The 72,089-nt window shown below is 33.4% G+C and overlaps 2 protein-coding genes across 4 annotated transcripts; one reads left to right on the top strand and one right to left on the bottom strand.

Moving 5' to 3' along the window:
• Nucleotides 1-679: 679 nt before the first annotated feature.
• LOC124361862 (deoxyribodipyrimidine photo-lyase-like) lies at nucleotides 680-17,079 on the bottom strand. The gene is made up of 10 exons (XM_046815903.1): nucleotides 16,850-17,079; nucleotides 13,084-13,193; nucleotides 12,663-12,789; nucleotides 11,439-11,564; nucleotides 9,931-10,133; nucleotides 6,381-6,542; nucleotides 4,782-4,977; nucleotides 3,991-4,183; nucleotides 2,525-2,766; nucleotides 680-1,191 (listed from the first exon to the last, which is right to left on the bottom strand). Exons 2-10 carry the CDS (start codon nucleotides 13,186-13,188, stop codon nucleotides 1,028-1,030), a joined length of 1,518 nt encoding a protein of 505 aa, XP_046671859.1. The 5' UTR covers nucleotides 13,189-13,193; nucleotides 16,850-17,079; the 3' UTR covers nucleotides 680-1,027.
• Nucleotides 17,080-22,681: 5,602 nt separating this feature from the next.
• Nucleotides 22,682-71,587, top strand: LOC124361861. 3 transcript variants are annotated; one of them, XM_046815902.1, is made up of 18 exons: nucleotides 22,682-22,809; nucleotides 32,085-32,238; nucleotides 39,823-40,013; nucleotides 43,823-44,085; nucleotides 44,493-44,591; nucleotides 44,810-45,564; nucleotides 46,008-46,179; nucleotides 50,979-51,072; nucleotides 51,637-51,806; nucleotides 53,031-53,141; nucleotides 53,417-53,533; nucleotides 54,902-55,020; nucleotides 57,175-57,370; nucleotides 60,778-60,992; nucleotides 62,944-63,060; nucleotides 64,826-64,950; nucleotides 70,170-70,313; nucleotides 71,394-71,587. In XM_046815902.1, exons 2-18 carry the CDS (start codon nucleotides 32,108-32,110, stop codon nucleotides 71,459-71,461), a joined length of 3,087 nt encoding a protein of 1,028 aa, XP_046671858.1. In that variant the 5' UTR covers nucleotides 22,682-22,809; nucleotides 32,085-32,107; the 3' UTR covers nucleotides 71,462-71,587. The 3 variants fall into 3 exon arrangements, with proteins under 3 accessions (XP_046671858.1, XP_046671857.1, XP_046671856.1); XM_046815901.1 differs by lacking the exons at nucleotides 70,170-70,313; nucleotides 71,394-71,587 and adding an exon at nucleotides 67,809-67,948; XM_046815900.1 differs by lacking the exons at nucleotides 70,170-70,313; nucleotides 71,394-71,587 and adding an exon at nucleotides 67,678-67,802.
• Nucleotides 71,588-72,089: the final 502 nt, after the last annotated feature.

Below are 72,089 nucleotides of genomic sequence, written 5' to 3'. Positions count from 1 at the left end.
TCGACTAGTTTGTTTACATCGGCAGAGTTTTTGTTGCTCGTCAACAAACCAGTAAATGTACTGCAAAAAAACGGCTGCAATATTGTTTCAAATAGTTCAAACCGAGAAGAAGCAACACAATGCAGAGTCAGTAGAACCCACCAAACTATGCCAATATGTCAGTGAAATGAGACGTAGTACGCCACCCATGCAGTGTCTGTGATTCGTCCGCTAGCGGAACTACAGCACACTGGACAGCATCCGTGTTTCGTCCAGAAAGGGTTAAATTTCTTCCAATGAATTGTCAAACAACGAAGTTGTAATAATTTAATATTGGTAATGAAAGCTTGTTACAAGATAGGGGAAACAGAAAGAAAAAGAAGTCACTAGTTTAAAATAATGTGTTTTACTACAAAATAAAAAATATAAAGGTATCAAATATTAAAACTAAATATAAATTGTTTATGGCTTACGCTAATACTAATGGATGTGCTTCTAATTACTCTTAAGTATTAAGACACACAATTGATTTCTTATAAATAAGTATCAGCTAGTGTAAATGTTTCCACATTTTATTTCCAGGAAGCTTTTGTACTTTTCTTGAAGGCCATTTCTTTCAGTTTAGGAGACAAAATTTTATTGCATATTTAAATGAAACATTTCTTAATGACAGAATGGAAATCTTTATGGCGTATCTAGATGAGAGGTTATTAAGAGTAGATTTATTAAATATTTTCACAGAATTAAACGTTTTTACATTTACATCTAAGAGATTCCAACCCTAAGAACAGCAACCTTTGTACTTTACTTGAAGGCAATCAAGTTTTGTTAGGGTACATTGTTATTATAGATTTAACAATAACATTTTAGAGACATTCTAGAACTTAATAACAAAAATGAACACATTTAAAATATCAAGCTTTGAGCGATACAGAAATGTCTTTGGTTTGCTTTGATTAATACTTTTAAAATACAACTGAGGAATTGCACACATTTAATTATAACAACGGAGACAATGTTCAATAGAGTGTTAACTTTGATTGTCTTCTCATTTTTTAATATACTTGTGGACTTTCCCTCCATATCTTGCCACAAAAGCAGACACGTTGAACTTCCTCTTACAGCCCTCATAATTCATGTAGCGGATTTTCCCGAAAATTTCTCTCTCCCTCCAGCCTTGGTCATGTATACCACAGATTGACCACATACAGCCTACACATAAAGACAATATTATATAACACCCGATAAAAATACAGAAAACATAAAAACAATATTATATACAAAATAGATCAAACCATTTGTAAATTGTATGCAAAAATAAATATCCCTTCCTGCTTAATCTGAAGAAAGAGAGATTTTACATGTAGCTGTCATCTCGAAATCTCAAATTGAAGATACATTATTAGTTGAGACATTCAAGTTGAATCAACCCTTCCTAGCTACGTTAAGTGTACTTTCAAATATTGAGAAACTGCACCATCTTTATACCTTACAAAATTGTTTAAGCATAAGAATTTGTCTGTAAAAATGTGGACTTGTTTAACCCTCTCCCGCTCGCAAGGCATGAATCGGCACGGCCACAACATAGCCACTGCAGCCTAAACGGCACAGATCGGCACGCACTGCTTTATCTACTAGAGCCGATAAGTGCTGCTCTCGAGTAGCAATAGTTTGTACTACTAAGGGTTGTTTGCTATCAGGAGACCATTTACTTTACTTTTACAGTAGATTTATTCCATTATTTTGCTATTTATATTAGTTGTGCGGAAACAATGGCGGGTTGTAGTCGTACACTTCGTGACAGTGAAATCGATCTCGTTATTAGTAGTGATTGCGACGATTCAAGTGAGTGTAGTGATGTACCAGAGCTTTGTGAAGTGGTTGGTGGCATTGAGGATGTAGTTCGGAGTGATCACAGTGGCAGGGGCAGTGACGGCGAGCCAGACAATGACCTTCACCAAGTAACTGCGCAACAAACAACCCGGCGCCCAGCTGTCCGTGTGCCCCCTCCCTGGTCTCGTACAATCAACTTCATTGAACCAATATATAGTAAAATAATTAATATATATAATTATAGTTAATTACAATGACAGAACGTATGTAAGTTGAGACGCCGCGTATTTTGACCGAGCCCGACCGGCAGAGCGAATTAATTGAGGTTAGAAGCACCGTGAGCGCCTGGAAACAATGGGAGCGGGAGAGCGTTAATTACAATCAATATGCAATTGTTTGCAAACATATTTTCTGCTAAAGATTCAATTGTATATTTCTTCAAGCTTTGTTGTTAATTCAGATGTTTTTTTCCGAATAGTTTTTCAACATAGTTTGATTTAATAAATTCTAATTTAGTAATAACATTTGTATTACTGTAATATAATTCACAATAAATAACCTATTGTAACTGATGATGCAAAATTTCACAAAAATTATTTACTTTTAAAAAGTATATAATAAAAAATTGAAATATATTACTTAAAATATTAAATGAATTTGATTCACAAATCATAAAAAAAACAAAAAAAAAAGGTTAAATACATATACTTACCAACGTAACCGCTAGGATCTCTGCCGTCCATGCTATATCTGTCATTGAGGTAAATAGCTGAAGCTAAAGCCTCTTCAGGCGAAGCTGTCCACTCCAGTATCTTCTTGGCCCAGTACATTCGCAAGAATCCATGCATTTTACCTTCCCGGACCAGCTGTATCTGAGCCGAGTTCCACAGATCGTCGTGTGTTTTGCTTTCCTCCAATTCTGACCTTGTATAGACATAGGTTCTTTTGTCTTTCCTGTAACATTACAATATGGTCACAGGTCAACATATTAGTAAGGTACAAAATTGCATGCTTGTAATATTCACTGAAAATGTCATTCCTCTACTATGTATGACACTGAGGCGTTATGGATAATAAATGCCAAATTGGTACATTTAAAACTGCTAAACTAGCAAAGATTAATACTCTCAGTCCCATTTCCCATAAGGATACGCTTAGTGGGCCATTTCTTAACCCAACCTAAACTATCATTTTCACTTATGGTATTATTCTAGAGCTCATCAAAGCTGCCTAGGTTAGCTAACAGTAATAAATCTCAGTCTTATTTCCAAAAAGGATATGCTAATTTGGTGGGCCACCTTTTAATCCAACCTAACCTATCATTTTTACTTATGGTATTGTAGAACTCGTTTTAGGTGCCTAGGCTAACAAAGATTAATATTCTCAGTCTCATTTCCAATAAGGATATGCTAATTAGAAGGGCCACTTTTTAACCCAACGTAGCCTATCGTCACTTATTGTATTGTAGAACTCGTTTTAGGTACCTAGGCTAACAAAGATTAATATTCTCAGTCTCGTTTTCAATAAGGATATGCTAATTGGAAGGGCCCCATTTTAACCCAACCTAACCTATCATTGTCACTTATGGTATTCTAAAGCTCCTCAAAGCTACCTAGGCTAACAAAGATTAATATTCTCAGTCTCATTTCCAATAAGGATACGCTAGTTGGAAGGGCCACTTTTTAACCTAACCTAGGTTGTCACTTTCGGTATTCTAGAGCTCCTAAAAGCTGCTTAGGCTAGCAAAGATTAATAATCTGTCTCTAATTTCTAATAAGGATACACTAATTTGGTGGGCTACTTTTTGATGTTACTTATGATCGTTCAGTATTTTTGGCCCAGTTATAAGCTCCTTTGATACCATCATATTTTTTGAAATGCAAAATTATAATTTAAGAATTGCAAGAATTACATTAACAAAATTCTGATCTTACTTGTGATCGTTCAGTGTTTTCTTGGCCCAGTCATAAGCTCCTTCGATACCATCATATTTTTTGAAATGCAAAATTATAATTTAAGAATTGCAAGAATTACATTAACAAAATTCTGATCTTACTTATGATCGTTCAGTATTTTTTTGGCCCAGTCATAAGCTCCTTTGATCCCATCATATTTTTTGAAATCCAAAATTATAATTTAAGAATTGCAAGAATTACATTAACAAAATTCTGATCTTACTTGTGATCGTTCAGTGTTTTCTTGGCCCAGTCATAAGCTCCTTCGATGCTGTCATATTTTTTGTTGTAGTAACAAAAATTGTCAGACAGTTCTCGCCGGATGACTGCTTCTTCTACAAATGCATCAACACTCTCCTTGTGGCTGGAACCTAACTTTTTCACACACAGTATTGCTCTTTGAACTGAAATTTGGCCTGTAACATGTAAATACACATGTATTAAAAAAGAGTGCCTATGTTTTTATTTAATGGCCTATATTTATGTAATGTTAGAATTTGGAAACAAAATAGAGGAAATTTTGTGAACAAGGTACTCCTCTGAACAACTTTTCTAACTATGCTTTCTTTTGTATGCGTAGCGATGATTAATTTGTGTTTACTAAATCCAATTTTTAATGAGCAACCAGTACAACTAATAACAGATAGCTTTAAAACTATTGTGTTTTAATTTTGGCATCTATATTTTAATTATTTTTATGAATTTTATTAGGTTTGTTTATTATACAGCCAAGATTGATAGAAGTTTTAAATGTCAGTTAATATCTTTCATGCATTAATAACAATGATCTTGTCGTTATAGTTTTTAAGATATTGTATTTTAATGTAATTGACAGTTTTATTCTTTCTAGTTGTTTTTGTAATGCTTTATTAGTATTTCAAAATTCTTAGTTCTACGCTATTGATTTAGTAATAATTTCATAGTTTATGTTTAAATACAAGGTTTCTTAGTTAAATTTTGTCTTATGATGAAGGTTCTACTAACTGATTGACAGATGTTTGTTACTCAACCAACCAAAGTGAAAATAGGGAGACAGATTGCTGAGGGCGTTGACAGTCGGGTCGTTGCGCTTGGAGCCGAACAGTTTGATGCGTTTGTTGCAGAACTCCTGCAGGACAGAGATGCCAGCCTTGTAGCCAGGCACAAAACCTGTCACTGGTGCTACACTGAGGTCCATTTGGAGACTCTTTTCTGCTGCCTCCCAGTCAATCTAACAACAATCCCAGTGTCGTGTGAAATCAGTGGTACTGAGAAGCCCTATCCTACATTTTAAATATCAACAATAACTCATGAACATTAAAATTTAAACTTACTTGTTTAGGATCTACATCCTACAAAAGATTTTAAAATAAAATTTTTTAACAGGTTCAAGAACAATAATTGTGTGAGTGATTAAAACTTAATAAAAAATCTAATGATGTTATTGTTAAAGTGAACACTATTATCGTCATGTCCAGGATCAGTAATGAAACCTGAGCGTAATTTATTATTTACACTGAAGTTTATTGCTGAACCTGGACACAATATTAATAGTCCACTTAACAATAAAATCATTATTTTTTTTGTTATATCTGAAATTACTCACACAACAGTTTTTGAACTTGTCCTAACTTGTCATTTCCAAAAACTTTAATGGGCAAAAACTTACTGGCTCCTAAGCCAGTAAGTTAAGCAAAAAATTGCCCAGAATATAAACCTTTCAAAATGTAGTTTACCTCAAATTCAAAGGAAATATTAGGAGTGTGTTAACACGTATACACAATGGTTGTTGTGTAAGATCACAAGTACCCAATGAGATACATGTCGTCGTAACACGTTAACAACATTCTGAGCACATGTTTGAATCCTACTCTTTAAATTATTTGAAGTTATGTTTTTATAAATGTTAAAAGTAAAATAGAAATGGACAAAGGATAGCATCAGATAACTACGTAAAATATGATAATTGGGACTTAAAATTGGACCATTGATTACAAGGTTTTTCTATCAAATTTAAATAGTTTAAATACAGTAGAGATATGAAATGATAGTAAAAGATATACATTTTTTTTTTAATTTGTACAAAATTCAATTACATCACATTAAATAAACATTTGATTTGCCATGAATCCAGTTGTCCCATTATCTTAACTACCAAACGTCACCATATGTACAGTTTGATAAAAGTATTATTTATTGAAGTCAAGTCACTAACTTTACTATGAATTAACTTTATTGTAGTGGATAGCCAATGTAATAATCTTTCATCATCAACCCTTACCCCTTATCTCCTACATCTCAAAACAGCCAATTCAAGAGCCATCTTATAAGACAAACAAATTTTCAGTAGTGTTACATGACTGGCTATCTAGAAATCCATTCTATAAATTGGACGAATATCATAAAACTATCAAAGATGTGATATGAAATTGTAGCCTACGAAGTAGTAAGAAGTTGCACAACATTTAATCTGAATAGTTAGTACTTGTATTATATCTACTTTTTAATACTCGAATATATCTAAGGATAAAAACTTTGAGAATGACTGTTTAAACAAAACGACAATATCTATTGCAATGTACGTAACATGCTGAAGGATAAATAAAATGTCTTATTACTTTAAAAGCTCATCACCTTATCAGCCTTGAGCTTTCCGGAGAACGGATGTTTCACAACGGGCGGAAACTGGGTGAGGAACTCCGGCAGCTGGCGGGTAATCTTCCCTCTGATAGTTCGGGCCCCATACTCTAGTTTGTCAGACGCTGTCCAGCAAGGCACGATATTGTGTGCATCCACCTAAGTTGCAACAGAGTGCACACAGTGGTTAGCTCAATGACATTCTGAAACAACGAATATGGCACAATGTAACACACATACACTTTCGTTTTTAATCTATAATTATGGTTATATTATGTAGTGACGAGTAAATCAATAAAATTATTGTCCGTTTTAATTAAAGGTTTGTAGTTCGTTTACAATAAAAAGAACTCAGAGAATCAGGTTAAGGGGATTCACCACTGAAAACATACTTTTTTTTAAATACACAATAAAAATAGCTTAACCATTTTTTTTCTAGTGTGTAGTAGGCTAACAAAAAATACAAAAATATAAAACGGCCAAATAGTTGTCACATACAGCCTACAGTGAATAAAAACGGGGGTTTTTCGCGTTTTTCAGACCATATTTAAAATTGATATATCTAAGAAAACTATCCAACATATTGCACTACTCATGGTCTAATTTTGAAGATATGGATCTAATCTAAATATTTAGGTAGATTTATCATGGTAGCATTATTCGTTTTAATAAAATAATTTAGTAAACTTTAGACTTTTTAAAAAAAAACATGCATATATATAAAATTATGTTTCTATTCATCATATATACCTAAAAGTCTAATTCTACCTAAATATTTAGAAAAAGATCTACTTAATATGTGGTAAAAATATGAACTTTCTATCTCAATTAGTTCCCAAGATATATCGATTTTTGTCAGAAAATTTATGGAAATTCAAACTTTTGGAAAACTGCAATAAAAGTAAACGTAGGTTCAACACTAATATATCACGTATATTTTTTAGTTTATTGTTCTGAAATAAATTTGTACAATATATTAGGTCAAAAGGTTGTATTATACATCAATATTAGGTCATATTATTATGTCAGTGTTCAATAAAATACAAATATATATATTAATATATATATATATATATAAATTGTAAAATAAAACAGAGTTTGGTCGGTGACGTAGGTTGCAGGTTGCACCTCATACCGCTTTGCAATATTGTCCTTATTTCTTCTAGCAACATTTTTTTTTTATTCTTGACTCTTCCCATATTTCATGGCATAAAAATGAACTAAACTTCACTCAATACAAACAGCCTGAAACTCAACAGTAGAATGACAGATGACAGAACACAAATTGTTTTGTTTTTAATCTATTACTACTTCTTCTTCTTCTTCTTCAGCATAGAGTAATGAAAATAAAACAGTACAATTGATATGCGTATTAAACTAGATTTAAATATCTGGTTTACATATTTATAATGAAATATATAAAAGAAATTATGATGTTTTTAGTAAAAAATAAGGTATCTAGTAAAAATGTGAAATTTTGGACATTGACGCGCTTGCAAAAAACGTTATTTTTTTTCATACTTAGGGTTAAAATATAGGTCTTAGGATACTATGTTTTTGTTCAGTAGGTTCCAAATGACAAAATATGACAAAAAAAACTTTTTTTGAATATTTCATATTTTTTCCTTATTTTCAGTGGTGAATCCCCTTAAGTTCACTACACACTATACAAGGTCATTTTCAAATTCTAATTTTGTCTGCAGTTGGTAATAAACCCATCCTTGAAGAAAAGAGGAAGAAAAGTGTATAGACAACATTTTTTATCTTCTTTGGAACAATTCTGCTTATGTAAAACCCTGAGTGTTCGTACCAGGTCCAATGTTACGTAACAGTGTCCTTTTCTTGTTTAATAAGACAAACAATGGTGTTTCTGAAATGAAAGAACTGTAATAAGAGATGAGTGCACTAGAGCATGTATATGAGCATGACTCATGGACACTATCTATGACAATAGTTGTTTTAGTTGAGAACAATTGTCATTTCATGAGTTAAAAAATATTTCATAGCCATTAAAATCTATTTCTCTAGTATATAATATTGTTAAAATATACATTATGTTTTCATCTCAGTTAACAAATTTACATTAAATGCTTTACATTAATTTTTACTTTGGAACCTGAATGAGCTTGTGATTTATTTTCGATGGAAGATGTCAGAAATAGTAGGTTCAGACTCACAGAACATTCGTGTGTTAATTATTATTATCCTAACTATAACATACATGCCACAATATACAACAAAACTGTTACCAAAAGTAATCATAATACACAATAACAAAAGAGAATATAATGAAAATTATTACCAGGATGTTGAATTCATGCTAAAGAAAGGAAAAACACCAACACAAACTTACATGAAACTATGTGCATTGTATGACAGCTTTTATACTTTTATAGATACAGACATTATTTATTTTTGCACATGATCAACACAAAGGAGTCACTAGTTAAACAAAAGATGTCTAAGTCCTCAGGAATTGTGCTGCATGTTTCTGAACCCATATCGTACAGCTTTTTCTGTCAGAGTTTGTAATAACAACCGTCTTGAAGAGGTTTTTCGATCTTATACCAATCGTTACTTCCTGAAGGAGATCAGAACAATTGAGTTCTGAAGGACTAGCTGTTGTAGGAACACATATTCCATGACACACCTTGTTTTTAAGTAAAGGTAAATAAATGCAAGAAAGATTTCAAAGACAGTTCATGAGAGGCGCATAAGCATAACCTAACGACGTATGGTGGGGTAATTATTTTGAAATAATTTATGTAGATTATATTTGTAGAATATAAGATTGTAGATACAACTAAAAATGTAGTAGTTTTCCCAAATGCTTATTACTCAGTATAGTACTAAATGCAAAAGAATCACCATACACACAAGTTTTACGCAGGAAGTGATAGATTGGACACTCAACATAGGTGAGGTGAGTATAAGTAATTGATGTTATTCTACTTTCTTTAAACATCAATACACAATATCAATTAATACTTAAAATAAATTGTGGATGACTCAACTATTTTTATTTCCCAAAACTGGAATCTACAGTAAGAGTAAAATAAAACTGGAGTACATTTTTTTTAACTATTGAACAAAACAAGATTTTTATTTTGATAAATTTTAACAATTTTTGTAAGTATCCATTTCAAGACTGATAGAAAACTGTTCTTATAGCCCTAATACCTTATTTCAATGGTTCGTAATCTCTCCCTCTTCCTTACCCTTAAGGGTACACGAAAAGTTTTAGTGGGTACGAAAAAGGGTTCACAATCACATTAAGTTAAAATTTAAAGATAGTGGATATTTTGAAAATATGAAAATTCTTAGCAGCTTTTAGGCACTTTACAATCGAGAAAACATCTTCAGAGGGCTCAAAATGAGCCCTTTTCTACTTTAAAGGTTAATAACCAAGTGTATTACTTGAGAAAGTGTAGTTAAAACTTTTATTTTTAAAGATAACCTCCCCCATATTCAATTAACTATTTAATTGACTTCTTCAAACAGATTGTACATTGTACAGAAATTCAATATTGTACTAAGCATCACTTGCCTGAATGAGAGGAACTTCCTTAGGTAAGCTTTTCTTCAATGTTTGGGCCCAGCTGAGACAATCTCTGAGTGGCATAAAATCCACAACTACAGCTCCAATTTTGTTCTTCTCAACAAAACCTGGTAGCACCTCTTCACCATTCCCGATCAATAAGTGGAACTCAATATTGAGTGATTTACACTCAGATGCTACCTCTTCCAAACCTGGAACATGGGCATTTAACTCGCATCAAACACTTGAGGAAAACAAATAATTTAATTGCCAAATTAAATAGGGTGACAGGTCTCTCCCTCCACAAGTACATCAACACAGATAAATAAATAAGTATGGAAGCGTTTTTTATTCATTTATGACTCAAATAGGGAAATTATACTTTTTAATTAAATGTAATATAAGAAATATTTTGTGTTTTTTAATAATTCATTTCTTGAGGAATTTAGAAATTTGTTAGAAATAAATAACACATCACTCTCTGAAACCATAACTTGTGTACATATGGTAAAAATTTCACATTTTTATCTGCAGCTGTTTTTATTTGGCCCTAATTACCAAATTTCCTAAATTTCCAATTTTAAATGCCTGTAATTGCCCTGGAGTTATTACAAAGAAGTTTATACTCTCCCTGTCATAAGGAAAGCTAAAGATCTGTAAATTTTAAATACAAAAATATTTTACTAACCAAAAATGTATTGCACTGCCTCAACCTAGAAATTCCCCATACAGCATCCTGTATCCTATAAAAGGGGTTTACATTTTTAACAACCAGCAGATGAGTATACCTCAGCCAACTTGTATGAATGTATACATAAACGCAGCAAACTTGCAAAAGTGTACCTTAAAATTTTGATATATTGATATCTGCAACAGAAACAAAATGGCGGCTGCCAACTACAATGCAAAGAAAGAGAAAGTGAAATTAGGGATCACTACACCATCTTTGGTATTCTGGACAAAAGTGTTGAATTTCCACAGGAGGACCTGATGGTTTGTTCTCAGCGGTTTGTAGAACTGCCTCATGGTTCACTTTCGGGGTGCGCTGCAACCCTTTAGGCTAAGTGCATGGAAATAGACCGCCCCTTGGAAGAAGAAGGTACACTTTTTAATATGTTTCCAACTTATATAAAAATATATAAACAAATTTGCTATGATGCTGTTCAAAAATGTAAACATCTTCGTGGGACACTCGTTATTTTAGTTAATGCATTTGTAAATATCAACTTCTTTCAATTCTCCAAACTGTAAATTATATTAGTAAATAAAACAATTATCATATAAAAGAGTGAAACGTACTTTCTTTTTTTGTAACAAATAAAATATATGAGAGATACAAAGCTATTAATACAATATTAAAATTAAAGATACTATATTTAAAGTGTCTTTTAATTATATTTAGTCATCTACTTATATATGTGAGCTATGAATAAATTAAGTATTCTACCCCCAATAAAGGTGACTATATTTTTTTAGAAGGATTCGTTTAGAAGAAATATTTTATTAGACAATTTTACCTTTAAATAAGAACTTGTAATGCCTTATTGTGGCATCTAAAAACTTTGGCTTCACACAGAAACATATATGAAGAGGTATTTCATTCTTGAGCGCCAACTTTTGAGCAAATAGGAAAGCCCAATTATCTGAAAACAAAACAGTATATTTTAGACAGTTTCTGAAAAACATTTTTCCTATAGGAAATATTTGCATAATTCAAATAAATAACAATACAGTACAATCGTTATTCAGATGAATTGGGACTGGAAGTGATCGAAATGAACAAAAATTTGAATAAACCGTGAATACAGTAAATAAATTACAGATGATAAGGAATTTACTTGTTACAAATATATAAGTAAAAGAGAGCCAATGTAATATTTTGTTTTATAGAGATTAATTATTAAGAAAACAAATCAAGTAAAAAAATAAGACTTTGTTCACTGTTTTGTACTTCTGATCTATTTTAGAGCATTCATTCTTCTAATGTCAAACCTTTCATGAAAATCAAAGTGTATGAGTAAAACAAACATTAATTTTCGTTGACTTGTAACAACAGTTATTTTAAATATTAATCAATATAATAAATATAACCATAAAAAGTTCCCAAAAAACAAACTCATTTTATAAGACTATTAGAGCAGTCTAAGTTGCTGTTGTCTAAGTTAACAAACAGTATATTAAAAATATTTTATTTGTGTTCCGATAATCTTACATAAGTACATATGTGTGGAAAAACATATCGATTTGTGAACAATTATCATGGATCCTTCTTTTACCTGGACAATATCCTGGCTTGCATTACTGCATCAAAGTGCTCTTACCCAAGCAATAATAATAAAAAAATAGAACTTCAGACTCTGATTCTATTAATTAATTTAACAGAGTATGACATTTTTACAATGTATTTAAATCAATAAATTTCACATAACACGAGTACAAATTTGTCTGTGTAAGCAGCGAAAGCAATGAAAGTTATTGAACGACGCCCTTACTGAAAATAACTTTCAGTAGTGCACTGAAATGGTTTGCACAAGAGAAGTAGGCATCGAAGAATGAATTTTGAAGAAGATATAGATAATGATAGATAAACATTATTCCATCCTCAATATGGTTACTTTCTAGAAACCTCTTAGGCTGCTGTTATCAACAAACACAATGCCTTAAATGTCAATATATACATAATACAAAAAATAAAAATATGAAGGAAAATTTAATTACACACTATAGTAATACAAAATTACCTTGCACTCTCTCATCTCGAAACATCCAATACACTACTCCCTCAGCCCAGTCAGGCACATCTTGAGCGGAAGACAGGATTTTCACACGTTTCTTGTTGAACTTGAATTCTAAAACTGACTCAGCTGCCTGTAATATATTGGATACAGAATTTAAATTCAGTTGTTTTAAATATATTGTTAATTTAAACCTATAAGTACCAGACTTAGTTTTATCCACCCCATTTACATCCACAACATATAAATACACTAGTTCAATAAAATATGACAGAATGTCTAGTCTAGTGTACTAGATTTTCTCAAGAAATTCAGAGAGAGAGATGGTTGAATTGAAATTAAATATAATCTAGTAGTTCATTTTGCCAATAATGTGAAGTTATGGTTAAATCGTCAATACAATCTTTATAGTAGACCAATATCTTACTTTTTTTCTTTCGTCTGCCAATATCCGCACATAATCGCTCTTATCAGTTTTGCTGACATCACCAGATAACTTAAGCTTCTTAGGAGATGGCTCTTCACTCCCCATTACAACTGAAAAATAATATTCAACTTGTTTAGTATTCATCACAAATTTAGTTAGTTGATACTACATTTGATCAAATTAAGCCATCTATTATATTTGGTCTATTTTTACAAATAAACTTCCATCTATCCTGAAAATTCCATTGATTATAACTTTATTAACTCATAAAACTGTTATCTTAAAACAAAATATATTACAATGGATAGATAAATTGATACAATATTTGTATATTGTTACAAAACTGCATGGGGCTACACCTGCCAATGTCATAGTTCGTACTGACAGTGACGAACAAAAAATATACCTTTAGATCAATAGAATATAAAATTCCCAAAGACTGATCTCTAAATTTTGAGAGCTAAAAATATTATAAGTTCATCTAAAAATATTATTCCTAAGTACCATTGCAATTACCGACAACTCCCCACTACCCTAAAAGTACACATAGAATTTTAATTCATATTACGAAGTAAAAGAAAACAACACAACGCCTTTTCTGTCCATTCTGTTACAATAATAAGTATACTAAAGTGCACTCTATTTAACACTATTTTTTACATTGAATATGCAGAATAACATCACTTACTCAAACCAGAAAAGAGAAAGAATGGCTATTTCTTTAAACATTCAGGAATCTAACCATTTAGGAAAAGCAGCACCGAGATGTCTGAAGTAGTTGCACAACGTCAAAAGGACTGAAATAACAGGGGAAAAATTGTAAACTTCACCATGGTGGTAGAAACTGTAGCCAAAATGATGAAAAACAGACAAAGCATCATAAAACTCTTTAAAAATTACCTTGAAATGTAGTTGGTAGACCTACTCTTCCCACTTGCATTCTCTCATTAACATTGATAACCCTACTATCCCCTTTATTTACACCTGTGTTGCCCTTTAGTTTGTTATGCTTCCACATAAACCCCGATCCCCTAGATTGATAGATTAATTGAGATATAACCAAATATATGCTTAACGAACACCTAAAAATTCTTTCTAAAAACAAAATTATACTATTTTAAGAAATTGTTAGAATTGGTTTTAGATTGTTTTAGGCAATGTGGCTACAACTAACATAACACCACTAATTTAATAAAGGGCAAAACTAATATAATCATAACCTTCTAAATACATTTTTGTATGATTAACCTACTTAAAAAATATATCATCAAAATATCGGTAACACATGATTACACAATGAAGAATAGCCTACTTTCATTCTGATGAAACAGTATGACCAATTAAAAACGAATACATATATTTTGTAATATTTTAATTGCAATAGAAAACGTAAACAATAAGTGGCTAGGATCGGACCACTTCGCTATCCTGGTATTAGGTAACTGGGAAACTAATAACATAGTGGCACAACAGATTAGCAGGTATAAAAAAAAAGATCATTGTATTAAATTTTCTGAAGTATTTCTATCGCCTTACCATTGTATATGTGTAATACAGTTCATTTTAAATATTTCAATACAAATTTATTTACTTTTTTGGTATTTATTTACAATACCGTGACCATGGAAAATGGACTTTTTTTCATGGGTTGGGCATTTATAGCCTAGTATTATTATCACAGGTGCATATAAACTGGGGGGAAAGAATATTATTGTATTATATTGATGCCTTTCGGGCATTATTGCGTTAAGGAGCAGGGGCATCACGTGATCTGAGATTCGACTTTTGCAAGCTCGAGTTAATTTTTTTTCTAAAAGAGCAAGCAGTGCGCAGCACTGCGCAGCGGGCAAGCATCGTTGACAGGATTAACGTACTAGTCTGCATCATTTCAGTAACTTATCACTTACCTTAATGAACATCCAACACAAAGGTGTGCCATTACCACTACTGAACTAGGAGGTTAAGAATAGACACGGAGGAACAAAATAGTTCAAAATGGCGTCCCTTCTTTATTTGAGAGAGCTGCAGAGTAATACCAAACTGTCAAATATGGATAGTGTTGCCAGAGGTACTGTCAAAAACAGAGTTTTCAGAGAATTTCAAAAATTCGTAACTCCTTTGATTTTTGTTGCCGACTAATTTTTTTTTCACTATTGTTTTCAGGAAAAATTGTAGTTTTCAGGAAAAAAAAATGAACATACCTTTCCATGGTCACGATATTGTAAATTGATACCACTTTTTCTTCTAAACAAATGTGTGAATCGGTGTATGTTAAGACACTAAGCCAAGAAAAGCTCATTTTACATGTAAGTGATTTATTTTGTGATATAGTAAATATTTTGTACAATAATATAAATAAAACTGATTGTTTGAATCTCAATATATAAATTTATTGTTAGAATATTATGGTAGGGAAAGCTCAGTGTAGATACACAAGTGGTAGTATATTTTGTAATGCCGCAAATATATTACATAATTTGCTACAAAAACATGTTTACTGCAACATAAATTTTAATATAATAAATGTGTTCATAAAGGATTTTTTATTAGATTTTCTGAAGTTTTTGTTTTCACAACCTAACATACAAATATCTTATCCTATAATACAGTTCAAATTATGTCATCCATAAACTTATTTACTTTGTGTTATAAATAAATGTGTGAATAACTCACGCATGTAGATCTATCTCAGTTTACTTGCAACTTAATAAAGTTAGTCCAATGTCAGTCAGAAACAGCATGACGCTAATACCCAGTACTAAACAAAATAACAGTCTGTATGGTTGGTAATATATTATTGGGAAATCAATTATACAGCTTGCTTGGCTAGTAACATGTAACCAAAGTAACAGATTACTGGAACCTAGCCTAATATCAATTGACAGCCAGTCCATCGGCTCGTTTAAGTGTCGATGCTATGGGTGTACAATTGGTAAAAACTCTTGTATTTATTGAACGTTTTTGAGTGTGGATCGTGTAATTTTACGGATTTTATATTTTTAGTTTAGCGTACTAATTGATAATTTTATGCTGTAATCGTGTTTTAGGGCCTCGTATAATATTATGTTGTGTCATTAGTAACATTATACTCCACTGAATGTATTAATCAGCTCCTTTACAAAGCAACAGCTAGCGACATGCATTGTTTGCTTATTTTTATCCGTCAAGGATAGACTGGTTGCATAATATTCAGTAAACGAATTGTAAATTAAAGAAAAATTTAGTCAGCCTATTCATGTTTACACTTTCCTGTGTATAAACAAACATTTAAAATATATTGTACAAATTATTTGCCTTCTTTGTATAAAAATTTATCCTTAACTTAATTACTTTATTGCTTACTTATTTTATTATCCTCATGTATGAGTAAAACATTATCACCATAATTTTTATTTTAGTAATATAAATAAATTTGTAGGCCGAAATAAACCAAATAAATTGGTTTCCTAGAGTAAAATTATTATTTAATTCCATCCCAAAAATTTCCAAACTATACAAACATTGTTTGTATTAAAATTTAATAAATACATTTAAATAAATATAAATTTATATAGATAGGCCTACTGTTCATATTTAAATAAACAACATACAACACATCAACTAGCTTTTAGTTACTGGGACCCAGGATAGAAATATCTCAAAAGATGGCAAATACAAGATTAATACTGTACATTATTATTGCACAATGTTATCTATGCTAAGGTAGATTAATATATTCTCCTAGTATTAGTGCATTTTCCTTTTTGAATTAAATAAATAAACTCACCACGGTGAAATTTAGATTTAAACAGAACCAGGTACCAGGTTAGATGCTTGGTTAATTTAAGAATTCAAAAAGTTAACTTAGATCTAAATAACCACTAATCTAGAAAATAGAGAACAACCGCTTATTTTGATTGCGCAACCGCCAAAGAGCGAACTGGAACTGACTATTGTCTGGACTGGAGGTAAAACAGTGGAACAATTTGGCATAAGTGACTAACAAGACAACAGCAAGGCATTTTTTTTAATTCTTTACATTAAGGTATCTTTGGCCAAGGTAAACAAAAGTAGAACCATAACCTGTGATTTGACTGTACAATTAAAGTCATATGGTATAAATGAAAAATAATCCAAATCTATAAAAATAACATAGATGACATAACAAAAAAAGAATGAAATATTGTATATTATACAACCTTTGACTGTATATACGCTAAAATATAAAAGTCAAAGCTAAAAATATAACTAACATTATCACAGATAAGTACAACTCATAGTGTAAAAATTACAGAACAAAATAGAGTGGAAAGTCAGTTTTAAAGTCGTTACAAAGATCTGATTTCAATACACTCTCCTTCTCGGTAAACTAAATGATATAGTCTGAGCTTCCTAACTTAGAGGTCACCGATAAAAATCCTAGGGAGTTCCAATATTTTATAGACATGATATACAATGTTCATAGAAACCTGCATAGCTGAACGCTAAGGCTTGAAAATGAGTAAAAAGGCACTCTCGCGTTGTAGTATTCACTCTAGTTCGCTGGAAACTGAAAACTGGGGACCCCACTTACAGACACCTCACACGTGGCTACAATTTCATATATTTTAATACCAAATTAATACTACAAAAAACTAGTAATAATTATACCAAATTTGGTTTGTAAACAGTTTGCTCCAATCGTTCGATTATTGTATATTGTCATACATTATTAGCATAAAACATTAATGGCTATGTAGCTACTAGATTTTAACAAGTTAAAAAAACTAAGAAGCCTGTTCATAATTTAACAAAAACAGAGTGCGTTGCATTAAATTTGCTGGAACAATTCATTTATTTGGCCAAAACTAGAGGAATTGTTTGTTTACCTATGTTATCGCTTGTTTAGCATTTCATGTGTGCGATAAAACAAATAGAAGGACTATAAAATCATACGAACGTCAAAACTAAATTAGAGGTTCGTTAGTGTGCACAAATTCGTAGTACCTATTACTTTTGTACAAAATGATTTTCACGCTACTTACCAATTACTGCATTAGCATCTCATGTTCGTCTAGCCATGTGAGTTAGCGGCACCTGTTAAAAATAATTTACAAACGTATCACAATTGTTTCTTACCTTTTCTTGTTTGGTATCTATGTTCGAGGTAGCAAAAACAAAGTATGTACCAGTAATTACTCTACCCATTTACCAGACCAAAAACTAGAGAATCATTTGTTTAGCTATTTTAGCGCTTTTTGGCATTTATGTGTTAGATATAACACATGCGAAGTCTCCAAAATCACACCAAACTCGCTTAAAAAATACGCTAGAATGTAGTAAAATATGTTTTTAATTATTATTTTTATTTATATGGGATGATTTGTTTCGCACTCTATTCGCACTCTATTACTAGTACACAAAATATTTTTGAATATATGGGTATAAAAATGTACAATGTTTTACCAAATAATATCAAGAAACTGCCGTACAATAAATTTAAATTAGGAGTTAAGAGCTTCCTAGTCGAAAACTGTTTATATGAGGTCTGTGAGTATTTTGACTTAGTTAAATCTAACTTTAACTGGAAAATATTCTAGCCTTAGTGATCTTTGACCATTGTTATGCTGTACAGTCTACAACAATAAAAAACAGTAGCAGTCGTGGGACTGCCGATAGAAGTGAAACGGAACTATTAAGTTGAGAGTAATTAACAATACGTTATAGTAGCAGTTACATCTGTAATTGTAAAATGTGACGCATTTTTAATTTTCTAATTTTAAAATCCACGAAAAAATATTATCAAATAACTAGAAATCTATTTTACCACGCTAGTAAGAATAAATCTTATACCGTAATAATACTCATTTTCATGATGAAGAGGTTAAATATTAAAAACATAATTAAAATGAATAATGCTAAATTTTAAATACAAATATTCGTACAAATATTAAAAATGTTCAAAAATGTATTTGTTGTTTTCATTATTCATTTATCTGTATAAAAAAATGTTGTAATTGCTCAATATTAATAGTTAGTTAAACATAGAATACAGTGAGTAAACACCGAGGTGAACAACAGTGAGTTGAACACCGTTGTAAATAATACAGTTGATTGCTACGGATAATTATTTAAAAATTTAAAAGTATATAATTGCAATAACAATTAAACCCACAATAATTTTTAAAAACTAATAAATTAGTTAAATTAACTTGGTTCTTTCGTAAAGGTATTTTTATTGCACAATAAACTAATTTATTGAGTTAATACGGTATCAGTGAGCCAATGCGCCAACTACAGTTCCGGCAGAAACGTTCACTCATCATTCATACGCTACTACAGGCTAAACTAAACTTCCAATAAAAAAATGATAAATTACAAAAAAAAATATTCATCTATTTTCACACAACTTTCTCGCTGACAAATTTTGTCTGACCAAAAATAAAAAAAAACAGTAGCAGTCGTGGGACTGCCGATAGAAGTGAAAACGGAACTATTAAGTTGAGAGTAATTAACAATACGTTATAGTAGCAGTACATCTGTAATTGTAAATGTGACGCGTTTTAATTTTCCAATTTTAAAATCCACGAAAAAATATTATCAAATAACTAGAAATCTATTTTACCACGCTAGTAAGATAAATCTTATACCCTAATAATACTCATTTCATGATGAAGAGGTTAAATATTAAAAACATAATTAAAATGAATAATGCTAAATTTTAAATACAAACAAAATATTCGTACAAATATTAAAAATGTTTTAAAAATATATTCGTTGTTTTCATTATTCATTTATCTGTATAAAAAATATGAAGAGTCCAAAGCAAAAAAGATGATAGTCCATTTTTTTCAATTTTTCGTTTTCATTGGTAACACTGAGTTTATGTTGAGCAGAAGTTGTAGGTGTTGTGTTTTTAACAAGAAGACTGATAGTCCACAAGATATAGACACTTTTAGATTTGTAGTACTTTACAAAAAGGGTGGTAGTCACTTGCCTTTGATACAAGAAAGATGATAGTCAACAATGCAATATATTTATGTTGTTTACACATGTGACTGTTGTGCCTGCAAACATACCTCACTTTGCCCTCTTGTGTGTTCGTTAAATGAATACAGTTTATATTAGTGTTTTTCTTTTACATATTGTATTATATATTTGTGTCATAACGAGTGATAGTGATGAACTTCAAAATTTAAAACATTTTAAACATTTTTTAAAACAGTTTTGTGGACCCAAAGCAAGGGAATTCTATGGTAGACTTCCACAAGAACATTAAGTACTGTGGGACATTTGTTCTAAATTAGAAAGAAACCAGATTTACGTATTAGTTAAGTGGCTGAGTAAAGGACATTCATCTTTTTGCTGTGTTTTTATTGTAATTTCCTTCTTTTTTTTAGCTCTGTATATTTGTTTCTAATGAATATAGAATTTTAATTCATAAAAAATTCAACAAGAAATTAAATGCCCTTCAAACAAAAATGAGTAATTTAAAACATTTTTCAATATATAAGGTAGTGAGGTTGAAAGTAAAAGTCAAAATTCCTCTGCTCTGAAAAATCGTCATAATGTGACTATCATCCTTTTTGCTTTGTGCTCTTCATATGTTGTAATTGCTCAATATTAATAGTTAGTTAAACATAGAATACAAGTGAGTAAAACACCGAGTGAACAACAGTGAGTTGAAACACCGTTGTAAATAATACAGTTATTGCTACGGATAAAGTATATAATTGCAATAACAATTAAACCCACAATATTTTTAAAACTAATTAAATTAGTTAAATTAACTTGGTTCTTTCGTAAAGGTATTTTTATTTGCACAATAAACTAATTTATTGAGTTAATACGGTATCAGTGAGCCAATGCGCCAACTACAGTTCCGGCAGAATATAAACGTTCACTCATCACTTCATACGCTACTACAGGCTAAACTAAACTTCCAATAAAAAAAATGATAAATTACAAAAAAAATATTCATCTATTTTCACACAACTTTCTCGCTGACAAATTTTGGCCTGACCAAAAAATAAAAAAAAATCCTCGCTTACTACTTTTTTCTTGTCATTGTAAACGCTATGTAAAATGTAAACAATAATCAAAATTATTTCGAAATTTTTTTAATATTTAAAATGTAACCAATAGATTGCCAATATTAAGAGCTTTAATTTGACGCATCTTACAGAATTGTACGACATTGGCTTCACTTTTAAAATCGCGAGAGGAAGCCGTAAAGGTCACTGATTTTCGCAGTCTGTTTTCATACTCCGCCGGGACAGTTTTTTTTTTTTTTTTTTAACACCAGCGAGACTGACTTTTTCATGCAGGTTAGTAGTCCGCGGCTAAGTCTACGGTTAAAAAACACAGCGAGACTGACTTTTTCATGCAGGTTAGTATCATTAGCATGTCGGTGACGCGAACTGAGGATTTTACCCTCTACCAAAACGCTCAACGCGCCTAAAGAAGTTTTCACTTTCAAAAATCCTCGTTACTACCTTTTTTCTTGTCATTGTAAAACGCTATGTAAAATGTAAACAATAATCAAAAATTATTTCGAATTTTTTTTAATATTTAAAAATGTAACCAATAGATTGCCAATATTAAAAGCTTTAATTTGACGCATCTTACAGAATTGTACGACATTGGCTTCACTTTTAAATCGCGAGAGGAAGCCGGTAAAGGTCCACTGATTTTCGCAGTCTGTTTTCATACTCCGCCGGGACAGTTTTAACACAGCGAGACTGACTTTTTCATGCAGGTTAGTAGTCCGCGGCCAAGTCTACGGTTAATCAAAAACACAGCGAGACTGACTTTTTCATGCAAGGTTAGTATCATTAGCATGTCGGTGACGCGAAAATCCGAGGATTTTTTACCCTCTACCAAAACGCTCAACGAGCGCCTAAAGAAGTTTTCACTTCAAAAATCTGGAATCTTGAATTGTTCCCTCCCCCAAATCAGCGACGATTGGTGACAGCGTCTTCTTAACTGTGTTTATCTGTAACTTGTGTATGTGTGATTGATGAGGAGAGTGGAAAATCTTGGGACTGCTTAATAATAGCGAAATCTGTTGTCCCTGTTGTGTCCCACCAACAACTACAACAACTTGTCACAACGTATACCCGGACTTCTTCAGTGTGACTGTGGTGCCCATCAATAATTATTACCGCCATATGGACAAGATATGTAACAAACTGTAAAGTGGTATCTTTATATTGCGTATTATCACAAGTTTAGCAAATATATGACATGTTTGGCTGGCTGTTATGAATGTAAACCAACTAACACCAGTCTGTAGATTTCAAATGTAGGCCTCATATAATAATCTAGTACAATTGAAATTAAAATACTTAATTATAACATATAATCTATAATGAACAAAAATTTAATTTTTACCCATAATATTGTACTAATGTGTTTCTTGTCAAGTGGGGAAACTGTCTATATTTTCCTTTTCATATAGTAGGATTTGGTAGATATATAAATGTATTGCAGAGAGAATATTTAGATTCATGACGCGAGATAAGTAGGAACTAAGTGATTTTTAGCCATACTTGTTATATATTTATATTGGTTTGCAATTGACATTAATTTATTCCTTGGCCTTTGCTTCATATTTCGCAATCTGTGGACTTGAATCACAATGTCCCAGTTTGTTCTTTCATTTCATTCAGCTGTAGTTAGGTTAGGTACTCGTTGGATTTATTTGGTTGGCATTTGATTAAGGGTTTCTTGAAGAAAAATAGAAGTACAATTTAATTATAAACTAACGTAAGTACGTTGAAGTGTTTTCTACATTTTTTAATTTCTTGCTCTCCAGTATATTTTTCTAATACAGAAGTATTATTCAGCTCTTGTCTCTATAGGCTAACCCTGAACTCACGATAAAGTCAATTTATGATACAAAACATTAATATTGTACAGTTTTTTTTTTTTTTTAAGAACATTAGACTTAATACAGCTTTTTATCCACTTAGAAGCTAGTGATTTTGTAGTATGTTAAATGTTGATACCAGTTTATGAGAACCACTTCCCATTTTTTGTGGATTTTTTTATAGAAAGTACTAAAATATTTTTTGTAGAGTGACTAGGATAGCAATATTTATTACATAAAAGTCAGGAAAGGCTTTCAAAACTATAAAAAAACGTACCCTTCAAGGGTGAAAATCCCACTTGTGTAGGGTGGTGAAACCTCAGATAAGGCTTATGTATGGCCCTGCAGCTCTGGGAGTTAGTCTGTTCCCCACAATCCAGTTTTTGAAATGTTGCAATTGTGTTCGTATGCTTAATAGTTATATACAACGTAAATTTGACTCACCTCCTGTAGTGAGGTACAATAATCCCTTTTTGTAAATGTTTGATTTCCATATGTTTTCAAAAACTTTTAGGCATATTAAGGTTGCAGTGTATCCTAATCAGTGGCCAACATTCAAATTAGTATTCATGAATAACGATCCTCGATATAACTATATAAACCAAATTACATAACAGTAGAACCCCAATTATCCGAATGAGATTGAAAAATATTTTAAATCATGTTTTTAAAGGTACATTGTCACATTGTTCTTTGAGTAATGAATATGTAAGAGTCGCATGCAGTAGTTGATCTTTCTAAATGCCAACTTAGTGTATAGTGATAGCAGATGGTACGGGGGGGGGGATGGGGAGGAATGACTCGCTCTGCCTCTCCACTCTGCTACTGTCACTCACTACAGTCAGCCAGTGCTTCTTCAACCAGCTGTAGGGTGAATTAATATATTGATTCAAAATTAATAATATATGTTCCGTAGTGTATTGATAATCGTGTGCAGTTCTACGATGTGTTTTAAGAGGAAACATGTAGTATTATTGTTGGCCAATAAAATTAAAATTATCGAACAGTTGGACAAAGGTGTCTTGGGTAAACATTTAGCCGAGGAGTACAAAGTGGGAACAGGGTCATTCCATATCACATTAACACAGGATATAAATATGACCAGGATTTGATGAAATTTGGTATGAAGGTAGCCCTCATATATATTAGGAAAGTTACCAATTTTCCCCCAAATATTTCCAACGGTTTCAAAGTTATGGCTATATAAAGTTTCTCAAATTCCACCGAAAACATATTTTGAATTCACCATAACTGTACTCCTAATTGAGCTAGAGAGATGGGAGTGGTGTCATTTTATTCAGGTTTATATGCCCCTACTTTTGATGTACAACACAACATAACTTTGTCATGCACAACAAAATTTTTGTAATCAAATTCAAAATTTTAATTTTCTCAAATGTGCATTTTTGACAATTTACAAATATTTTCTCTAAATAGTTTATATTTTTGTTAAGCGATTTTCAAAATAGGAGGTTAATGGGTTCATAGTTAGATAATAATGTAAGAAAGGGTGTTTACAAGTTTTTGTAAAAATGTCATACTTTGTGTCCTTACTTAACTTAATTTCAATGATGATGATTAACGTAATTATATTTTGAATACTTAAAAGAGGTTTGCCCCTCAGACAGCAGTTTAGTTATTTACAAAATAATGTTTTTTAGTTGAAAATTGTTTTGATTTTATAATACACTTTGTTTGACAATGTAAGGAGACACTCGTAAATAATACTCAGGAGACTGATCTAGATGATTCTTCAAGTCTGTGTCAAAAAAAATTTGTGATTACTCAGATGGATGTGCTAATCAATGTAAAAATGAGAAAAACTAATAGGCCTATTAATTATAAGCAACTGAAGTAGGACTTATGCTATTATAAACAAGATATTGGTGTAGAGGCAGTGTGTCATTTTTATGATACTATTTTGAATTTGAATTTTCAAAAATAAAGTTGTGACAAAGTACGTTTTACTGCACATAATAAGAAAGAACATTTATAACTGAGTAAAATAACCCCACTCCCACCTCTCTAGCTTGATTAGGAGATAAGCTATGGTGATTTCAAAATATGTTGGTTTTGGTTTTTTGGTAGATTTTGAAAAACTTTACATAGCCATAACTTTGAAACCATTTGAAATATTTGTGGTGCGGGGGGGGGGGGTTGGCAATTCCCCTAATCTATGTTACGACTATCTTCCTACCAAATTTCATGAAATTCTGAGGAGATCAAGTAATTTTTTTTATTGTAATGTATTGATTTCATACGGAATGACCCAACAACAATAATATTGGACATTTAAACAAATCAATCCTCCATTTAAACTTTGAATCTGTCCTCGAGAATGAAGATGGAAGTTCATCGAGGAAGTCTATCAAAACAGCAGAGAATAAATAAGTGGAAAAAGCTGTGTTTAAATGGTTCATGCATTAGCCAACATTGGGGAACCTCTTTCAGGCCCGATTATTTGTGAAAAAGCCATGCTTTTTGCAGAGAAAAAGAACACTGTGGGTTCATTTGCAGCAAGTAATGGGTAGGTAGCTACAAAATTTTAAAGCCAGACACAGGATCAGGGAGTTGGATTTAAGTGGAGAGAAATTTTCAGCAGGCCCTAAATCTGCTGAAAACTTAATTGAAACTTTTGAAATTGAATCAGCTTCTTATGACCCTGAGTTTTTATGCAACACAGATGAAACGCCTAAATTGAAAAGCCTTGCCAAAAACCATATTGGCTTCCAAAAGAGAATCAAATGCTTCTGGTCACAGCAAAGATTGTGTGACTAAAACCGTAATTGTGCTAACTCAACAGGAAATCACAGATTACTGCTACTCATGATAAAAAATATCAAAAAATCCCAGGGCATTAGAAAATCTTAAAAAAAAAACTTTTCACGATCTTCAAAAACTGAAAAAGTCATGGATGACTTCTGCTTTATTTACATATTGGTTAGATGAAGTATTCATACCTGAAATTAAAGTACATCGAAAGGCATTAGGAGGAGAAGGCAGCAAGGTGATGTTACTTCTTGATAATGCATTCATCCACCGCACTGAAAACCTTCTAGAAAGAGGACGATTTTGAGCAATGTTTTTGCCACCAAATGTAACGTGTTTCATACAGTCAGTGGACCAGTCGATTATCGAAACAATGAAACATCATTACAGGAGGCAATTGATTAGAAAACTGTTAGAGAATGAAGATAAAGATAAAGAAGGCATTGTGTCTCATCACAAAAAAATTAATTAAAAATATTGCTCGTATATGGTGGTGGAGGCGCACAATATGGTTAGGGTGACAGCATTAAGGAGGGCTCGGAAAAAATTGAGAGAAATTTCAACTAAGGAGTATCTACAGAAAAACAGCGCCAAAAAGAAGAGTGAAGAGAAAAATGATGAATTTACAGTTGAAGAAATCAAAGATTTCATCATAAACATTCCTAGATGTTCTGAGTTCAGTACAGAGGAAGTAGGCGAGTGGCTGTTACGTGATTCAACGGATTCTGGATTCTACATTCTCAATGTTGATGAACTCGTACAAATTGTTGTGACAGCAGGAAGTGATGACCCTGTAACCGGAAGACGAGAACTTCATTACCAAACCAGAGAAGAGGCTGACTGCAAGTGACGCATTCGCAGGCCTAGACACCTAGCTTAAATGGATGGATCGGCAACCAAAGTGTGACCATCTGCAACTGCTCACTATCAAATGAATGTGAGACTTGGTGGCATAGAATCGTTATGTACAAAAATATAAAGAATTTTACTGTGATTTAGTGTATTGTTTGTCAATAATAATGTAATGTAAACATTTTCATTGATATTTTTTCATAATAAATACCATATATGTTCTCCATTGTGTTTTGTTTGTAAGTATTTTCCTAAACAGACTTTTTTGAAAAAATTCCAATTATCCGTATTTTTTATTAATCAAATCGGGTCCGGACCTTATTAACCTATTACAGTACAGTTTGGCTGTTTTTATTCCTTAAAGTAATAATTTTATGATGAATAAAAACTATCTAGGTCATGTGTATTTGTAAAATGTATCAAATAAAACAGTGTCATATTTACCTACTTACTTTTGACTACTTTGAAGGATAAATGTGTCTGACGCCTTGTGACACAAATAAAACATGTACTTGTGGCCATTACAGATGGGAAGTATTAATGCCAGTAACAGGTTATTTAGTGGTAACTTATTACCAGGATAACATGTTACTAGCAAAACTGTTATTTCAGTAACAGCTGGGCTGAATGGTATGGGCATTACAAATGTTAGAATAACCAGATGATGAACAGTTAAGTGAAAGGTAGGCATTACCGAGAAAAAGTTTGAGGCAGGTAACTTTATATAAGACTAAGACACATTGTACATTATTCACAGCAGAGCTTAATTTACTACAGGGAATAGTATCTCACACAGCTATACTTACTGTGTGTTGCCATTACTAATCACTAATCATGAATGAGTGGTCATATCGAAATACACAGAAATCAGTGAAGCCAATTCAGAATCATTGATATCTGGGATTAAGTTGGTTTCAACAAGGGTAATAATGTCATAAGTTGCTACTGATTTAGCTCAGGTTTCGAGCTTACTTTTCAAATCGATTAGTGTTTAGAAAGAAACATAAAAGTTGCTGAGGTGGGTCATCATTGCTTACTCGTTTTTTGAATTTCCTAGTGAAGTGAGGTAAGGAACATTGTTTTTATACTTAATGGTAACATCTTCTCACCTTGTGACGCACACTCTTGCAGCTGGGACTTCAGTGATCACAGGAAATCCTGCTCACTTGAAGTCATATATCTAAATATCTTTATTGTAGAAAAACACTCATCCACTCATGCCACTTCCTCTTGATTAAAGTGTTGGGTGATTATTGGAACATCAGTTACACTATTCATAATGACTCAAAGGTCTAGGTTTAGAGGTGTTCTTTTCACAAACCCGGAAGGCCTTGATTCCAACAGGATTAAAATCAGGTTAGATAGTTAGGAAAATGTTTGGTAATAAGATCAATATTGTGTTTCTTTTCAAGATGATCAAGATACTCATTTAGATTATACACCATGATGTTTTAGGCTTGACGTACGTGCTTGTCTCAGCAATAGTCCCTTCAGGGCTTACAAAGTTACTTGATTTCACAATGTCAGCAACAGCTTTCCAACTGTTTAAACTTTGGTTTCTTGGTCTCTCAGTCTCTTGTTGAGTGACGTTAAGTTGCCATTGAGATTATTGACCTGAGTTTTCATCTCATCCACCTCGGTAAGAAGGGGATAGGAGTATCGACTTTAGCGGAGAGGCCAGATATCTTGCTTGTTAGTTCTGATAACTTATTAATATGTTTAAAGGTTGATTATTAGCACTAATAAAGTCATCATCCCTGCTGACCCACTTGTGGTACTCATTTGTCCGAGCATTTAACAAGCGAGAATATTCTGTATATGATAACTTTGCACAGTATGAGTGAAACCATCTTCACATGTTATCGTCTCACTGTAAAAATAGTGACACAGTGAACAAACATTTTTATTGTTAATATCAAGTTCGTTATTATGATTGAGGTTAAGATAAAAATTACAGATGAACTTGTTATATTGTGCAAATGAACAGCAAGGATAAGTATATCAAGGCTATTAGATGAGTAGTAGGTTATGTTTAAAGAGGGTAGTAAAGAAGAAAACTCATGAACCATCAAGCCAACTAATTGATTGTATTTACCTAGTGACTATGAGGAGAACTAGGTCAAGGCAAATGAGAGTCGGTTTAGAGGCTAGGCTTGTAGTTGGCAAAAACAGAAACAACATGATATCATAATACCTCCTTGTAGTAGCACAGAGTAAAAAAATGTTAACCACAGCCTGTTCAAGTTTCTACAGGTCATGAAGAAAGCAAGCCTGAATCAATTTCATGGGATCAATACATTCTAAGTAGTGCAGACATAACACTTGGTCATTTACAACACACTCCCCATCTGTAACCAGTGTATCTTTAAACTCAATATGCCTTCTCTCTTTTCTACAGACAAAATTTGTTATTGTCAATCACAATTTATAGGCATGCTAGAATAATATTTCAATAAAGTAGGAAAAAATAGCAATAGGTAATTTATTTCCTATGGTATAGCCATTTACAATGCGTATAATGTGTCATATCTTTAATTATAGGGCAATTTTTTTTTATTATTTTAACACCTACAATTTGTTTTGGTAATATTGGACCATTGTTGGACAAAAACAACCGCATAAAACTCTCACATACACAATAAATCATTTAAAAGCTCAATAGAAAATTGTAACTAATGTTTTGTCAGCAACTGTAAAGAATATTAATTTCATTGAATATGAATACGATTCTATTTTATCTTTTGGCAGTTTTCTCTAGAAACCTTACATTGTCTCAGTTACTATAGAACTTACAGTTCTTGGTAGTTAGTATACATACTTATTACCACATTGTCTTTCAATAAGTACACATGAAAGTTCTAGGACTGCCTGGCTCCAAAGATATTTCATTTTGACCCATGAATATAAAGGTTTGGAGACCCGATTAGATGGTTGATTACTAGATATGTTGTCACCTAATTCATCTTACATACAGTACTACCACAGCCAGGGCTGGTGCCCTAGTTAAAATACTCTTACCGCTTCTTACTACCAACAACTTGTTCGTTACCCCTCTCCCTCCAGACAGAAATGCAACAATCAGAAATTATTCCATGTCATGTTTAAATAACGTGACTAATTACCAATACAACAGGATATTTCATGTTCATTTATTTTATCCCAAATATAAACTGAAGTACTAGTTGCTTTCGTATCAAACTAATTAGATATTGTAATAAAAACTATACAGTGTCAAAAAAAAACTTCAAAACTAGAATGATGAATGAGTGATCTACTGATAGACATGAGTTAAGGTTTTATACATGAGGAATAAGGATGGAGATATACAACGATGGGACAATATGATCCACGTTGACATTAAACCCTCAACGCATTGACAGTGTCATCGTACCACATACTCACCCCTGCTCCCAGCGCTTAACACTCACACTGTCGCTGTGGTGTAGAGGGTACCTAAAAAGGCCTCTAAAACTTTAATCAAGTAAATTTGTGACATACCCAATGTTTACGCTGATATGATACTTGAACTAATGTTTGGATTGATCTGATTAAAGTCAAGTTACAAAGTAACACATGGACTTTAAGAGCGGCCGTCTAGTTTGCTTAATGTTCTAACTAACCGTGACTGTTCTAGATGTGTTATTTTAATTTGGAAACCAAATAAAGTGTGTATATATATATATATATATATATATATATATATATATATATATATATTTATATATAGATTCTGTAGATGTTTATTTACAACAAATTTTAATATCTTTGAATGAAGAGGTTTTTCAGATATTGGTCTTCCCTTATTGTAGTTGTTATTATATGTAAATATTGTGTTTATATATATGATAACACAATTATTATTACTATTATTATTGTTATTATTGTTTGGGGGGGTATATTATATATATAATCTAGTGTTACCAAAACGTTAATTTTTTATAAACTTTATCAATAATAATATCATCTTTTTTCTTCATCTTCCTTAGAAAAAAAAAGTTATACACAATGCAATAAACATTAATCTTGATTAAAAAAAATTAATTTGAGTCTAAAAATATACAAATGTTAAAATATGGCTCACCACCACAGTAAATTTGCTGCCAACTCAAGAGTTAAATTTGGTGAACATTTTCTCAATTTGATTAAGTATAGTTAGGGAGCTTAGATTATTGACTTTACCCTCCCTCTATATCTTGGAGGTCGCCCTGTACTGCAGGTCAAGGTGCATTTTGACTCAAGGCAGGGATGTTCACTCATATGATACTAGAGGTAGGGGACAACTACAGAATTTCAACCACACCAGAAGTACAGCCTTCGAACGGCTACCATCTCAAGTTGTTGTCAAAGTAATCAATTGCCTTCCTGAATGCAAAAAAAAATCAAAACCTAAATCTTTCAAGACTCGTCTAAAGCATCTTTTGGTGTCTAGTGCCTTTTTACACGATTGAGGAGTTTTTTCAATTTCAATACCGCTGGGGACAATTAGTAACCCCCCCCCCACCCGATATTCTGGTGTTTGAGAGTGTGATTGTTTGCATGATTGTTGAGAGATGTACATATGTTTGAGTGAGCTTCAATTGTGTATGAATGGCTTAGGAAGAATATGACGCAACACAATTGTAAAATTGTAACAAATGCAATAAAGAATTTATTATTATTATTATAGTGGTCTAGTGACAATTAAAAATATAATGCTGTGTACAGTTATGAAATGGCACAGTTTTAATTTATCATTACCAAATTGAATTGAGTATTGGAAGATTTTTAATAATAACAATAAATGAATAAAATATGTATACTGTATTCTCAAAACTAATGATACAACATTTCTCAAAATCCGTCAGAGTTTAACTTGAATTGTTATATTACTTTTAAACAATCTTATTAGTGTATTGAAATACCAGTAGATTTAAATATATTTCAAATGTTGCCAACAGTGTAATCCAGTGGCACCATCGCCAGTGATAAGGATAGGCCTTTACCTTGGTTTAAACATGATTCTTCTAGTAATATTTGTTTTTAAATAGTTGAATTCATTTTTGTGAATTATGAAAGCTAACAAGATGAATTTGTTTATTTTTTAATGTGTGTTTTTAAATATAGTTTATTATACTTATGGAAAGTTTATTGCATTCTCTTCCTTTTCATTAGTATGCTGAATAGGACGACCCCCTTCTACTTATTACAGCAGTTATTCCATTTAATATTTGAAATGTTTTAATAAAACACTTTTGTTGGTGGTTAACCATTAAGTTGAGCACCTCATTCTGTTGGAGCTGTTAAGCATTACCTTTTCACTTTCCTTTTAAAAATATTGTACATTTTAATACTGTTGTGAAATAAAATATCCATTATGTTGGCTTTTTAAATTCACAATAAAACCTGTATAAATGTGGCAATAAGAATAAAAATCTAAACAGCATTGATAATAAGCACTTTACAAGATGTCGGGTTTGCAAAAGTTGGAACAGATTTAGGGGATGTTCTGGTCTGGCACACTTCTAAGAGCCTCATGATGTGATGTTTTACATTATGTTTTGTCCAATTACAGATCGGTTCTAGGGGAAGTGGCAGATGGATTTTGAAGACACGACTGACACATCTGACTCCCAAGCTGTCCTAGTGGTTGAATTCAACAATCAAGCAACTTTAAATCATCAAGAAACTGTAGATAATGTTCCTATTAATGGATTAGAAAATAATTGGTAAGAAGTTTTTTTGGAATGTCTGTACAATATGTAAATTTTCACTCGTTAATTTATTGTAAAAATTTGGGATTTGTAAAGTTGACTTGTATTCATCACATATTGGATTATATTTAATTATAATGTAATTAGTGATATTATGCAGTCTCTTGGAGGCCAGTATGGAAAGGAATCAACAATTGGAATCGACAATAGGATTTTGGACATTGCCATCTATATATATTATAAAAAGGAAAGGATAAAAAAACGCTATGTTTCAAGGATTTAAATCTACCCTCTTCTTCAGATGTCTAAAACCTTAAATAATTGTGATGAATATAAAGGGTTCAATTAATTTAATTTAATAGTTTTCTATAAGAGAAAACAATAAAACAAAAAAGTAGTACAAAAAGGTGTATACAAAAAAGTGTATTACAATAAAAGCTTTGAAGCTTAAATTCAAAATTATTAACCAAATTAGATGTAAAACATTAACTGGCTAAGGGAGATAATTTCACACCTAAGTGATTGTAGAACACAGTAACTACCTTACCTAATGTGCATAGCAATGGTAGTTCAAACCAAACCGGTGTGTACTCCAGTAGCAAAATATTTTTTAATAAGAACCCATTAAATGTCCTCCTATTCTGAAATTTTGTATCTACGTAGTTAGTGTCAGTTATATAGTGTATTAACTTATTTTTAATTGAAGGAAAGTATTTTGAGATTTTCAAAACCGTGAGGATACAAAAGAATTCAAAACATAGTCAAGTAGTATATCAAATAGAGAGCATTTCAAATTGAAAAGAATTCCACAAGTTTAAGCACCCCTTAGCTTTAATAGGTTTTTAGCTGCATTGTTTATAAAATACTAAAAAATAACCAAAAACTTCTTTTTGTGGATTTTTAAAAGCTTGTCACTCAAAAACCATAACTAGTCTTGGTAAGTACAATTCCAATACAAAAAATTCATTAAAGTGTGAGGTGTCAAGGTCCAAAATTATTTTATTATTGGTTGATTTGAAATTGAATAACCTTGCTAATCATGTATTATTTGATTTTATTTAGTGGCTATTCATTGCCCAACTTTTTAGTTTTTTAGCTTTTTGTGCATGTTTATAAATTAGGGATTTTTTAACACCTGAAGAATAAGGTAGATTTCAATACTTAAAACATAATGTTCTTCTTTTTGCAAAATGTACTGACAGTAAATGTCCAAAATCCTGTTATCATTTCGAATCAACAGTTGTCAATATCAAACTTTAAACAAATAGGTAATGAGGTTTGACTCTGTATTCTCATGCTGGTCCTATTCTCAATAATTTAAACTCAACTAGACGACTGGTTAGGAGCTATCGTCGAGTCTTAGTTACCAGTAATGTAAGAATAACATAGCTATGGTGGGAAGGGTTGATTCAATTGAATTTTGAGTTTAGTTCCATTTCACCTTCCTTTTATTGCAGTTTCTGGTATATGACGCTGTCTCAGATTTGACTCCTGAACTCTGGTTTCATGTTGGTCTGAAGAGATCCAAAGAAAGTCAATTACAAAGAAGCTCAAAACAAAACTTTTACACTTTTTCGATATCAGCTGATTTTGATATTGTGACTTTGAGGAAATAGGACTGGACTTTCCTTAATGATACATTATCTACCTGTAAAGCAGCTGCTGGTGGCCAAGTGAAACTAATCTTATCAGTTATCTTAAGTCAACATAGCTCAGTTGATAAATGGTCAGGCTTCAGTTTTTGAGGTACCAGGTTCAAATCTCTCCAGTGACACAATATTTTTGCTTACATCAATCTGACTTTGGAATAAATATAACATGGTTTTGTGAACTGAGTTATTTTTATCTGGTGTCTTAACCATAGGAAGTGAACTTTTTATAATTAAAATTTTATAAAAGTTATATGTGAAAAAATTTTAATTTATTTATTTGATTATAAATTGTTTACTTGTTTATTGCTCAATTTTTATTTATTTATTCAGTTTTAAATTATTTGCTGTTGTTATTATTTATTGCATTTTAAATTGTTATTTATAACATACTAACATAGAGAAAAGCCAAACTTTGCAGAAAAATAAAAAATACACAGTTAACTGAAAAAACATTGGAATTGCTACAACCAAAATGATTAAATTTGTAATAGGCGATAAAGTCTTTGCCTAGGTCAGAGGATACTCTCACTGGCCAGGGATAATTGATAAAGTGGAAGAGGGTGGCAGGTACAAACCTACAAAAAACCATATATCGTTTTTTGGAACCTTTGACAGTACAATCCGTAATGAAATACATGTATATTCTTACACAGAAAACATTAAAGTATTTGGGCTACCGAAAACAGATCATTTTAGAAATAAAAACTCCAATAAAGCACTGGATGAAGCAGAAAAATATCTGAACCCCAATCAATGCTTGTGTGACAGTGACGTTAGCTCTCATAACCTGAACATCTTAACAAATGACAACTTCTCAGCAATCAGTTGCACACCAAATAACATAGGACAGGTGTTAGAAAAAACTAACAATTACCACTCTTTTGAGGAAACTGACTTGAGACTTCCGTAGCAATTCCGGAAAAATGCTCTCTCTACTTCTGGAAAACACTAAACTCAAAAATACTATTAATGACAAGTGCAATGAAACAGAGTATTAAACAACCAATTTCTACACTTATGGAGGAAACACTTTTTAAATAAACATTTACATTACTTGAAAGTAGCCAAATCAACATATGAACTTGAAATGGAAGAAAAACTGTCATCTAATGAAAACTGAATTCAAGACCTTGTTAAAAAATGTTCTGATTTGGAAGACAAAATTAGATTCCTAAAAGATAACTTAACTCATTAACAAATATTTAAAGAAGAATTAGTAATACAGGCTGATAATAAAAAAAACCTAATATTAAAGGTCAAAACATATCTCTAAATAAAAAAGTGTCTCTTCTAAATTCTAAAGTTATAAAACTAACGACCAAACTATTAAACATTAGGACAACTAAAATTAATCTTGAAGAAAAACATCACCAACCTTCAAGGAAAACGAAAAACATTTAAGAATATGAAGTACAAGATAAAAACAGACTCCTCACCAAACTCAAATTAAACTATGATGAAATTTTGCAAAAAATTCATAAATGAGAAGACAAAACAAAAGCCTATCTCACATCTCTCCTAACTAATGTATAGCACTATTAGAACACAAATGTAATCAGTGTAAAAGGAAAAAGTGAAGAACACATTAACCACTTCAACAAAAAGGATAACTTTACTCTTGAAAATACTCACCAACAAAACCATACCCTCTATCTTGGCGGAGATAACTGTCCATATTCTAAAATCCCGACCAACAAACTCAATAAGATATTAACTGGGAGAATCAGCCAAACTCCAACTAAAAAACATAACAAAAAACCTCCCTTCCCTATTTTTGACAATACCATGCTAGTTGACAAAAAGAAGACAACAAACTTCTTCAGTGTTTCATTGCAAATAGCAAAACTAATGGATACAAAAGTCTGCCACTCTAACTCTGAACCAGGCCCAACACAAAATGAACCAGGAAGGACAACAATAAACAAAAGAAACAAATCCCATCCTCTAAAAGCTATAGTGAAGGATAGAAAGTGTAAGCAATGAAGCACTTCTTGACAAAAACTTAAGTTTCTTCACTGACCACATGACAAAGCACTATAATTATTGTGGGAGACGACAAAACAAATCACAAAAAGATGATAGGACCTCATTTCTTTAATCACATTATCAGTGATGTCAAAATGAAGGACAGAAGCATGCAGTAGCAACATTTCACAATGCTATGAGTCAATAGAAACATTGTTTTTTAGGCAACACTCAGCAGAGAAAAGTAACAACCTAACAATATGCCATCAAAACATAAGAGGTCTGATTTCAAAAATAAACTGGCTGAACCATCTACCATGTGAAATATGTCCCAGCCTCTTAGTCTTAACAGAGCACGGTCTCAAGCAAAGTGATATTGAAAACACAAAACTTCAAGGATACACTCTCATAGCTGGATATTGCAGAAAATAACATAAACTGGGGGGGAGTTGCTATTTATTGTCAGAACAGCTTAATAAACAGTATAGAAGCTATTGACGTAACTAACTACTGTGAAGAAAAACTACTTGAGGCTGCAATGGCTCATATAACAATCAGAGGGAAACATCTTTACCTCCTAGGTGTTTACCGCCCTCCTGGGGTAAACATTCTAAACTAGCTTGGACATTCTATCACACATCCTGGAACATAGTCAAGGACCTAATAAGTTGTTTATTATGATAGAAGACGTAAATATTGATAGACTAAAACCCAACCACCCCGACCACATAATGCTTGACAACGAGCTGGCAACACAAAACATAAGAAAGCTCTGTTTACCACCAACTCGCATTACACCTCAAACAAGCACTTCAATTGACTGTATATGCACTAATATTCCAGAACGTGACCTTAGTGCAACAATTTAACAAACTGGACTATCAGATCATACAGCTCAAATGTGCAGTGTGGACTGTAGTAAAAATTATACTAGTACACAAACTCTACGGCGACAAATGGGAAGGAGAAACCCCGACCAGCTCAAATCACACTGCTTTCCATTAAAAACTGGGATACTGTCCACAATGCTGAAGATGCAGAGTTAGCATTTAATATATTAGAAGGAGTACTGCGAACTGCCCTTGACATCGCTTGCCCTCAAAGGAAGAATAAAAATAAGAGTAAACCAATTCACTTCTATGACCAAGAATCAGCCGAGATGAAAGCTGTCTACTCAAGAGCTCTAAACACCTATGAAATAACTGGAAAGGCGCAAGACAGAGAAACTATGGTAAATATGAAAAATATGTATGACAATAAACTAAAAGCACTACAACAAAATGAAAATGCCCGGTAAATAATGACATCTGACAACAAGTCCAAAGCTGTATAGGACCTAATAAATACAGAGAGCCTTGCTAAACAACCTAGTAAAACCTGTCCTAAACTAAACATTAACAATGCAGTAGTAGATAACCCTATTCAGGTAGCTGAACAACTAGACACTTATTTTAGGTACTCAAATAGCAAACTGACAATACAGCAAAACAACCAAAAATTGGGAGATTGCAGACTAGGAGAGGATCTAAACACCCCTTTAATACAACCATTTAATTTTACTCCCACAAATGGAAAGAAGTAAAACAAGTAATACACAGCCTAAAAAATAAATCATCCAGTGGTACAGATTATTACTCTTCCAAAACTGTAAAGCATTACACAGAAGAACTGCCTCAACCTCTTATATCAATCATAAATAAATCATTTTCCCTAGGCCAATTTCCTACAAAACAAAATCTCCAAGGTATATCCCAAGCACAAAAAGGGGCCAACAACTGATCCCAAAAGTTATAGACCCATATCATTAATTTCTATATTTTCAAAAATTAAAAAATTGTATTGAAGAGGCTAATGACACATCTTACAAAACATGGCCTAATTACCAACTGTCAACAAGGCTTCCAAAAGGGAAAATCAACTTTATCTGCCATAATAAGCTTCGTGAGTCCATAATTGACAGTATAGAAGAAGGACAATTTGTAACTGCATTATTTCTAGATTACAGTAAGGCCTTCCACTGTTTGGGACACAATCTTATTTCCAAAAAACTTGCAGCCTTGGGAGTAAAAGGTTTAGAAAACAAGTGGTTTGACAGCTACGTACAAGAAAGATCACGATTAATGGAGATTAAGCATACAACATCTAACCTCACTAGCATGTTCATATTACACCCTAAACCAATTACAAGAATGGTCCCACAGGGATCTGTACTGGGACCCATTCTGTTCATTCTGCTGACTAACGATCTCCCAGCTCTAATTCAAAATAACAGTACCAGCTGCATAATGAATGCAGATGATACAACTCTTTTTTTAAGAAATGGCTCAGCTGAAGAATTGTATAATAACTCTGTTTATTCTCTACAAAATGCTATTGCCTACAGCAAATTATATGACTTGGCAATAAATCCTGACAAAACTACACAAGTGCACTTTAGCAAGAAAAAAGTCCAACCCGCAAGCATCCTCAATATATCAGTGCTTAATCAGACTAAGTTTTTAGGTGTAACTCTAGACAGTGGCCTCACCTGGACAGATCGTGTAAACAATATTTGCAGAAATATCAGTACAGGTATCTACGTTGTTAAATGTATCAAATGGGTTGGCACTCTGGAAGTGGAAAAAGTAGCCTACTATGCATTAGTAGAGTCTCATTTAGATATGGCCTCACAATCTGGAGAACCTTAAAAGAGTGCTTATACTACAAAAGAAAGGCAGTCAGGACCCTTGCAAACATCGAGCCGCTGCAAAGCTGCCGACAGGCCTACCAGACCCTAGGCATACTTACAGTACCTACCTCTACATCCATGAAGCCATCTTACTCGTAGACAAATTACACTTGCAGACTCACATGGACGTTCACAATTACCCCACACACCATGCCTCAAGGCTTACCATTCCGCAACACAGAACAGCCCTCTTCAAAAAAATACCATCATACATAACCAAAAATTTAAAAACCTCCTTCCAGACTTCCTCCGTAACCTGACAGGAGACAGACTGCAGAATTCGCCTAGAGAATTTCTGCTTAAGAAACCTGTCTACACTATTGAAGAGTTTCTGGAATATGCAAATACCCCACATGATGTTCCACATTTAAACACCAACTTTTAACTCACAACTATTGTATTATAATCTGACAAAGTACTGTTCTTAATGATCATGTAATAAAGATACTTTGACTTTGACTGTCTTTGGATCTCTTCAGACGAACATGATTCCAGATTCCAATAGTCTGAGACAGTGTCAGATACCAGACGCTGCAATGAAAGGAAGGTGAACTGAAGCTAAAATAAAAATTCAAATGTAAGAATGTCAATTTCAGTCAATACAATCACACTAACATAGCCTGCACTAAAATAGTCATATGATGGCTATTGGAAGGCACCATTGCCATATTATTGCTGCCGACCACTGGCTTTTCTCTGATTTTGAGATTGATCAGTAATTTTCATACATGTAAAACTGGCAACAGTGTTGGACTGAGGCACATAGAGGGGGGGGGGGATAAACTGGAACAGCCTCCATTGGACTATTTTGGTGTGGGTTGTTCTAATTTATTTGGTGCTCATATAAATCTTTAGGTATATGTGTAGGTATTTAGCTACAAAACCAATTATAATTTTAGGGTTCATTTAAACTTATTCATTTATTTATTACTTGTAAGATCGCCTACTGACTTGTACATCAAGTAATAGCCAAGTATAAAACTAATGATATGTATACCATGTATAGTCTTGTTACTATCTAAGGTCAAAGATCTTTAGAAAGTTTATTAACTAATACCCCAGTGATTACTTATCTCAGGCTTATTTGGAATGCCTTTTAAAAATAATATGTTCATTGTATATGGTCTGACTTGTGGAGTTTTATTAATAAAATCTGGTATACTGGACATTGGAGCTAAAAGACTTAATTTTACATAATTATTTATAGTTTTTATTATATGAGATCTCTAATTATTATTGTAATATGTTTTGCAGGGATGCAGAACTACATGCAAGTCAGTCTTCTTCAATCAACCTAGGGCTTCCTATTCCACTGCCATGTCCTGTAACAACATCCTCCACCTCTCTGTTTTCAGAAACAGATCATGAAGGCACTTTTGCTGATGACTTAGAAGCTTTGTTTTCTTCTGCTGAAAATCAAGCAGACCACCTTGGAGACCTTTTAGGTACTTAATGGTATATGTTGTTCCTTAACAGTGTTATAAATGTTCAGTGTACATATTACTTTGAATGTTTTATTGCCAATGGCAATTATTTTTATGTGTCTGTGTAGAGTTAAAATACCAATTACATGTGACATTGTACATGCTCAGAGGGTTATATATATAAATATGTTCTTGAGGCGTTATTTATGAAATCAAGTTTTGAACCCATTTACAGTCTGAATATTATGTTCAGTATTGCAATGCTTCAACAGCACTAATTTTCATTAATATGATGCAAGAATCATAAACAAATCTGTACAAATAAAAGATAATTGAAATAATAAATACAATTACTTACCGTTTCATGTTGAAATGTTGTAAACCGTTTTAATAAGAAAATAAATTGTGTTTACATTTTTCATATTTAGCACAGAATAGCACTTCAGCCTTTTGCTGATTCCACAACACTCCTTAACCCATTGCGGATCGTATTGTTTTGGCGTGCGGGCATGAATTAATTTACGGTCAGTGGCCTAACGAACAGCAATGGTGTGCTACATCGTATCGCTCGCTATTGTATACTCACTTCATATCTACGTTGAACTGGATTCCGGTTTATAAAAATATCTCCATCTATATTCATAAAAACAAAATAATTAAATACAATATATTGTTTATGAACTATTGTGATGTTTTCATACAATAAAATAAAACAATAATTCAGAACAACTTACATTTTGCAACTTGTCGTTGCGACCGTTGCTGGCTAAGTATATTCCAAACAGTAATTGTTTATTTCAAATTATACGATAAAATGCGATACTAGTAACCAATATAATAACAGCTGAGGAAAACAACCAATCAGGAGCGCTAAAAAGCAGAGAGTAAACTCATATGAATGATTTTTCAACTTCGACATACAACTGCAATCTTAGGATATTTATAAAACTTTTGAAAAATCTGAACGTAGACCGTTGTTAAACACTCCTAGATGACAAGTGAAGACTATCGCCCAATCTATCAGACATTAATAGAACTATTTGGAAGGAAACTTAAGGGCAGTCCGACTCCCATTTAAACTCAATGTTAACGATATGTCGCAATCACAACAAGTATTAGAGATAGACTTGTAAACTTTTTTTTATTTCAAAGATCAAGTCTTTGCCTAGTTCTTAACAAAGGGGTTTGGCTTTTTAGTAATATTTATATTAACTATGATTTTTTTTTTACTTTTATGTTATTTTTTTATTTTGTTTTACATAAAACTTTTTTTAATTCAGCCTATTTAAAAAATTTTTGAAATCCCTGTGTTAAGAACTAGGTTTAGGTTTTGATAAGCTGTAAAAACATTTTGGTGATGATATCTCTTACGATTGTGGAAATATCCGACATATTAGTTAAAAAAAACTTAGTTTACGGGAAACGGCCAAAAACTAACAGAAAGCATAATAAGAGTATTAACTTACATTTTAATAATGTCCAGCACTGTAGGAAGGGTTGTCTGGGTCTTCCTCCTGCTGAAATAAGTCCTCAATCTTCCTTTTAATCAAAGTTCTTGATTGCCGCACTTTTTTCAAACTCCAAAAGAGCTTTTTCAGCCTTGCGGATGCGCTCTTCATCGAGGCGTTTCATGGCTTTCGCCAGGTTTACCCCAGCACTAATAAGACCTAACTCTTTCATCATTTTCACTTTGGAGAAGTAACCATCATTATAAGAGGACAGCTTCATAAACCCCGAATTTCAATGTATCAATAGCTGCAAATGTTCTCTTTGGTAGACGGGCCCATATGACGTTGTTTAGCGACTCGGGGTTTTGAGACTTCCCCTTCAAGCACTTTTTTAGCAACTCAGGATCAGACAGGGCTTGGAAAATAGGCTTAATTTCTAGCATAATGGCTTCTGGAAGATGAAAGTGCTGTGAGTGGTCATAAGTTTCATTACTAAGTACACATTTGTTGTACTTACACCAATTATCTTCGGTTTTAGGGCACAACTGGTGAGTAGGCTTTTCATTCGAGGACTGAATGTGGAAGTATGAAGCCCACACTGCTTGCTTCATACCATCCAGATTGTGAGGATTTCTCCTGATAGCCAATCCGTAAAACATTTGTATTTGTAATAGTTGCTGCTGTTAGCCTATTTTTACCAGACAAAAATTTGCCATCCGCTAATTTGACTTTCTTTTTTTCCGCTGTAAGTTTCCGCAGTCTCGTACCCATTCTATTTTGTACGTGGCCAATGCATTCTAGCTTGCTAATTGCCACATCTTGACCATAAGGATGAGAGTCACATACAGATTTGTAGCCATTTGTATCACCGTCACCTAAATACTCAGTGTTGCGAACGTTGTACTGAGGAAGCGATCTTTCGAATAGCTTTATTGTCCCTTCTACCTCCATCCCACCACTTGTTGCTTGGTAGTTAGCCTTACATTCTACAGTGTGCTCATTCTCATGTCTATTAGGGCACTGGCAGTACTTGGACATAGAGTATATATCAACCACCTTGCCTGTATCAACCGATGTCATTGAAACAATGCCATTCATCGACGTGTGTCCTCTCTTTTGCCAAGAGCCATCTATAGCGACACACAGATCCCTAACGTGTTCATTTATTTCAACAGCCTCTTCAACTGCAGTTCTTCAGCTTTTTGTGATAGCAACTGCTCATGTTTCTTTATTTTTGTTGGCGGAGCAGGTAAGTTCATAATACCGCAAAGCGACTGGGCCGCAGTATACCCTTTACCAATCACTCTGAGGCCATATACTAACCTCAAATTTAGGTCAAAGTACGTTTGAGCTTTGCCATCATCACTAGTAGTAGTAATTTTGTCACAATTAGGAAAGGTCTTATTTACATCACATTGTTCACATGAAAAAACAAATTCAGAAGCTAGGCCTACCGCAGTCTTCTTACTAAAGCTAAGCGTTCCGTGACAAGATTTACAGACTGCAACCTCATCTAGAGGACTTTTTAGTTGAGCCAAGTCAACTATTATATTCTAGGCTATCATTTGTGCTGTATTTACCTAAGTTGGGCTGTAGCTTGGATTTAGAGGTAGAAGACTTCGATTCTGTGGTGACTGGATCAGTTACTTCAGTAGGCCTAGGCCTAGGCTTAGGCTTACCAACATTCTTCCTGACTTTGAAAGCCGAATAGCTTTCTTTTGGTAACCACTTTTCTTTTGGTTACCCATAACTAATACAAAATAAAACAGTAATATTCACTAAACCAATTCACAAATAAACAATGTGCACTAACACAAAATGTAAAATAACTCAAACTAGGTAACTCAGATTACTGTATTATTCACTTTCATCACAACTGACAACAAGCAGAAGCATAACCACAAAAGTAAACACTAGTTAGTAAACAGACAGTGTTGCCAGCTGTATAAAGCATAAACATATTCTGCAGGGACTTTGTTATTATAAGAAGTTCCTGTGACAAAAAGTCGTAAGAGCTGGCAAAATCCACGCTGAGATATCGTGCAGTATTTGTTTTAAAAATATTTTTAAGTTGGGTTATAAATTTATTAGTACCATGTGTTATACATCATTGGATTTAGAAACTTTCAAAGAATAATAATCAACAAAAAAACAAAAATCGAAAAAAATTCAAGTTAGACTGTCCTTAAAAGCAGACCACTTTTGCGACCTGAGCTCATCATCGTGCCGTTAGGCCCGGCCGCTGCGTGACGAGCACAGCTCGTCAGTGATCCGCAATGGTTTAAGTCTTTTTCCTCAGTATCTAAAAATAATTTATCTTTGTGTATAATTTCAAAAGTGTCAACATTGAAAAAAAGACCTACTGTGATATTACGATTACAGATGTTGGTGCGGAGGCTGGTGTGTGCGGGTTACGCAACTTGGGCAACACATGTTTCATGAGTACAGGAGTCCAGTGCCTGATGGCCACTCCGGCACTGGTCCACTGCTTGCTGCACCAGCCGACACCTGCCAAGGACACACTCACCTCACACCTGTCTGTCCTCACACACAAGATGTGGAGTGGTCAGTACTCGGCTGTGCAGCCCTCCGACTTCAAGGAGACCTTGGGTGCTCACTACCCTCAGTTCAAGGATTTCCGACAGGTCCGTTCATTTTTATTTTTACTGAATTTTAACCTTTAGTATGTCATTGACTTGAATCCCCGCAAATTCTATACTTGACCTCCACATGATTGATTTAACAACCATGCTGTGATGGGTGTTTTGTTATGTAACAGAATAGTTTCTGTTATTAATTGGTTGTCAAGTCATTATTCATTGTTCAAAATAAGATATTTTGAACAAAAATTAAAAATCTATTTAGTTACAAATCACCCATAATTGACCACAGACAAAAAATCAGTAAAAGAATAACAGAATGTTAGACATTTGACATTATATTATGGCAAATATCTTTCATACTGTTACTCTTTCTAATTATCCACTGCCAATAAAACTTTAAACAAAGAAAAACCAACGGTATTGTGATTTTGTTGTTGTTATTGTTGCAGCATGACTGCCAGGAATTTCTCGCTCTTTTGCTGGATGGACTTCATGAACAAATGAACAGTTCTTCATTACAAAATAAACTTCAGGACATGTTGGAATCGGTAACAATATTACAATTCATTAGATTTTACTACTTATATCTAACTATAGTTAATAATAATTTTTCCAAGCTTCAGTAAAAAAACTAGGATAACATATTAAAAAAATTAAATTCTGGTTCCTGCAACATAATGCTTTTTCCCAGAACATTACTAAGCTTATAATTATTCTGTCCATAACTGCAGTTATAAACTTAATTAAATGATTATTTTCATTACAGGATTGTGACATGGAAAATACCTCAAAAATGTTGTTAAAATCACTTCCTAACGGGATGTGTAAAAACCTTTCTCCAACTCATAATAATTTGAAAGAAGCCATTGATAGCATGAAAACCAAAACTCCCGATAAAAATGAATCCTTATCATGTACTCCGAAACTGGATAAAAAAATAAACAATTGTGAAGTAAATGAAATTGAAACACCAGAAACAAGTTATAAGCTGCCGCTTATAGTAAATAAATATGAGAGTGAAGAAGCTTCCGGATCTACAAATAGACATGACCAGATGTACTCTTTACGTAACGTAACAAAAGACTCATTACCGGCAAATATTCTGAACAATTGCTCTCCAAGACTCAGTGGATTTGAAGACATTATCAAAGATGCGAAAACCTCCAACGTGAATGTACTTGTCACAGAACAAGAAGCTAATAACGAGATAAGATTTGATTCTGACAAGTTTCCGAGAAGTGAGAATGTTCGACGGCGAGAAACCTTTAACTTCAATTCGTTTCACCTTTACGAGAACAACATGACGAGTGGCAAGAGAGGGAAGAGCACAGTTACACACTACAAGAGCACTGTTGATTTTAGGGAAGGGCTCGATTTGAAAAGGTTGAAAGTGCAGCGCAACGAGTCTCAAGACGAAGGGGATGGCGACACCATTATGGATTGTGATTGGGAGAAAAACCATCGTATGGAGGACGAGCGCAAACACAGAGTCAGTAGCAAGAATCTGGACAAAAATTATAGGTATTAACTTATAACAAAGAACATTACTTACAGTATATTTTGATTAGTATGATTACCGCAGCAGGCATTAATATATTATATATCATTTGTATTTCTCTCATTTTGCTTAATTAATTTGGAAATTATTTGTAAATCAGTTGTAAGCTATCAAGTTTATATTAGTAATTGACTAAAGCTAAAAATAACAAATTTTTCCTAAACTTTGTCATTTTTTTGCTTGAGATATTATCTCAAATTATGTAAGTGTTTGTTATTGGTCAACTCCTTAACTGCTGGAGTTTTCTGTGGTTCAGAATCAGTTGCTGCTAGGTTTTTAAGTAGTAAGAAGTATATACTGCTCTCTTTTAAATAGAGATGCACTTGTTTTCTTATGATAATAGAGGACATATTACATTACATATATCAGTTGTTCTGTATTATCCATTGTACCTTTCTGTCGGCAGGATGGAGTGTGAACGGAGGCGCAGAGATGGCCCAGGACCCAGCAGTACCAGTTCTGTGGCTCAGTCCGTGCGTACCGAAGTAGACCTGGAGGCTGAGGTACACTGGCAGAAACACCTAGCTGCACATCAGAGTGTCATAGTTGACACTTTCCAAGGCCAGTTCAAGAGCACGGTAAGTTCATCTGGTCTGGTAATGAATCATTCTTAGTATATTTAATCTTAACAGAAACTCTCATCAGGAGCATAACTACTTTTTTATGCAGTAACCATCACACGCCTAGTGGGGAGTGTCATGGAATTCTTAGATACAAGCCTTGGTCAGTACACAGAACATAATGCCGTAAACACACTTCAGAAGCTTTACTCAAAACAAATAGCGTTTGTTGATATAAGATCAATATTTAATTTTAAACAACCACCATTTTTTATATGATTAATGTTTTAAGAATCACTCTACAAACAAATAATTTAAAAAATTAAAATAGAGCTAGAGTTATTCTTAAACGGTTTTCAAATAAATGTGAGATTGCTACTTTATTATTGGGATATGCTTGCAAAGGAGTCGAGAATTTGTTTTTGATTATTGGAAACAGCTGGTGGATACATCATCAGCTGTCATCTTGGTGCATGTGCGGCTGTGAAAAACCAACTAGGAGTAGCATGTTTGCATTTGGGTGATACTTAATTATGAAAAATGTTTTGTTCTCCATTTAACTTTATGTTTAAAATAACTACATGCTGATTTTGGAGAACCATCACCACCACTGAACTGCAAACTTAGTTAAGTGAAGAGTGAAAGGTGTGAGTACATGTTATAAATTTAATTTGTGTTTACAATAAAAGTACTTTATTCGATTTTAGATGTGACCAACCATAAAATTTTTAATTATTGCTTAATACATTTTTTTATACAAATTTAAACATTTATATTTCTATTTGAATTTTTTTTCCAAATACGTAAATTTTAACAGTGAACATTAAAATTTATGCTGGTATTCTGATAGGGACATCTGTGAAATAAACATTTTCATTGTGAAAATAAAAAATTGAATTTAATTTAAAATTAAATTTAAAAGTGAACTGATCTAAATTAGTTTATCAGACAATTAAAGATGTTTTAGATAACATATTTTATTCTAACAAAATGTTTTATAGCCAGTCCAAACTTGCTGAAAGTTATTTTGTTAATGTATTTATTTAAATATTGGAAGTGTTAGTTTTGAACTATGGTAGTTTAAAAAGAATTTTATTCCAGAACATAAGTAAGTTTTATTTGTGATCTTCAATATATAATGCCCAACTAATTGATGGTGCAATCAATCAATCAATTCAAGATTTTCTAAATGTAAAACCTGATCTTCAACAGATAACGCACTCAATGTGGAGCCAGTATGTTTTAACCTCCTTGTCAACATCTTAAATATTGTTGTAATTTATCAGGTCAGGCATCCGCTGCAGAATGACAGAATGTAACTCACAAAGAAAAGACTGATAATATTAATCTGGAAATTTCATTGTGTCATATTGATTTACATGAAGATAAGATTTTATGCAAAGTGCTGAAATCAACATGGCACTTGTGGATAAATAATTAGCACTTTTTACTAAATTATTCTGTACTAAAAGTGAAAATAAATTTAGTGAAAATAATATAAACTTTATTCAATGTTTTAATGGAAAAGACATTTTTTAGATACTTCCACATTAAATTTATTGAAAAAAGCGCTTTCCGCCGGTTAAGGCATCATCAGTTTGACATTGTTTACAGAAAAAAACATGTGTAAAATAGAATAAACATATGATAAAATAGAATAAAATTTAAAACTAACTTGTAAAGACCAAAAACTAATAAATTATAAAAGAATTATGTAGAAAAATATGGTTTGCAATTCATAATTTTGGAATGGATTTCTTTTTATCACTAATGGTTATAAAAATATCACTGAAATTTACGGAAGGTTGGGAAATACAATTATCTTTTAAAAACTGTCATACACACACTTTCAATTTGATTTCTTTTAGTCCAGGAAGGTTCTTTAAACACTAAACTAGACGATTCAAAATTTATATGATGATGATTTTCCTTTACTGCATGTTCAACTAATTTAGATTTTTTCAATGTTTTCTTTTTTATAATTTATAATTATGTTCTTTTTACCCCTAATTTCCACAGGTCTTGATGTTTGGCCGATATACGTCTTGTTGCAACCACAGTCAATTTTATATATCACATTCTTGGTTTCTTGTTGTTTGTTTTTCGGTTTTAATTTTGTTAAGTAGCTTCTTATATTATTTTGGGACTTAAAAACAGTGCGTATGTTAAATTTATAATTTATCTTACGAATTTTTTCTGATGTTCCTTTTACATAAGGAATAGTTACGGTAGGTAGTGAGATAATTAGGATTGTCTTTTTTGGTAATTTGCTTGCAACTTTTGTTTTTAGCCTTAGCTCGTTCAATAATTGACGGAGGGTAGTTGTTTTTAATCAAAAGTTCTGTAGTATAATTTTCTCCTAAAATTTTATCTTTGTTATCAGTTACCAAATTATTAGTCTTCTGGAACAAACTTTGTACTAATCCAATTTTTACATGTTGAGGATGATTTGAATTATAATTAAGGTATTGTCCACTGAAAGTCTTCTTGTAAAAATAATGTCGTTTTAATTGTGTTTTCTTTTGTTTTTGTTATCAAAAATATCAAGAAATGGAATTTCACTGTTAACCTCATTTTCAATAGTAAATTTTAATCGGTGGTCTAATTGAATTGATGTGTTTTTAAAAATTCGTCTTGGATGTTAATTTTATTTTCCCATACACAAAAGATATCATCAACATACCGTAACCAAATTTTGGGTTTAATACTCCAATTTTCAAAAGCAATGTCTTCAAAGTGGTCCATAAATATGTTGCTAATTATTGGGCTGAGAACACCACCCATAGGTAAACCGAATACTTGACTGAAAATAGTTGTGGCTAACACATATAGTAAGAAGTTCCATTACACACAGTTAATAAAATAATGTTGTTCTCATACTGAAGTTGTTATCATTAGAAAGTCGTTGTCTAATCAGACACAAAGCTTCAGAGACAGGTACATTTGTAAAACAGACTATTTACGTCGTAGCTGACCACAACATCATTGTAATCAATATTAATATTTTTTATTTTATTGATAAAATCTTCTGAATTTTTGATGTAAGAATTAGCTTGTCCAAATAATGGACTAATAATAGGTAACAAAAAATTTTGATAACTTTGATACAGGAGAGTCAATGGAACTTACTATTGGCCTAAGAGGAATTACATCTTTGTGAATTTTCGGTAGTCCATACAAATGTGGTGGCTTTGAATATTGAGGGCTTAATTTTTACAATAAGAGGATTTCCTAGTTCATTTTCATGGTTTTGTAGTGTCTATTTTATAATTTTCTCGATTTTTACTGTAGGATCCTTATTTATTGAAGTATATCATCACAGTTAACTAATTTTATTAATTTTACTATCATACTCTTCCTTGTCCAAGATAACTGTAACTTTACCCTTATCAGCAGGAAGAATTACTATGGATTCATCATTTCTTAGCGATTTAAGAGCACTAATCTCTGTGAAAAGTAAGATTGCTTTTGGGTCTATTTGACTTTTCCAGTGTTTGTCGGATCAAAGCCCGGTAATAGTCTTGCTGTTCAGGAGGTAATAGATTTGCAGCTGAATCTGTTGGCATAACTATATCCACGCATGAAAAGTTTCCATTTGATATTGAAAAATTTAGGCCTTTGCTCAACAAGTTTAACTCACAATCTGTCATCGATTTGTTAGAAAGATTAAGAACAAACTGATTATTATTTGTCTGGTTATTATCGGAGTAAGGTAATTCGGAATCAGAAAAAGAACATATTTATTTTATTGACATTACAAAGCCTTACAATCTTTGATACTTGTTTAGTAAAAACATGAATCGTATCACTGACAATATCAATAGTTTCTGCTTGAAATATATCTAATTCAATGGGATGTAATCTCAAAATGAGTAGTTCATGAATAATTGATGTGTACTAACATTGTCTCTCAATTTGATACCAATGTTTGATCTCTTCTGTTAGCCATAGTTTCTTAGCCTTATATAGGGCAGATTTTGATGAACGAGATTTAGAGTTAATTTTGATTTAGATATAATTAGGAAAATATATTTAACTTACGGCATTGGTTAATTGAACCAAATATGTTGTGTGCATAATCTTTGTTTTGTTTTAAGTTTCCTGTACAAAACACATAGTCGTCCCGTATCGCTTTCTCCAAAAGAGTTTTTCATTTTCTGCTTTGTATCCTTGGTGGAAGTAGGTAGGTTTTAATGGAAAAGACATTTTTTTAGGTACTTTCCACATTAAATTTATTTTAAAAAAGTGCTTTCGCCGGTTAAGGCATCATCAGTTTGACATTGTTTACAGAAAAAACATGTGTAAAATAGAATAAATATATGATAAAAATATAATAAAATTTAAAACTATGTAAAAGGAACATAAAAAAAATTCGTAAGATAAATTATAAATTTAACATACGCACTGTTTTTAAGTCCCAAAATAATATAAGAAGCTACTTAACAAAATTAAAACCGAAAAAAAAAAAACAAACAACAAGAAACCAAGAATGTGATATATAAAATTGACTGTGGTTGCAACAAGACGTATATCGGCCAAACATCAAGACCTGTGGAAATTAGGGTAAAAGAACATATTTATTCAATGTTACAAGCACAAAATGTTATCAGAGTATTATTTACATTGTACTTATTGTCTCATTAAACTGGAAATCCTACTACAAATAATTGTAAAAAAATGTATAATCATTTTCTATTTACCAATTCTAAAGGTATAGTATACAGTATAGTGTTTTATAATAAAAAATTAACTTTATTAAGTAGAAATGTAGTTAATAAATAGAAACCTTTAGTAAGTTGAACATTTCTTTTGTGCAGGTTGTTTGCTCAAAGTGTGACCACGTGTCCGTGACCTATGAGCCATTTATGTATCTCTCTGTACCTTTGCCTCATGCTATGGAACGGCAACTTTGTAAGTTTTATAGAACTAGTTAGTCATATTTATCATACATCTTTGTTAATTCTGTATTATTTTGTCTGTATATATGAATGTTTCAATGACTGATTTACCTTTAGCTTAATGTAATTGAATAACTTTGTTATGTATTTTTATAAATTAAGTATTACTGTAGTATCTTTCTTTCTTCAGTTTCTGTGTCACTGAGTCTGCTTGACAAACTTTTGTCCTTACATACCTTAATCCTTACTTTTAAGGTCCTGGTTGTACTAGCTGGAAACTTGGACAAGCTCAAAAAATGCTAGCTTGAAGTATACAGAATTGAGTGTTGCAATGCAGACCCCTAAACTAGTATAAACCACATTGTATTTCGTTCTGTAGCAAATGTGTTGTGTCTTTTGTAGCAATGCTAGCAATTATCAAGCAATGTGTGTGTCACTGTTCAAGTCCTTGACACTTAAATAGTTAATTTATATAATTTTCATCATCACTTAGATATCTAAAAAAAAATTGAATCATACAGAATTCCTTTTTTATGTAACACATTTAACTATTACTAATTTCTGTCTTGTTCCTTAGCTGTCACATTCGTAAGTGCAAAAGAAAGTGAGCCAGTGCAATATCTGCTGACTGTCAACAAGAGAGATACAGTCGGCAGCCTCAGGGAGCAGCTGCTGAACATAATCGGGAGACCTCTCTCATCGGTAGTGTTGGCAGAAGTCTTGGACTACCACATAGCAAAAGTTCTGGTAAGTATATTCATGAGGTGGACAGAGGAAACAACCTCATGAGTTAGAGAAGTGTATTTGTACACTAACTGTTTACAATAACTGCAGAAACCATTGCCCAATCTTTTTTTTTTTTAATTAAATGAATGTTTTCTTTTTTGTTGACCGGGAGCGCCCAACATGTCAGAGTTGAGAGGTGTCAGTTGTTTGTTGCTCCTGGTTTGTGTAAGCGTATCTTTAAAGTGGCCGTGCTTGCTTATGCATTGACGGATTTTGTTGGAAAAAGTGCAGTTGAAATTGTTAAAAAAATTACAAAATAGTTTGTATCTTATAAAATTCTCAAAACCTATGTAAAACAGCTGATGCCTATCAAAAGGCAAAATTGTTGCTATTCCGAGCTAGTGCAAGCCTACCTATAAAATTGTCAGTCTCGCTTTTGCAATGACGGATTTCGTTGAAACAAGTACTGATGGAATTGTAATTAAATTTTACAATTATATAATGTCTAGTACATTTTTCGTTACTATACTGGTTGATTTGTTATTTAACTAAAAAAAATGCCATTTTTAAATTTAAAGAAATAACACAATTTTTTTTCCTCGTATTGTTTAATAAACCTGTGTGCCAAATTTGGTTTCTTTAGCTTCAGAGGAGCTCCGTCAAGTTTCAAGACATGTTTTCTATGATATTGTTTCCAAACATTTAAACTATCGAAAACTTTGCTCACGGTAGGTGCCATGAGTGTTGACGGGGGTGTACAAAAAATGTTAATGCAGCGTCTTTTCTTGTACATATGTTGCTGGGCACATAGACCAAGTCCTTCCACAATTGCTCCCTCTTCTGAACTGAATACTTCCATGCAGACTGTGATCATGTCACAGCGTGAAAATTGGAACAGAATGAAATACGTCAATTTTGTTTTTATACACCCTCGTACATACATATATTCAATGTTTCTAATCAATAATAACCAGAAGTTAATAGCTATTATAATATATAAATCTATATAATGATGAACCTTTGGTTATCAGTCCAACAGGTATTCCGTTGAGCCATCCCAGCTGGCCAATGAGATAGTCTAATCATTAAGGATACATTTTGATTTAGACTTTATTAAATAAAGAGCTACAAAATGTAATTTTTTTGAAACTGTAAAAAATAAAAATTGTTCTGCTACACTGTGAAATGGATTAATAATTAAAAAATTAAGCTAGACTGGGATAGTAATATATGTTTTGCTTTCAGGATGAGAATCACCTTGTGCGTTACATTAACAGCACTAATCGGAGCCTTTACGCTTTCGAGCTTGCGAACTTTTCTCATTTCTCAGGTGTAGAAACTGCTGAGTGTGATAAGGTATGTTGTTGTTTTCAGCAGAATAATTTTGGTATTTTTCTTAAAATTTCGTTGTAAAGTTTAATACGGTTTTTGTATTGTGAAATACACATAGTTTATTATTAGAATATAGTTTAATATTTTCATTTATTATGCTTTAATTTTTTTGTAATGTACTTAATAATTTATTAAGAGGTTTTTATCATAATAGGAATAATTTGATTTAAAGTTACTTTTTATCAGAATTATAAGAATAGATGATTTATGACATAGTTAACAAGTCTGACATCCGACAGGTGAAGGCGGGTGAGGACATGTCTGGTGATGCTTGTACCATTTGCCTGGAGGAGAAGGAATCCAACATGAGTCGTCACATCGGCTGTACATGTATACTATGTGACTCCTGTATTGTTGTAAGTTACATTCATTTCTTGTAGCAAACTGCTCATGAGTAGGTCTTCTCTTTATTTGTACTTTAAACCAAATTTTGATGTATGAGTTGAGAATATCATCGGTTTTTTATATTGAACTCCTTTATATAAACCCTTTTAAGTCCTTTGTTGGAGCTGTTTTATCATGACTGTTTCACTGTTTGTTCTTGCAAACAGTTGTTGTATTTGCATGTCTCTATGTAGTTAATGAATATCCCAATAGATGGCTGGGAGTTTGTTTGGATTTAAAAAATATATTACATCGGCTGTTTGTGTTTTATTTGTAATTGAACATACTGATGTTGGCTTGCAATGACTTTTCACAACTGAAACATGCCACTAGCTAGGTAAGCCTCATTTTATGATGCAAAATATTTAAATAGTCAACAAGATACAAGATAGTGCTGTCTGTATAGCTTAAGCGGTGTCACAGACTCGTGTCCTGATGTACCATTAAATTACGTTAGGATATATGTTCACGTCTTTTAAAAGACAATACTTAAGCTATGCTCTAACAATAGGAAATGGTGTTAAGGAGTAGAAGTGAGAAATATCATGTTTTTGTGAAACATGTAAACCGGATTTATGCCAGAACATTTTTTTTAGTACCTACTGAAAAAAGTTAGTAGATATTTTGTGTATTGTTCTTAAAAATTGTATTTAACATAAAACTACTGTAATAGTATATCTAATTGTAACAAACAAAACTTAATTTTTTCACATTTTTTCAGATGCAATATATTAGTAGTACATTTTATTGTGAAAAAATACATATATTTTTGTCTCAATAATAACTGAGCAATCAAAATTATATAAGTCCTACATTCCTTTTTCGTAGTAAAAAATAACTGTTGTGAGAAAGTATTATATGTAAATTGAAATTGGTTTTTTTATGTAGGGTGCAATTGAAAATTTTATTCAGACCAAATGGTATGGAACATAAATGAAACTGGGTTTTATAAATCAGATACCTAAACAGGCTTAATACCAAACGACAGTAATGGGTCTGTAGAAACGTCATTCAACTTCAACAGTTGGCAGTGTTGCCAATCCATAACATTAAATGTAGTTATTGTGTATCAATTGATCAGGACATTTCAGCTATTCTGTTAAATTTTGTACATGTGATTGCGTTATAAATCACTTTTTAAAATGAAAATACGTCTTCAATGTGTCTCTGGATGCCACAACTTGTACATAGGCTGGTTTTCATAAAATCACTGGTTTAGGCCATTATAATTCTGTTTGAATTAAAAAGAAGAAAAAATGTAACACAAGGAGATAACCTGAGTACAAGTATAGGTAAATACAGATATAGATTTGAAATAATGGTTTTGGTACGTGTTACAGCGCTCCAGCCAACACTATGGTGAGGAGACTCTCAAGTGTCCTGTGTGTCGAAAGGAGCTAACAAAAGGAGATAACCTGATTACTGTCGGTCTCACTCCAGATACCAAACCTCCAGTCAGGTAACAAAATATCTGTGACACTTATGGTACTGTAGCATGAGCTACAGATAGCATGTCAGATAGTGAAAGCTCATTTGAAATTAATATACATATATTTAACTGTTCTTGTTAGGACGTTACTCTATTTTACCTTTCGCACTTGAAAGGTAACTGTCAATGGCCACTCCCCACTCCTTGACTACTTGTGTTAATTACCTTTGGAATTATCCTCTCTGGTTGGTTGGCCACTGAGAGTGGCTACTTCCCACTCCTTGACTACATTTGTCAGTTGCCTTTGGAATTATCCTCTCTGGTTGGTTGGCCACTGAGAGTGGCTACTTCCCCCTCCTTGACTACATGTGTCAGTTGCCTTTGGAATTATCCTCTCTGGTTGGTTGGCCACTGAGAGTGGCTACTTCCCACTCCTTAACTACATGTGTCAGTTGCCTTTGGAATTATCCTCTTTGGGTGGATGGCCACTGAGAGTGGCTACTTCCCACTCCTTAACTACATGTGTCAGTTGCCTTTGGAATTATCCTCTCTGGGTGGATGGCCAATGAGAGTGACTACTTCCCATTCCTTGACTACATGTGTCAGTTGCCTTTGGAATTGTTCTCTCTGGTCGACTGACTTAGTTCAATAGCTTCTCAGTGGACTACAGCACTTTGCAGAACAAATAATCCAATAGTAAAGTTGATTCACAAAGACTATGAAAAATATCCATACATGCTCAGAGGACTTTTAATATAAAAATATTTACGAATTATCATACAAATCACCTTTGCCACTTACAGTCTACTCTAGTGCAAAGTGTTAAGAACGAAAGAGGTTAAAGTTAAGTTGTGTAAAATTAATTTTATGATAATTAGTGGTGAATGTACCTTTGGTGTTTGAGGATCACGTACGTCTTGACATGAACACAAACTTGCCCAAGGGATTGAGGCACAATTGCACATTATTTGAGTGTCTGTGAGTGTCGAGCTGCGGAAGCTCAAAACGATCCCTGGGTTACTGGACACTCACTCTTTTTAGTGACGACGCTCAGCATATAGGAATACAATGGCACCTTATGCCCGATAGGGTACACATCATCGTGAACATGTTAAATGAAAATTTGTAATCTAAAGTAATAATTTCTGAACTAAAATGAGATGAAATATCAGAATAGTAAATATTTTTTAAATTTAAACAAACTGTTGGGAGCTTGTTAGGTGTTTTGAAAATCGCTGCTCTTTTAAGTTTTAAGTTTTTTAACACAAATACTGTAATATAATTGGATATTTTGAAATAGTCAATTTTAAAATATTGTTTCGCTTTAAATGTAATTTTATTCAGTTACTTGAATTTTGTTATTTAAAAAAATATATCAGTGTTATCAACATAATTTAGTAGCTAATCTTACAAATTTAATGATGGAAGTACAGTGCAATATTTTTAGCAGTAAAATCAACACATCAAAACTTGTTTTTAGTTAATAAATCTGAATTTTGTTTCTTACCTTTAAATGCTAAATTTATGAGATTATATATTTAATATCTGGAACGTAAATGCCTTCAAATATTTTTCTTTTTTTTAGGGACAGTCGGAAAAATGCTTTATGCACACAGGTGGACCTCTCTAGTGTGTTGCTCCTCTAGGCGGCAGGATGGTAACCACTAAAAAACCTCCTGTACTTTAGGATCTAACCTGGGATTGTTTGTCACATTACTTCAGCTTAAGTGAAAATTTGGCTTACGCCCATTAGAGCTCTCTCTCCATTTCTAAGCATATAATCATTTGGTCTAGTCCGCTTCTCAGTCTAGATCAGTCATCTTTAATCGGAGGACACCTTGGACAAATTGTGAAATGTAATTCCAGTTGTTCTTACCCTCCATTACCTTTATACATAGTGTCCACCGAGAATGTACCAAGTGGAAAAGTGAAAGAAATCATAGTTAAATTATTTCTAAGGAATTATCAACAGTAAATGAATGAGTTCTCATTTAAGTATTTTTCTGTTTGACTAAAGGGACTCCTTCAAATTTCCTACGAGTTGACTAACTAGTCTTAAGATGACACACCATGAAGGGTGGGTCTTCACAAGTTAATTTATATTATAGCCATTCAGAATGTGGTTGAAAAATCATGAAATACGCATAATTATGATAAGTTGTGATGACTCTTACTAATATACAGGATGCTGAACGTGTCCCTCGTGTTCCGGTTGGATACTGTCGGAGACGGGAACAACAACATGAGAACGATCCAGTTGTTTGGTCACCCTCGGCTGCTCAGACTGCCAAACCGCTTGCAGTGCCAACAGTTACATGAGGCAGTGGCGTCTGTCACGCCCTACTCTCAGCCCTATAAAATCCTTCTCGTTGACGGCCAAGTAAGTCCTAAAGAAATTGTGAATTAGACAGTAGACAATATACTTATTTGTGCATTCTTTAAGAATTACAATGGCGTCAAAATGTTATGGAATTGAGTCAAGAAAAGTACAGGTCAGAATTCAGCAAGATGTTCAAGTCTCCAATTCCCATTGAGTTCTTCAGTTTGTGAATTCATCAGTGGCGTAAAATGGATGCTTCACCGACCACTTCTCCAGCTCCCTCTTGAAAGCGTAGCTCTCTTCCTTTAGTTTGATTTTTTCAGGCAGGATGTTGAATAGCTTAGCTCCGATGTAAGATGACTTTTCCGAGTGCAATGCCCATACTGTGTGCTGGTAAATTAAAGTTTGCATCCCAGCGTGTGTTATATGTATGCAGGTCTCTGCCTCATGTCAAGTTGTTGCAACGTACATACACTATCATTCGTATTATACAGGGTGGAAAAAAGTATGGAAACGCTTTCACTAATTTTGTATGGCTTCACGTATACAAATTAAATTTTGTACATCACCACTTGTATTAAGAACCTAGTTTTTGAGACCAGTGGGGACATTTTATCTTTTCAGGGGACGGCCCGTGAGGAGTCGGACGAAAATCTTAAATGTAAGCATAGGCCGAGTTTGGTATCAAATTAAAGGTCTAGTAAAGAGAAACTCATTACCGCAAACCGCACTTAAAAAGGTTGACCCTAATCCAGAGTACGGGCCGTTTGAATTTCATAAGTAACGTTTGATTAATTATTATTTCTCCGCAATTTCACAGTCTCAAGTAAACTGTTCTGACTAAAAATGACACTTTATGGAACACAATTATCCAAAAAGAATTAAATTAAAAATTATCTATGTATTACAAAAAATAACCATACATTTTAAATGAGGTGCTCAAACTGCTCTCCGAACACTTGTTTAGCAATGAGCTAGTCTATTATAAAAACCTACTGCAGTCACATTTTGAAGCATCTCGGGTGTAATTCTTCTTGCTTCTTCTAATAAACGATTTGTCAGCTCCTCAATGTTGGCTGGTTTAGTTTTATACACATTATCTTTTAAGAAGCCCCCACAAAAAAGAAATCTAGTGGATTAAGATCCGGTGACCTAGCCGGCCACTCAACCGTACCCCCTGCGACCAATCCAACGGTTAGGAAACACTTCATCTAACAGATTGCGCACCCGCAAATAGTAATGGGGGCGGTGCTCCATCTTGCTGAAACCATACTGCATTAAAATGTGCCCCAAGAAGAAGAGCACGCACTGCTGGCAAAATGTTATTTGTCAACATATTGAAATAAATTTCGCCTGTTAGATTTCCATCTATCACAAACGGTCCCTACAATGTTATTGTTTATTATTCCAGCCTACATATTCACTTTCTGAGGCCTTTGTGTGCGCGGCCTTCTATCATCCAGTGTGGATTATGATCGGCCCAGTAACGGCAATTATGCCTATTAACTTGTCCATTAACAAAGAATGTAGCTTCATCTGAAAACAATATCGAACTTAAAAAAATTTGAATTTCGTCACACTTTCTCATCACTATTTCGCAAAATTCAGTCCTTCGATCAAAATCATCCTCTGCAAGTTCTTGGGTTAGGGTTACTTTAAAAGGGTGATACTTGTTTTTGTGTAAAACATTCAACACTGAGGTATATCTCATATCAAGATCAGCACTCTGGCCGAGGTGCTGGGATTTTCAACAAATGTTTGGAGTACATCCAAAGATTTTTTGTTCATATTGTTGCCGATTTAGGCCTGCCACTTCTTTCGCGATCTTTGGCTGTTCTAGTTTCTTCAAATCTTTTTACTGTCTTAAACACTGTTGACTTACTAATTGGGGGTCTATCAAGAAAAGTGTCATTAAACAAATGCGCTGTTTCTTCATAGGGACGAACTAGATTATCCATACCCACGCATCATAAGCAGCGTGATTCTCTCAAACTCACTAAGTGACATTGCTTTTAAAACTAGTAGAATAGAATAGAAATGTAAACACTTAAGTAAATAAATTTATAACTATCGCAGTACCGTCTAGTGAAGACTTTCAACTTTATCTTACGTGGACGAAATTATAACGTAGACTAAAAACCAAGCTGATATTAAAAATATAAAACTGTGGAGTTTTGCTGTGACAGTACTGTTTGTATTGCCTGAACCAGTTTATGTTTGCCTGAGATAAAAGGGCTGGACCTTGACCTCATGTTGATAAGGAGTTACGGTGGTATTATTGAATACTCTCAGTTTCTTGAAAGACAAGACAGGAAAACCCCTATTTACTGTTATCGAATAAATGTAGAGGTAAAAAAAATAATTTTTTGTTGGAAATTGTTTTTCAAATTTACATAACCGACATTAAACATACTACTGAAAGTAAATTAGTTACTTCACAAGACAAAATTACTAAAATTTCTTTGTCATGAAATTCAAATGGCCCGTACTCTGGATAGGGTCAACCTTTTTAAGTGCGGTTTGCGGTAATGAGTTTCTATTTACTAGACCTTTAATTTGATACCAAACTCGGCCTATGCTTACATTTAAGATTTTCATCCGACTCCTCACGGGCCGTCCCCCTGAAAAGATAAAATGTCCCCACTGGTCTCAAAAAACTAGTTTCTTAATACAAGTGGTGATGTACAAAATTTAATTTGTATAAGTGAAGCCATACAAAATTAGTGAAAGCGGTTCTATACTTTTTTTCCACCCTGTATAGAGACACTACAGTTATGATATTGAGCTCAATAAAGGCTCTTCATCAAGTATCTTAGGGCTGTAAGTCTGTCAACTGGGATACACTTTTTCAGAAGAACAAGTGGTCTCTGTATATTTGCCATGCTTGAACTGCCCCATTCTGAAACTGCTCTCATAGCTAAGATAGCAGTTGTTGCTGCATTTTTTATGTGTAAATGTGTATTTTTGCTTAGTTTACAGAGTTTCAAGTGAATATAAATGTTAGATTTGAGACAGCTATGTTTGTGACAATCACCATATGAAGTTCACAGGTTCACACTGCGATCACAGTTGATTTCTTGACGTATTTTGTTTGGCTTTTAGCCTCATTGTCTATAACCATCTTCATTCAACAAATTTTAATACTGTAGTTCTATACTGAGTGAGACCTAATACTTGTTACTCTGAGTCTGGTGCTGCGCTGTAAGGCGTTTGTCGCAGTCAACAAGTTAAACTGGTTTCTCCATTTACAGCAAACTCCACAGCAGCCGAATATATAGTTTTAATTGTGTATAATAGCTACGAAGTTACCACATCTAGAAGTTAAGTTCACTTAGATTTTTATGTTTTGCTCAGATGATAGAGACTTGTCACAATAAATAAAGGTAATCACATGTCCAGCCAATTCCAAAATTACACACAATACAAGATGTTGCAAAAACTTGCTGATCAGAATGACACCAATACAGGGCCACCACTGCTCCCGCTGCATGTTCAACGCCCACTGCCGCGGCTGTCCTGTGGCTCCGGAGGGTTCCTTGGTGCTGCGTGCCGGAGACTCCCTGGCGGCCATGTTTGTGGAACCTGTCCCCGAGCTGTCGGTCATCCAACACTCCACTATGCTGCGATCTGCCATCAACAATCCACTCTCACTCTACGACTGTATCCAGGCCTTCAGTCAGAGGTGACGTTACCACTCCAACATCTTCATACGAGATGATTGAGTGTGGATGCCTGTGTAGTGATGTTGCTATTTGCAGTTGATTTGTCGTTAAAAAGAGTCGTTGACCAATAAACCAATGATCAGGAAAACTGCAGTACCTACAATTTAATGTAAGCTCGGAACCACAGCAATATCACTTAACATTTCATTAAGCTTTGAGTCTCAAAATATTCTAGCCTGAATTAATACTCCCCAACAACATAAGGCATTATATTTTCCTATTCATGTACAAATTAACTAAACCCATATCCACTGGATGTAGAGAATGGTTAGATCTTATAGTCTCTGAAATGCTTATTTTTGTCTCATTATAAAAGTGTCTTAATCTTGTTCTTTCATTTCTAGTTTGGTTTTTTTAACCAATAACAAGTATACCAAAGTAGAATCTGTATGGATAAATTGTTGAAAATTATATTTTATTGGTGGATATTTTATTGAAATTATAATGGGAAAAGAAGTAATTTATTTGTCATAAATTATATGTCATTCAGTTTTTGAACTTTTTAGGTAAAGATTATATATATATATATATGTATAATATATATATATATATATATATATATATATGTATTATATATATATATACACCTATATAATAAACACTTATCTCCTGATCTGTTACTCACAAGTTTTTACACTTGTAGCAGTTAGCTTTAATCTTTAAGGTTGATTTGGTAATATTTTTGTGATTAACAATATTAACAGCTTGGGTGTTTGTCTTACCTCTTCTCTTATATTTCTTCATGTGAGTTTTACTGTTGAGTATTTTTTAGTGTTTAAGTCTTTTAAAAGTGCTTCCAGTGAAATCTTATTATTTATACCATAAAATTACTTGTAATTTATTTCTTGAGACTCTGGACATAAGTCTTGGGTGAATATGAGATGAATGATGTGTAGAATGAATGAGTGTGCCCTGTTTAGTCTTGTTACTGTACATGTTAACTGATCTTTAGAATCAATAAGTAATACTCCAGTGACCGGAGAAACTAAAGGACCTACAATTAGATTTGGGATTTATACCACTTATGTATTGGCTAATTGAAATATGTTTTATAACTTCAATATTCTGAACTGACATCACCTAGTGAAATTAAACATACCAAACTTTTCTAGTAGTACCCACTTGACTAAAAACAGCATACATATGTATGTACAACGTCAGAATGCTATAATTAATCCCATCATGTCAATTTTGTTCAAATACATGTGTAACCTCCAAGGTGAAATACAACACAATGCTTTAAAAAAACATACGCACATTTTTACAAATCTTTATAAGTAGATAAACAGGCAAGGGGATTCTGCATCTAAAAGGGTAGTTTTTATACTTACAGTTTTTAACTGGTTTTAATTTTTTTAGATTGCTCAAATCAAAAAATTAAGAACTGAAAACTTTTGTAATATATTTAGTTTTGGATTATATGCAATAAAAATAAAATTTTTTTTGTAAAAATACAACATTTTTAAATTGATATTCTATATAGACCAAGCAATCAAAACTTATGATCTTTTTATGATTTTGTAGCCATTGGCAACCACTATAATTCTATGCATTTTCAATGTCAACTTCTTTCCAAAAATTTGTATGAACCAGTACATTTTAAAAATATACTGTGTTGCGTATACATGAGTATGGGATTAAAAGGGTTGATTAAAAAATGCATTACAGAATGACACAACCCATAATTTTTCCAATTTTGTGTTAAAAACTTTAATTTCAAGTAAATGTCATTGAAATTTTGAGAAAACCACAAAAATAATCTTATTTTGATTCAATTCAGTATGTTAGGTTAGATTATAAATAGCTCTTGTATATTTTACCATCCCATAACTCTCTTAGAGTTGCCCAAAAGTTTAGAAATGGTGTTTGAATATGTACATTTGTCATTGAACATGTGACTTGATATTTCAGTGAGGTGCTGGATGAGCACAACCCCTGGTACTGCCCAAGCTGCAAAAAGAACCAATGTGCGACTAAGACACTCTCTGTCTGGAGATATCCTAACTATTTAATCATTTACCTCAAACGGTAAGAGTCCACTTTAACATTTCTAATCTGTTAGTGTCTGAGAATCCATAAAAGTATTTTTGCCAAAGTAATGATGTTTTAATGCTGTAAATTACTATTACTTATCATTGTAGAATAAGTCACCTGGATGGTGGGGCTGTGCCAAAAATAGTGCACCAACATCAGCAGATAAATTGTATAATACTGTTTAAATTAGACTGCATATTGCAAATAAAATACAAATTATCATATAATGCAGTTACACTCCTTGTCTTAGGCCGAAAATGCTGCTAGCCACATGTCTGTAAATGTATAGTTGGTGTTGCTCCTTAATGGTTTATCATCTTATCTTAAGTGTATTTGTTAATAGTATACATATATTTGGATTATTTATTGAAAATACAGATGAGGATTTCATATATAGGCAAAAACCCCTTTTATCGTGAAGATTTAATTTTTTTGTTACCAGTAAAAAAATAAAATATGTAAGTTGAACAGCATTTAACTGAGAAACGAAAATTGTTTATTAAAAGTGAAATTTTGTTATTAATCCGGTGAATAACATGAAATTAAAGTTGTTTATTGCCCTAAGTAGGACAAATATTTATATAACAATATTTAATAAGTATATATCAGAGTGTAATAATATGTTACTTATACATAATTGGTTGATATTATGTGTAAACTATAAATCCTCTCTGTAGTAAACGTATTTAATTCCATTAGAAATTTTTTTTATATTAATATATTATATTGGGAAAGGCCAACATGGGTCAAGGGTCTGAGCTCCAGTCAAAAGATAATTGGGACTCTATGTTTATAATAGAAAAAAACTGTTAGTATTATAAGTAAAAATTAGTAGTTTTTACCAACCAAACAGACTATCGTTAAAGCTCATTGATATGATACCAAGCGAATTTAAATCTAGTGTTGCTGCACCATAGTTCCTTTTAATCAGAGACTGCATAAGCTTGAGTCTACTATATATGTAGAGTGTGTTTGTGTGTTTTTTTTTTAATAATTTAGTGAAATACCAGCCTATTTAGTCGTATATATAACATGAAGGAAACAGGATTTTTTCCGGACATTTGCCATTGTTCAGTGAAACAAGAAATCAGTAACACTACGTTTCGAGATCTGCAATCTGATCTCTTCTTCAGGTAAAGAACTAACCTAATACATAATTACAAACTAGGTTAAAATAAACAAATCTTACCAAAGCGTTGTGGCACGCCTAAGTCAGGAATCACAACCTACATCTTGTGATTCCTGAATTGTGAATTCCTGAACCTGTTGTGAATTCCTAGTAGGTGGTTAGTAGACGAGTGAAGACGTATTGTGACCTGTATTCCGCAGTTTTGTTTTAATGATTAGTGTTTTGTATAGTTGTTTATTAAGTGCATGTTTATAGAGTTAGTGAATTTGACAAACAACATGTAGGTTGTGATTCCTGACCTAGGCGTGCCACGGCTTTGGTAAGATTTGTTTATTTTAACCTAGTTTGTAATTATGTATTAGGTTAGTTCTTTACCTGAAGAAGAGATCAGATTACAGACAAGACAAGGCAAGACAAGACAATTCTTTATTTTCACATTCATCAAGAAGGAAATGGCGTCAAATACATATTATCAGATCCCGAAACGTAGTGTTACTGATTTCTTGTTTCACTGAACAATGGCAAATGTCCGGAAAAAATCCTGTTTCCTTCAAAATCCTTCCATCGTCAAAAATAACCTTCAAACAAAGAATATATAACATGTTTCACTACCCTTGGTAATCTGTATAGGTTCGTGTTCCAAGACTGTGTAAGTATGAAGCTGGATGATAAAGTGACATTTCCCCTTTGTGGTCTGAACCTGTCTCCAAGCAGCTCTCTGTATGATCTCTACGCATGCGTCTGCCACGTGGGAGGTAACTTTTGATCCAAATATTTAATATATTAAGTATTTCACTCTAAGTTATAAAAATAGATTTTTATAGCATCTGACTTTTTTTAATTAGCAAATTATGTTATAAATTTATAACACAAAAAATAAAAATAAAATGAATTCGTCGTCTTTATGTTTATGAATTAATTAAGTTCTACCATTATTCATTGTTGGTGAAATAGTTAACTTACCACTTAATTTTTGAATTAAATTTTTTTGTTATTTTTTATAAATACTAATCAGTGAAACCATTGGTTAGTAGAGTGAAATTATAGTTAGCCTATCCAGTCAGAAATGGCAGTGCATAATGTACTTCACAATGTGTACCTAAAACAACCCGCCATTTCTGATTGGATAAACCTTTTGAGGTGCGGTTTGTGGCATTCAACTCTACTAAGTGAGCTCTTTCAAATGAGGTATCACTCGACCCATGCTTTAATTTAAGATTTCCATTTTTTCCTCTGTAGGCCGTCCCCCCATGGTTGGCATGTCATGGTAGTAGCAAGGAAAAATAGTTTAAATAGCCATATGACACTGTGCAAAGTTTATAGATGTTATCTGCTTTAGTTTGTAAAATATTAAGCCGTACCCAGACTTTTCAAACACCTTGTATATTCAGTTAGTTTTTTAACATGTTCTTTACGGAGGAACTGTGCACACAATACACATTGACAGCTGACACATCCCGTTGCCTAGCAATACAACACTCATTTTTGGTTTACTTAGGACAAGAAGCTGAGAAATCTCTCATTGCACTTAATCCTAAAGGGACCTTTTCGATTGCTTCTGGATTGACAGGTTATTTAGGATAGAGGTGGGGTAGGGACGGCTTCTTGTGGAGATTCCATGAAGAGGGATAGCTGGCACTAGGGTGTCCCACAACTCTCTGGTCAAAGGTATGACCACGATATTGCTCAGGACAAGACAAACATATTTCACCACTAGAACATGAATCTCTGATGCTTAGTTTCCCATCTGTCTGCCTGTATGTGCTCGTTATAAAAAAATGAATATCTTAAAAACTAATAAATTAAATTATACCAGGTTTGGCTCAAATGTTTATGATAACAAGGCCAGTTACTGAAAAATATATCATGAAATTTAGCATTTTTAAAATGGCGGCCATTAATACTTTGAATATCTTAAGAACCTGCAATTTTACTCAAGAATTACAACAATAACAGTTTTTAGAGGATCTTATCACATTCTTTGTTTGAAGTTTGTTTTTGACGATGGAAGGATTGTGAAGGAAACAGGATTTTTCCAGACATTTGCCATTGTATCTACTGGTGTTACTGATTTTTTTGTATCACTGAACGCTGGCAAATGTCCAGAAAAATCCTGTTTCCTTCACATCTTATCATAAATCTAATGACCAAAATTGTTGTTTCCTGTTTTTTTTTTTTTTTTTTTGTGAATGTAAAGCCTTGATTCCGTATATAGTAATGTTTTATTAAATTAAATAAGGCTATGTACCTTTCTGTCGTCAATCCAACTGGTTTTGTCCATGATGACTACTTTCAGGAGTGCTGTTCCATTATCAAATCATGTTATCAAGTACATGTTAAATAAAATTATACAAACACAAATTAGTAACTAAACAAATATACATGAACCGGTTGTTTGGTTTGATGGTCTACAACACGATATTCAAGGTCTGTCCGGAAAGTAACCGACCTGTGTTCATATCTTCACATTAGTGCTATTCTTTGTCATCCAAGCCGTGGCATCCTTTGAAGTAGTCTCAATTTGATTGAACCACATGCTCCCAGATCTTAAAACAGTCCTCAATAGTAGATCCCAAAATCAGCAAACAACGTTCCTTTGAGTGCCATTTTCAATGTTGGGAACATCCAAAAGTTGTATGGAGCTATGTCGGGACTATATGGAAGCTGGTGCGTTATCGTGGTGAAGAAGCCAGTCACCGCTTGACCAGAAATGCGGTTGTTTTCTTTCACGACATCTTGCTATCTTTTTAAGACTGCAACGTGATATTCTTTATTGATCGTCTCGACCTTTTGAAGTAAATTCATAGTGCACAACACCCTCACAATTGAAAAAAATAATCGGCATTGGCTTGACATGGCTCAGACCTTGACATGCTTTTTTCGGCTGAATCTTGCCTGGACTCTTCCACTGTGAAGTGTTTAGTTTCTGGCTTGTAACTGTAATCCAATTACTAATCACCAGTAATCATCTTCGGACATTTTCATTATCACTAACCATTTTCAAGTTGTCCAGAGCAATTTCACAGTGGAGGTTTTTCTGCTTGGTCGTAAGCAATTTAGGAATGAATGTCGTACTCTCACAAGTCATTCCCAAAATCATATTCAAAATTTCACAAACAGTAGTTTTTGGTATTTCAAGATCATTGTCTAGTACACAAACAATCAGTCGACGATCACTGTCAGTCGTAAGTCACACACGCTTGATGTTGTCTGTGAAGGTCGGTCAAAACAAGTGTCACTGTCAACAGATGTGGGACAATTTTTAAACTGCCTGTACCATTTTTTTAACTGCGTTGTGCCCACACTTTCATCTCCCAAAAGCCTTCTTTATCATTTCAATCATTTCCGTACAACTCTTACAAAGATTGAAGCATAAACACACTCAGCATCCATGGACTGGAGAGTGGCACTATTACAATGACGATTTTGTTAGTAAACAGCCACCCCAGGACGACGACTATAGCACATGTTGTTGATTGTAGGTGTATCTGCTGGACACTACACTGCCTACACTCAGCATCCACGGACTGGAGAGTGGCACTATTACAATGACGATTTTGTTAGTAAACAGCCACCCCAGGACGACGACTACAGCACATGTTGTTGATTGTAGGTGTATCTGCTGGACACTACACTGCCTACACTCAGCATCCACGGACTGGAGAGTGGCACTATTACAATGACGATTTTGTTAGTAAACAGCCACCCCAGGACGATGACTATAGCACATGTTGTTGATTGTAGGTGTATCTGCTGGACACTACACTGCCTACACTCAGCATCCACGGACTGGAGAGTGGCACTATTACAATGATGATTTTGTTAGTAAACAGCCACCCCAGGACGACGACTATAGCACATGTTGTTGATTGTAGGTGTATCTGCTGGACACTACACTGCCTACACTCAGCATCCACGGACTGGAGAGTGGCACTATTACAATGACGATTTTGTTACTAAACAGCCACCCCAGGACGACGACTATAGCACATGTTGTTGATTGTAGGTGTATCTGCTGGACACTACACTGCCTACACTCAGCATCCACGGACTGGAGAGTGGCACTATTACAATGATGATTTTGTTAGTAAACAGCCACCCCAGGACGACGACTATAGCACATGTTGTTGATTGTAGGTGTATCTGCTGGACACTACACTGCCTACACTCAGCATCCACGGACTGGAGTGTGGCACTATTACAATGACGATTTTGTTAGTAAACAGCCACCCCAGGACGACGACTATAGCACATGTTGTTGATTGTAGGTGTATCTGCTGGACACTACACTGCCTACACTCAGCATCCACGGACTGGAGAGTGGCACTATTACAATGACGATTTTGTTAGTAAACAGCCACCCCAGGACGACGACTATAGCACATGTTGTTGATTGTAGGTGTATCTGCTGGACACTACACTGCCTACACTCAGCATCCACGGACTGGAGAGTGGCACTATTACAATGACGATTTTGTTACTAAACAGCCACCCCAGGATGACGACTATAGCACATGTTGTTGATTGTAGGTGTATCTGCTGGACACTACACTGCCTACACTCAGCATCCACGGACTGGAGAGTGGCACTATTACAATGACGATTTTGTTAGTAAACAGCCACCCCAGGACGACGACTATAGCACATGTTGTTGATTGTAGGTGTATCTGCTGGACACTACACTGCCTACACTCAGCATCCACGGACTGGAGAGTGGCACTATTACAATGACGATTTTGTTACTAAACAGCCACCCCAGGATGACGACTATAGCACATGTTGTTGATTGTAGGTGTATCTGCTGGACACTACACTGCCTACACTCAGCATCCACGGACTGGAGAGTGGCACTATTACAATGACGATTTTGTTACTAAACAGCCACCCCAGGACGATGACTATAGCACATGTTGTTGATTGTAGGTGTATCTGCTGGACACTACACTGCCTACACTCAGCATCCACGGACTGGAGAGTGGCACTATTACAATGACGATTTTGTTAGTAAACAGCCACCCCAGGACGACGACTACAGCACATGTTGTTGATTGTAGGTGTATCTGCTGGACACTACACTGCCTACACTCAGCATCCACGGACTGGAGAGTGGCACTATTACAATGACGATTTTGTTAGTAAACAGCCACCCCAGGACGACGACTACAGCACATGTTGTTGATTGTAGGTGTATCTGCTGGACACTACACTGCCTACACTCAGCATCCACGGACTGGAGAGTGGCACTATTACAATGACGATTTTGTTAGTAAACAGCCACCCCAGGACGACGACTACAGCACATGTTGTTGATTGTAGGTGTATCTGCTGGACACTACACTGCCTACACTCAGCATCCACGGACTGGAGAGTGGCACTATTACAATGACGATTTTGTTACTAAACAGCCACCCCAGGACGATGACTATAGCACATGTTGTTGATTGTAGGTGTATCTGCTGGACACTACACTGCCTACACTCAGCATCCACGGACTGGAGAGTGGCACTATTACAATGACGATTTTGTTACTAAACAGCCACCCCAGGACGACGACGACTATAGCACATGTTGTTGATTGTAGGTGTATCTGCTGGACACTACACTGCCTACACTCAGCATCCACGGACTGGAGAGTGGCACTATTACAATGACGATTTTGTTACTAAACAGCCACCCCAGGACGATGACTATAGCACATGTTGTTGATTGTAGGTGTATCTGCTGGACACTACACTGCCTACACTCAGCATCCACGGACTGGAGAGTGGCACTATTACAATGACGATTTTGTTACTAAACAGCCACCCCAGGACGATGACTATAGCACATGTTGTTGATTGTAGGTGTATCTGCTGGACACTACACTGCCTACACTCAGCATCCACGGACTGGAGAGTGGCACTATTACAATGACGATTTTGTTAGTAAACAGCCACCCCAGGATGACGACTATAGCACATGTTGTTGATTGTAGGTGTATCTGCTGGACACTACACTGCCTACACTCAGCATCCACGGACTGGAGAGTGGCACTATTACAATGACGATTTTGTTACTAAACAGCCACCCCAGGACGATGACTATAGCAATGCCTACATTCTCTTCTACAAGAAACGAGGTAAACATTAATAAAATTATAAACCCATTTCTGATAGTTCAAAATGGATATTCTCATATAAAATAGGTTTAGAATCCTAATACTTCTCAATGCCTGTTAAAAAACAGACATCTTGATCTTATGGACAAATATTTATGTATACATAACGTAATTTTTATCAGCATAACTAACACTAGAATTAATTGCATTTTGCAGATACAAAAGTGATATGCTTCGAAAAACAGTACTGAACACATACAATAACCCTTGACTTATGACTCATTAAAACACTATTTTGCTTATAAAGTTCATATAGGCAAAAGGATAGTACAGATTTATAACCCTTAAAGGTGTATTGTTGTCCAGCACACAGAATCAAAGACAATGCATGAATAACTCAGAATAAATGTTATTACCATGATTTATTGTTTTATCAAACAATCTAAAGATTGTGAAGGAAACATGGTTTTCCCAGACGTTTGCCATCGTTCGGTGATACAGTTTGTAATATGTGTTAGGTTAGTTATTTACCTGAAGAAGAGATCAGATTGCAGATCTCAAAACGTAGTGTTTCTGATTTTTTGGTATCACTAAACAATGGCAAATGTCTGGAAAAAACCTGTTTCCTTCCATCAAAAACAAACTTCAAACAAAGAATCTAAAGATGTTATAACAGTGAAAATACAAGCATAATATATGTGTGCATATAATTATTTTGTATCATGCTCATAATTATTATATTACAGACCACAAAATAGCTTGTTTCTTATACATCAACTTACTTATTCGTTTAATGCTTCGGATATTTGCCATCGTTATATATTTTACAAGAGGTTCCAAAGAAAGCACAGGCCAACCAGGTTCTGAATTAACAACAGAAAACAAGTTCCTTCCTGAATTGGCCTCGTAAATAACTTTTATCTCATTAGCTTATCACACAGGGAAAGTTATTTTAATTTTTTGTGGACGGGCATACTACATATTTTCTCTATTTTTATCACTTGCAACTATTTAGAATTTATGTTCATTTATAATAAATAAACAATTGAATGACTTTTTACTAATTGAACTAGTGGTATTACTCATTGCATATTTTTCCAGGCGCTGACATTAAGAATGAAGATTTCAACGCAAAGCTGATCTCATTGAATAGTGAAAGCCTCAGTTGAACTTAGCTCAGCTCATTATACACCTCTTATTTATGTTTTATTGATATTTTAAGTAAGGTCAAGCATTTGTTGAAATTATACTCATCTATATGTAAATAAATGTAATCAATTTTTGTATATGAAAAATGTTTATTTTTATTCCTCATTGATCTACGATATTAAATTTAGGCAATATTAGATAATAGTTCGTCATTTTATATTTACTAATGCTGATTCCTGACGAAAATGGCAAAACTTAGCTTAGAAAATTCCAAATGCAAAGTTAAAGTGGAAAATGAATATTCACCCGAGTTTGAAGTAAAAACAGGGGTGAGACAGGGTGACAGCCTCTCTCCATTACTGTTCAATTTAGCCCTGGAAGAAGCGTTAAAAGAAATAAGAAATAGGAAACTAGGTATAAGCATTGGAACTAAGATAGGAGCACTGGCATTTGCGGATGACGTGGTGTTAGTTTCTATTGACAGAGATGAACTGATGGAGATGACAGGAATATTAATAGACAAAACCCGGTCAATAGGACTAGAAATTAACGACGCTAAGACAAAGTTGATTTATTTTAGGCAAGGAAATAATGGTAGAGAAGATTTGGAAATACTGAACCATAAATTTGAACAGGTTGAAAGATTCA

Source organism: Homalodisca vitripennis, chromosome 5 (assembly GCF_021130785.1).
Source record: "Homalodisca vitripennis isolate AUS2020 chromosome 5, UT_GWSS_2.1, whole genome shotgun sequence".
Lineage (NCBI taxonomy): Eukaryota > Metazoa > Arthropoda > Insecta > Hemiptera > Cicadellidae > Homalodisca > Homalodisca vitripennis.
This window is presented reverse-complemented; position numbering and strand designations above follow the sequence as displayed.

What these genes read in the sequence shown, in the direction of transcription:
- LOC124361862 (XM_046815903.1), bottom strand. Translation starts at nt 13,188, where the DNA reads ATGGGGAGTGAAGAGCCATCTCCTAAGAAGCTTAAGTTATCTGGTGAT. An exon ending in TGGCAGACGAAAGAAAAAAA is followed by an intron (nt 12,790 to 13,083) that starts GTAAGATATTGG and finishes AATATATTACAG; the next exon opens with GCAGCTGAGTCAGTTTTAGA. An exon ending in AAAACACTGAACGATCACAA is followed by an intron (nt 2,767 to 3,990) that starts GTAAGATCAGAA and finishes GTAATGTTACAG; the next exon opens with GAAAGACAAAAGAACCTATG.
- LOC124361861 (XM_046815902.1), top strand. Translation starts at nt 32,108, where the DNA reads ATGGATTTTGAAGACACGACTGACACATCTGACTCCCAAGCTGTCCTA. An exon ending in AGTTCAAGGATTTCCGACAG is followed by an intron (nt 44,086 to 44,492) that starts GTCCGTTCATTT and finishes TTATTGTTGCAG; the next exon opens with CATGACTGCCAGGAATTTCT. An exon ending in ATGCGTCTGCCACGTGGGAG is followed by an intron (nt 64,951 to 70,169) that starts GTAACTTTTGAT and finishes TGTTGATTGTAG; the next exon opens with GTGTATCTGCTGGACACTAC.